The 72,089-nt window shown below is 41.1% G+C and overlaps 4 protein-coding genes across 5 annotated transcripts; 1 reads left to right on the forward strand and 3 right to left on the reverse strand.

Moving 5' to 3' along the window:
- Positions 1 to 30,237: 30,237 nt before the first annotated feature.
- LOC118803653 (versican core protein-like) lies at positions 30,238 to 48,279 on the reverse strand. The gene is made up of 5 exons (XM_036564108.1): positions 48,231 to 48,279; positions 34,795 to 34,863; positions 33,906 to 34,271; positions 33,722 to 33,760; positions 30,238 to 30,701 (listed from the first exon to the last, which is right to left on the reverse strand). The coding sequence occupies exons 2-5, from the start codon at positions 34,841 to 34,843 to the stop codon at positions 30,610 to 30,612; spliced, it is 546 nt and encodes a 181-aa protein (XP_036420001.1). The 5' UTR covers positions 34,844 to 34,863; positions 48,231 to 48,279; the 3' UTR covers positions 30,238 to 30,609.
- Positions 48,280 to 48,310: 31 nt separating this feature from the next.
- Positions 48,311 to 50,994, forward strand: LOC118803652. Of its 2 annotated transcripts, XM_036564107.1 has the most exons (4): positions 48,357 to 48,485; positions 48,708 to 48,905; positions 49,010 to 49,105; positions 50,052 to 50,994. In XM_036564107.1, the coding sequence occupies exons 3-4, from the start codon at positions 49,036 to 49,038 to the stop codon at positions 50,969 to 50,971; spliced, it is 990 nt and encodes a 329-aa protein (XP_036420000.1). In that variant the 5' UTR covers positions 48,357 to 48,485; positions 48,708 to 48,905; positions 49,010 to 49,035; the 3' UTR covers positions 50,972 to 50,994. The 2 variants fall into 2 exon arrangements, with proteins under 2 accessions (XP_036419999.1, XP_036420000.1); XM_036564106.1 differs by having other exon boundaries at positions 48,311 to 48,905.
- Positions 50,995 to 51,949: 955 nt separating this feature from the next.
- LOC118803654 (bypass of stop codon protein 1-like) lies at positions 51,950 to 53,557 on the reverse strand (the record flags this gene model as incomplete). Its single annotated transcript, XM_036564109.1, has 3 exons — positions 51,950 to 52,189; positions 53,051 to 53,098; positions 53,375 to 53,557. Coding segments are annotated over 3 exons (471 nt in total), but the record flags the coding sequence as incomplete, so codon positions are not given.
- A 7,934-nt stretch (positions 53,558 to 61,491) lies between these two features.
- On the reverse strand, positions 61,492 to 65,097 carry LOC118803656 (mucin-3A-like). The gene is made up of 7 exons (XM_036564110.1): positions 65,063 to 65,097; positions 64,170 to 64,903; positions 63,681 to 64,111; positions 63,591 to 63,595; positions 62,715 to 63,493; positions 62,623 to 62,632; positions 61,492 to 62,521 (listed from the first exon to the last, which is right to left on the reverse strand). Exons 1-7 carry the CDS (start codon positions 65,095 to 65,097, stop codon positions 61,492 to 61,494), a joined length of 3,024 nt encoding a protein of 1,007 aa, XP_036420003.1.
- Positions 65,098 to 72,089: the final 6,992 nt, after the last annotated feature.

Raw genomic sequence — 72,089 nt, forward strand, 5'->3', positions numbered from 1 at the left:
TGAATGAATATATTAGGCGTTACAGGGTGACTCAAAGGAGACACTGTGTTGTAGCATATTTCTACTGCCTCAGTAATGTCACTTCTACCAGAAAGACTCCAGAGACGAATGTGAAGTAGGGAAAATAGTTTAATCTAATAGTATTTAACAATTCCATAGATAACAAAATTTTGTAAGTTAAAGTCCTTGGCGTGGGCCCCATCATCAGCCCAGGTACTTTGACGTGTAGAGCTTCGCAGATCCTGCCGTACAGGGATGGCAGGGGGTGGAGCATACCCCAAAAGATTTGTAAGAGATAATGGATACCCACCAGGAAAGGCTTTACCTGGATTGACTAGTCTGAAAAGGAACATAAGAGATATTAGCTTTTCACTGATTAAGTGTACTAAGTGCTTTTAATTATTGCATATGCTAAAATGGAGTGATAAGTGAATGGGCTCATCATTCTAAATACCATTGTGGTGGTGTAATAAGTGACAGAACTTAGTTGTTCTAACGCGTAGGTCACCTGGAGTACCTAAGCGGCTTTAAGCTTAAAGTTTTCGTCAGGTTAAAAGAAAACTCTCAAGAAAACTTTTAGGGCCGAGGCCTCGACGCTGTAAATCGTTTGCAGAGAGCAACAATTTCATGCTTTACATTACGTAAGGAGTACTGCGGTATTTACTATGTAAACATCAGATACAAGGACTGCTATACATGCACTATGTTGGCTGGGCGACGGGCCCACACATGCAGTATGTTCGCTGGGCGACGGGCCCACACATGCAGTATGTTCGCTGGGCGACGGGCCCACACATGCAGTATGTTCGCTGGGCGACGGGCCCACACGTGCAGTATGTTCGCTGGGCGACGAGCCCACACATGCAGAATGTTCGCTGGGCGACGGGCCCGCACATGCACTAACTTCGCTGGGCGACGAGCCCTCACATGCTCTATGTTCGCTGGGCGACGAGCCCACACATGCATATGTTCACTGGGCGACGAGCCCACACATGCACTAACTTCTCTGGGCGACGCGCCCTCACATGCATAGCGTTCTTTAGGGCGACGCGCCCTCACATGCATAGCGTTCTTTAGGGCGACGCGCCCTCACATGCATTAGCGTTCGTTAGGGCGACGCGCCCTCACATGCATAGCGTTCGTTAGGGCGACGCGCCCTCACATGCGTAGCGTTCGTTAGGGCGACGCGCCCTCACATGCATAGCGTTCTTTAGGGCGACGCGCCCTCACATGCGTAGCGTTCGTTTAGGGCGACGCGCCCTCACATGCGTAGCGTTCTTTAGGGCGACGCGCCCTCACATGCGTAGCGTTCTTTAGGGCGACGCGCCCTCACATGCGTAGCGTTCTTTAGGGCGACGCGCCCTCACATGCATAGCGGTCTTTAGGGCGACGCGCCCTCACATGCATAGCGTTCGTTAGGGCGACGCGCCCTCACATGCATAGCGTTCTTTAGGGCGACGCGCCCTCACATGCGTAGCGTTCTTTAGGGCGACGCGCCCTCACATGCGTAGCGTTCTTTAGGGCGACGCGCCCTCACATGCATAGCGTTCGTTAGGGCGACGCGCCCTCACATGCATAGCGTTCGTTAGGGCGACGCGCCCTCACATGCGTAGCGGTCTTTAGGGCGACGCGCCCTCACATGCGTAGCGTTCGTTAGGGCGACGCGCCCTCACATGCATAGCGTTCGTTAGGGTGATGCGCCCTCATATGCATAGCGTTCTTTAGGGCGACGCGCCCTCACATGCATAGCGGTCTTTAGGGCGACGCGCCCTCACATGCATAGCGGTCTTTAGGGCGACACGCCCTCACATGCATAGCGGTCCATATATATGCAAGTGTTTGTTATGATGATGGCCCATTTATGTATTGAGACTGCACGGCATTTGCTCAGCAATGAGCTCATATAGGCATGCAATGGCTTGGCAGATGAGCTCATAAATGCAGAACAAAAGCACCGATTCCCAAAGATTAAAATTCATAACGTTAAAGAGGTACTGCTTAGAGAGTTAAGCAAAGGTTTATTTATGTATTTTTTTACTTAAATCATGTAGTGTTCATTCAATTGCAAAGATCAGTAGCCGCCACCAGTAGTTGCAAGAAATATAATATACCTTGATAGATTTTGAGAAAGCCAACTGAGCATCCATGATGAGTTGTGCATCTAGCCGTATGTAGGATTCATTGGCAGACGAGGACCATCTCCCAAGCAGCTTGATTGAATTGATGGGTAGACCAAGTTTAGCCGCGGTTGTAGCTGCTCCTATCTAAAGGAATGGCCTGTGTAGTGAGATGAGGACAGTTCACATTTTGTAATGACGAAGGCTAGGTGTTCCCTGAACCATAGTGCAGTCACAGGAAGGCCGTTTGGTAATATAAACAGAGGTGAGTTGAGAGTAGGTGGGCGTAGTTTCAGATAACGGGTCATAGAGGAACAGGGACTGAAGGAGGTGTTTAGTCTACAGATTTTAATAGAAACACCAGCTTCAGAGGAATCTGTCTTAGAGTGCTTGAGGAAGATGGTAAAGAAGTGAGGCGAGAAGCGTATATCAGACTGTGTGAGACCTCGTGTGGGATCGAATGACTGAGTGTTAGAGTGAATTCCCCTGGACGCATGGAACCATAAAAAGCCAGGAGAAAAACAGCCTCAAGTAAAGTGTTAATGAAAGGTGTAAAAGACCTTCGCGTAGAGCAGAGATAAGCATCTGCAGTATTTCAGGAGTTATTGGTAAACGTTTATCTGAAACTTGCGGTGTAGATTTATTTAAACCTTTAAAAAGCAAGCGGATAGCTGGGTTGGAGAATAAACTAGGATAGTCGGGGTTATTACATCTAGCATGGAATTGGATACCTGCTAACATTCACAAATTGAAGCGGCTTTAAGATTGCGAGTCTGATAATTATGAACAATGAATGCGCAAACTGTTGTCATGAGTATGGAAAAAAAAAAGGGAATTTGTAGTGAGACAGAACAGAACAAACCAGGCCCACTTGGAGTTAAAAGCTTTAAGAGTAGAAGGGGCTAAGCCTTTTGACATACAATATTTGGCTGAATATAGCAAGGCGTTATAATAGTTATTTATTCCAAAATGAGTAGGGTGAAAGGAGGGCAAGGTGTGGGTCCATGTAGGCCGAGGGGCAGAGACGTCTGACCTCCTGTAAACGAGATCGAAAATGGCCAGGAATATGTTCAGCTGTCACAATAAAGTTATGAATGACTGATTGCCATGTTAAACGTCTAAATGCTACATGATGACCTTCCTTTGTTAATGATGGCAACCACGGCTTTGTTGTCGCAAAAATATTAATACGTCTCCGTGACCAAGCCTCACTCCACAGAATGCTAGCAACGACGATGGGATAAATCTCGTGCAGTGCCGAGGAAGCAGATACAAGGGCAAATTCAGAGAATTCGGCTGGCCATTTCTCTGTGAACCATTGCCCTTGGAAGTACCCCCCAAAACCAACTGAGGGAGCGGCGTCAGTGAACAAAGCAAGAGAATCCGAGGACTCAACCACATCGGAGTAAAAGGAGATGCCGTTCCATTGCTCGAGGAGTCGAGACCAGAACCGCAGATTGGACCGGCAGGCATCGTCAAGGGCAACGACATCACGCAAATCAACCACCGAGTGAGCGAGGAATAAAAGAACGACCCTGAGGAATGATGCACATAGCAAAGTTGAGAAGACCGAGAAGAGAGAGAACGTCACGCTTAGAAACAGATGAAGCCAAAAGAAAAGCTCCTAAAACCGATCTAATCCTAGCAAGCTTAACTGCGGGGAGAGACGCCCGCATTTCAACAGAATCCAAAATGAGGCCGAGAAATTCGAGACTGGTGGAAGGACAGTCTTTTCAGCAGAGAGAGGAACGCCCAATTCACAAAAAAAGCCCTAGAGGACATCTAGCACAGAACGACGAGAAAACGGTAAGTCCACGAGAGATGGAGGACGAAAGGTCACAGACGTTCAACAGGACCCAACACCTCGGAAAGACAATCAAAAATACGAGGCTACTCCTGCAACCGAAAGTAAGCCGGATGACAAAATGAAACCTAGACTCCCACTCTACGCCAAAGAGAGGCCAATCCGATGGGTGAATAGGCAATATTTTAAAGGCGTCCGTAATATCTGCTTTAGCCAGCAGAGCGCCACGACCCGCAACCTTAATAAACCAGATAGCATCATCAGCAGAGGCATAATACAGGGAGAACGGCTCGAGAGGAAAGCATTGGCAAACCAGATCTGATGAGAGAAGACAAATCAAAAAACAAGCCGCTTCTTGCCAGAATACTTGCGAGTAGCCAAGGGAATTGACTCGAAAAGGAACGACGAAACGCCAGCATCTGAAAGCAGCAAAGCAGGTGTGTAAGTCGAGTCATTTTAAAGACAGGTGGAAGCTTGTGATTGGTCAGAGTAATGAGTGACGTGGCATTAGAGTCTTCCTGGCAGAACTTGCGCTAAAGCTTTCATTTCTATAATCTTTAACAAAACATTCTTATGTACTGCAGCTTTAAGGCAGATAGTCCCAAAAAAACCAGGTCAGTTAGCCGGTCACAGTAGATTTTACTCTTTGCTGTTGTAAGAACCTCAGCGGTTCTGTCACGGTTTTGAGTGGAAAGCATCTGCCCTGTTCTGTAGTGTGAAAGCGAGTGGTTATAAGAGACTGGCTGTCTCAGTGCAAGCAAAGCAAGCAAGTAAAGTTTATTTATATAGCGCTTTTTACAACTCACAAAGCAGCTTTACAAGGAAATCAGCATTACAGAAAGAAATCTGGGTCCAAGCCCCCATGAGCGTCGCCAGTGGCGACAGTGGCAAGGAAAAACTCCCTAAGAGAAACAGGAAGAAACCTTGAGAGGAACCAAGACTCAGAAGGGGAACCCATCCTCCTCTGGTCGACACCGGATAGTAAACATTGTTAGTAAAAAGTATTGTAGTACAAAAACAGGGAAAAGAGGTGGAGCAAACGATTAATTGGATTAGTTTAGTTCATGCAGCAGCAGCAGCAGCAGCATCAGCATCAGTGGGGTCAGGATGTGGGGGTGAGGTTTGCACAGCGTTGTACAGCATGAAGCTCAATGGTGGTCCAGCCGGTCCAGAGGGCTGGCGAGCAGTGGCACCCGATCAAGGCAGAACAGGCAGCAGCATCAGACGCACAGGATGGGCAGCTGTTCAACTCGGCAAAGAAAGGAAAGGAAAAACATAGAGAGTCAGTTCTTGAATGAGTGACTGACAGAACTGAGAGTCAGTTCTGTAATGGATGTCAGTTCTGTAATGGGTGACTGATCACAGATTACAGTATTAGCAGAGCAGCAGAGACTCTGGCAGGTATAGAACTGACAGGGAAGACTAATTACCAAAGGCTTGACTATACAAGTAAGTTTTTAGCCTAGACTTAAAGACTGAGGCTGTGTCTGAGTCCCGAACATTAACAGGAAGACTATTCCAAAGCTGGGGGGCTGTATATGAGAAAGCTCTCCCCCTGACGTAACTTTATTAATTCTAGGTACTAATTGTGAGCAGCACTTTGTGATCTAAGTAGGCGTGATGGTTCATAGTGAGAGAGAAGTTCACTCAGGTACTGAGGGGACGAGTCTGTTTACAGCTTTATAAGTCAGTAAGAGAATTTTATAATCCATGCGGTGCAGGAAGGCTGTTTTAGTAATATTAGATATGTGTGCGTCGAAGGACAGATCAGGGTCTATAATGACACCAAGGCTTTTTACAGATGAGCTTGATGCAACTGAGAAATTGTTAAGTTTAAGTGTTAAATCAGACAGTTTGTTTCTAGCTGCTTTTGGACCAAGAAGCACGACCTCTGTTTTATCTGAGTTAAGAAGGAGAAAGTTACTTGACATCCAGTCTTTTATGTCTTTTATACAGTCTTCAATCTTGCTAAGTTTAATTTTATCGTCTGGTTCGCTTGCTAAATATAACAGTACTGTAGTTCGTGTCTGACTCTATGCAGATTTGCTCCTGAGATTGTGAATTGAGTGTTTATCTGTGATGTCTCATGGGTAAGCATGAATCTTACGACATCTTGTCTATTTATTTCAGATCAATTTATTCACCTTTGAATGTAGGTAGTGTGCCTGCATTGTGCCATTTGCAGCTTGTTGCAGACAGCTGAAAGAACAGGATGTGGTACATGTGGTAAACAGACTAACAATCTACTCTGTCATGCTCCCTTATATAGCACTGTGGTAGGGGTCAGCATATCAACATTTGCGATCAAATAAGATTCCAGTGTAGGTGCTCTGTGAGAAATGGCTGAACTCCAGACTGTGTTTATCCTGCAGCTGCTGCTTGGTGAGTTTACAGCTTTTACCATATTAATTTATATAAAGTAGAAATAAATGTTCCTGGACAATCTTACTCCAAAACCATTTGATGGTAATTAGCACATCAGAGCAGCTGTGTACACTGTGTCTGATTTTGGAAACACTGAAGGTGGTGCTGAATTTAAGGGACATTGCGGCCTAAAACTATTACAATTAAACTCCATTCGGGTGTTCGTTCATAGCTACGCCTGCCACATGGAAAAGAAAGTATGGAGGTCTGGAGAAAACATATCCTGCGTTTTCTTTGCTGTGTTAAAAAGCACATTAATCTAATAGAAGCGCAATTATAATAAAATGCTATAATAAAAGTGTCAATTTATGTATTTTTTTCACATTTGCTGCAAGTTTAGCATTTTTCACTCATGTACAAAGTTGAAGGTGGCGTTATATGTCACATCTCGTAAACTCGTGTATCATCTAGAATTCCTAGTTTACCAGTTGTAAATATGACTTTGTCAGCAGTTCAAGTGGAATTTATTAGTGGGAAAACTGAAATATCCCACTTTCAGACACTACTTAAACTTTGCCTTAGTACACTCCATAAAATGTTTCTCTTTTTTGACATATGTGCACATATCAGAGTTCAGTCTTCAGTTATAAACAAACTATGTATAGATAAATCTTATGTAATAGAACAAAAATCAATGAAAATGCGACTGCAATTATTTATTTAAAAAAAATTAACTGAGATGTAATTTTTGTCTGTTAAAAAAAGTAAGTACACCCCCGGCTTCAGTAACTGGTACTGCCCCTTTTGACAGGAACAACTTCATGTAGTTGTTTCCTAAAACTATCTCTATTACTAAAACTATAACTATTGCTCGCTCCTCCATGTAGAATTCTTCCATGCAATATTTGAGGGGCTTCTTGCGCAGGCTGCCTGTTTCAAATCAGCATTTCAATGGGATTCAGATCTGGGGCTTTAATAAGCCATTTCATAACCCTCAGTTTCTTCCTTTTGATCCATTCCTTGGTGGATTTACTTGTATGTTTGGGATCATTATCCATTCTTTGCCTTTCATACTGATGGCCTCACAGTCTCCTCAAGCACTCTCTGGTATGAAAGAGAGTTCATGGTTGATTCTATGTTGGACAGACCCCAAAGCAGCAAAGCAGCCACAAACCATAACGTTTCCACCACCATGCTGTGCAGTTGAGTTTCTTCTGATCAAATGTTGTCTTTGGTTTTTTCACCAAACATGCATTCTGGTACTGAGGCCAAACAACTCTGAGTCTCCTGTCCATAGGACATTGTTCCAGAAGTCCTGATCCTTGCCTAAATATCCCTTACCAAACTTTAGTCTTGCCCTGATGTTCCTTTTAGACCTTAACAAGCTTCAGTTAGTCCAGGACGCTGCAGCCAGAGCTCTCACCAAAACTGGGAAATCGGACCACATTAGCCCAATTCTGTGTACCTTACACTGGTTGCCAGTTAAATTCCACATTGAGTACAGAGATTCTTCTGCTGACGTATAAAGCTCTGAATGGCCTTGATCCTCAGTACCTCAGTGACCTTATTTCCTATTATCAACCGACACGCCCACTTAGATCACAAGGTGCTGCTCATTATTAGTACCCAGAATAAATAAAGTTACGTCAGGGGGAGGAGCCTTTTCATACAAAGCCCCCCAGCTTTGGAATAGCCTACCAGTCAGTGTTCGGGACTCAGACACAGCCTCTATCTTTAAGTCTAGGCTAAAAACTTACCTGTTTAGTCGAGACTTTGGTTAATTTGTTTTCCTGTTAGAATAAGGTGCAGATCTGGGACAGAGAGTCCCAGATTAGTTACATTAGTATCTTAGCAGATTATTATTATATTAATATTAATATTATATTAATATTATTAATGTAACTTAACAGATTAGTTACATTACAGTTACTTTAGTCAGTAACTGTAATGTCATTACCCGAATTTAAACTGTAACGCATTACACTACTTTGTTATGGAAAAAGGTAACACCTTACTGCAGTGCGCTACTTTGTACTGTTACACTTCAACACTAAAGAACACAAAAAACAAAAAAAGACTTCAGCCATCATTTTCACGCCAAGCCGTCAGGAGACTTTTCTCTTATTTTTGTCAAATTTCCACAACTTGGTACACATTCTCACGCACTGCTAAGTCAGGCGTGCTGCTGCCAGCCCCCCTGCTGTCTTATATTCTCTCTCTCTTTCCCTCATTTCATTACTGTCCTAAAGACTGGCTGACGGTGAGCAAGGCTTGAAATGAACACAGGAAATGAAGCACCTCGCTGAAAGCCTTTGAAGTGAACGCAGGTCCCGACTTTGGCTAATCAAACACACCTGAACGGGTGAGCGTGCATGTGTGCGGGTGTAATTCCTAAAAGCTGCAATAACACATGAACCCATACTGTTATAATGTGCGATAATGAACTGGTCACTCTTTAGGCTTGTGCAAAGGTGATTTTTCCCAGCTCCTGATTTACTGTGTTCAAAAATCTCAATTAATTATGTAATCATCTACAGCAGATTAAAAAAAAACACACAAATAAAATCTAAAAGCATAAAGTGGTGCTGTTGATTGTTGGTTTAAACAACAGGAGCTTCACAGGACAGTGCGTTTTGATCGAGTAACTACACTCTCAGAAATAAAGGGCACTAGGGCAGTACCCGTCTTGTCATTGGCATGGGACCCTCAAGGCTCCATCTCAGTACCTTTAGTCAGGCAACATAACTGAACCATAATCCACTGAAATGATATGTTCTAAGCTGTACTGACTCCACACACCCCGTCTCGTCTCCAGGCTTTTATTTTACTGTTCTGTTTTAAAACATTCGGTTATGAAAAGGTACAAATATGAATGTTGGTGATGAACTAACTATCTGTCCCGGTGTCGACCAGAGGAGGATGGGTTCCCCTTTTGAATCTGGTTCGTCTCGAGGTTTCTTCCTCCTATTGAGGGAGTTTTTTCCTTGCCACTGTCGCCAAGGCTTGCTCACTGGGGGCGCGGACCCAGATTCTCTGTAAAGCTGCTTGTTAAAGGCGCTATATAAATAAATTTTGAAAACTTGACTTGACTTGACTTGACTAGACAGTGATGCTTCCTCCTGGCACACTCCCTAGGTCAAAATTTTGCGGTCTCGTTCTAATGGTAGATGCATAACATTTGACATCCAAAGTGGCAAGAGCTACCTGTAGATCCTGTGATGAAATTTCGGGGATCTTACAGATTTCTTTTAGCATCTTATGGTCTGTTAACCCTTAGGACCCTACATTAATTTGGAATAATTATTTGGTATATGGGTCAATTACAACTGCAATTATAAAGTGTCTACATGTGAGTCACATATACCATATGTTGTTATTTTATATTACTTGACATGTAAATGCTAATAGCATTTTCATATCTTCATAAATTTGGGTTATTTCTGATCATCAAATTTCCCTAGTGCCTGCAAACATTTGTATTTTTTGCATATAGAGATCTTGAAAACAAGTGCAGTTGTAGTTATCTTTTTCAGAAATTGTTAGTGTGGAGTGTCTCTGAGCTGAAAGAGCAATAATTTTGATGGTGATTAATTCTGTTGGTTATTATGAGTAAAAATAAACAATTATCATAAGGTGGACAGGTTTTTTATATTGATTTTCTGTCCTCTTGGATTCAGCCTCAGTGCTAAAACTCTGATACACAGCAAGACTGGCTTTATTTTTAATTACAAACTGAGCTGCATATTTAATATCAGATATTTTTAATACTCAAAATCAATGTAAACTGAAAGACAGCTCAATATTATCAATTTTATTATAATATTTGTCATATTCATTGTTAATTTATCAGCACTAAACTCTGTCAGAGTCTGAGTCAGTCAGAGGGCTGTTTGAGACATGAGGAAAAAAGTTTGAGATCTTACTTGTTGCTGTGAGGGTGTTTAAATGGACATAAACGCAGGATCTGAACAGTGGTTGTCTGAACTGGATTAATGTTTAAATGTCCAGGACTCCTGATGGTCAACGTGATGTGTGAATTGTGCCGCTATTTTAACCCTTTTGTTGCCATATGAAGGCTAAAGCAGAGAGCTAATAGCAGGTTTTACAGTGATCTGGCTGTGTGTTTGTGTTGTATTTCTGGGTTGTGGGATGTTAGAGCTGGTTTCTCTCTGGCTAGTGATAAAAGGTTCCTCTGAGTGTTCTGGTGGGTCTGTCTTTGACTTTTAAATGATTATTTCAGGCTTTACAGGATGAATCGCAGCACACACACACACACCTTATTTTAGTCTGTTTTTTTTCTCCTTACTCAGTAATGATAGTGATAAATGATAAAAAAAAACATTGTATACAGTGTAGCTTTAAAATGCTCAGCAAAATTAAAAATGCTTTTGCATTCTTCACCTGTTCAAAAAGGCAGCAGGTTCAGCATGAGGGAGATGCTGAATCGTATCCATGAATGAAAAGGAGAAATTCTTTAGTTGTTTTTGACCTCTTTGTTTGAAGGAACTACTTTCCGTTTTTCTTATTCTTTCAGGAATGTTCAGGCTGTGTCTCCTTCAGAGAACTTCACCTGACCTCAGATCTGTCCATCCTGGACAAAACATCACCCTGCACTGTGACATCACTGCAGATTATGAGATATCGTGGTATCACCAGAACTCAGAGGAGATGAAGCTGCTGGTTTCTGCTGGAAAAGATAAATGGCATAAATTATTTTCCCTCAATCATAATGTGGATGAAGATCACTATGATGGAATAGAAAACTCCGGTTCAGTCAGTTTAGTGGTTATTGGTGTTAATGAGACTGATTTGGGGCTGTATTACTGTGGAGGACGAGGACAAAAGTCACTGCTGCAGTTTGGAAGAGCCATCAGACTGACCTTCGCAGGTTAGTGCTAATACTTTATTTAATTAAGTATACTTTACCCTTTTTGCTTATGTGTTTATAGTCATTGACATTTTTCTGCAAATTTTAGTGCACAAATTTTAAATGATCTACTGAATGTAAAGCCACTATAAGGAAAATACTTTAACTGAGTAAACACAGACATTCATAACTTACGGTGCATGTTATGTAGGGGAATTAATAAGAATGTACTAGTGAAGGTTGGTAATTATATTATGCTCCATTAGAGGCCAGTGACTCATTACGCTGCTCAGTTAAAGAGCTGCAAGAGACACCGGAGCATCACAGTTTTTGACTGTGTGTCACTGTGATTCAGCTTAGCTTCAGTAAACCGTCTTTAAAAGAGTATTTGTGCTTTCTCTGATGCATGTTTGAATTATTGACTCCAGCAGCTCAGCTGTGGTACAGAATATCAGAACATTGAGATGGACTGCAGCTTTACTTAGTTTCTAAACAAATAAATAAAATAAAATAAAATAATAATAAAACAGAAAATGTATTATTGCAACAATACTATTTTGAGAAACCTGGGCATTATTTCAACATGATATGTCATAAATTTGTTATCATTTTTGACTTTGTTTTAAACATGTTTAATTTTGGCTGGTGGGATGAGCTGATTTTCTGTTCAGTGTGATATTGTGAAATAATTTCAGTTTAATTTCACTGAGGGAACGGTATGATTTTGATTTTGAGCACAGCTATGTCCTAGCTCATCTATGTGCACGACATGAAAGAATGGCTTGTAACATTTCTGCCATGTGCACAAAAACCACAGCATATAAATAAAACACAGCTGCAGTGCAGGAATAATGAGTCTTGAGTAGCTTTAGTAAAAAGTAGCTTTAGTATAGAGACTATGGAGTCAAAGAGGTTCAATTTGTGTCTTTAACAATCGTTTGGAAATTTTGTGGACAATTATTATTTAATCAAAACCTCACCTTTAGATATGTTGTACAATGCAACTAAAATATAAAAAAAAATAGCAAATTAAAACTTTATGACAATGTGTGGCTTTGTCTTTTTATTTACTTTATCATATAAGAAAAAAACAGATGTGGACTGTGATCTGTTTTTCTGTGTTTATGCGTTTCAGAGGGGGATTTTCAGAGTAACAGCTCTTCATCACAGTCAGATTCTGAACCTCCTCCACATCCTGCACCTTACTGGATCATCATGGTCCTGATGTCTGTCTGTTTGGTCCAAATGAGCATCATCTCCTTATGTGCCTTCTGTCACAGGGTGAAAGGTGAGAACTTCCTGTGTAAGACCTACACTGTGTACGATTAAAGTGAAACATCAGTAGATGTTGTACTCGGGTTTCATGAGAAAGATTCAATAACAGGAAACACAAATATAACACTAAAGCAAGTGTTCATTAAGGGCAATGACGAATCACATTTAGTTGCACAGAACATATTTCTACCAATCCCTTATTTAGATATTATATGTAAAAAAAACAGTTCCCCCTTATATACATATCATTTACATGACTCACATTCTGCTTCATGCAGGATTTGTTTTTGCACAGTTGGACTGTTTAACTGTTTGCGTGTTCTTACAGCACAGTGCATATGTGAGCACGTCAAACAAACTCAGACTCTCTAAGTGGGCCTAAGAAGTTAAGTGAATCTTTTATGCATTAAAATGCTTGTGGTGAGGCTCAGCTCAACTCTACAGAAAGTAAATAAGTAAAAAAATAAAAATACAAGAAAAACCAACTGAAATATATTAAATATACATAAAATATACACAGAATATAGGGACAATATACATTTTAAAGTGACTAAGTGACTCAGTGTTATTGTTATTTAAAGTGACTTTGTAGTTTTAAAGCAGTGTAAAGTATTTGTAATGGTCCATAATGAATTTACTTCCAATATCTTTATTAATGAATCAAATGGAAGTGATGTGGCTGAACTAGAAGGCTCTCATTCACTGCTCTTGTTTGGAGCATGAGAAGCTGCAGCCACTCATCTGTGATAAAATGCTCAGTTACGGTGAAATAAGACCCAGTGGTGATAGACGTCCACGCAGCACATGTTACAGCTATTCTTCCCGTTTCCTTTAGTGATTTTATAACTTCGGTTTTGGTCTCGTTGTAGAGACGGGGGGGTCGCTGTGTCAGTAAAGTATCTACAGGTCGTGTGCAGCATAGCATTAAAGCCCTGTTTCTCAACGACTGAGAACTGGCGTGCAGACTGCAGGTCACATAGCAACGATGCGTTATTTGCATTTATAAGCAGCGCAGTCGGTTTCCTGGTACGTTAAATCTGCAACGAGAGACTGTCAAACACTAAAAAGTGGCGAAGCCAAAGTCCCTTCTCTTTAGAATTTTCCCGTTCCACCTTAAATGATGCCGCATTTACATCCAGCGCCTCAGTCAGAATTTAAGGTGGAACGGGTAAATTCAAACAAGAAGCTGGAGAATAAGAAGCGACTTCAGCTTCGTAAAACAGTCAAACACTGAGAGACATTTTACAAGAAACTGATCTACTTCTGAGGAAAAGTTTCCTGAGGGAGATGGGAGGAAAGCGGCTACAGCTGAAGCTTAAAGCAGAGCAGAGTAAATCTGCGTTTTCGTTTATATTGTTTAGTCTATACTAGGACATTATCACACACTGAGACATACTGGACATTAAATGTTGTGGCTCCTAAGCTGGTTTGATTTTTGTTGAAAGGTCAAAATGGCTCTTCTTATCATTTGGGTTGTGACTCCTGACCTAACCTGGCTTTAATGCAGAGGGAGCCGGTCGGATTTCTCACTCATCCAGTAGTGTTTTTGTTATGTGCCGCCACAGACTGTCCGGGCGCTGCACTTACCCACTTCCAAGTTCCGCCTTTTGCGTTCCATTATATTATAAATTAACGTTAAATTACGTTATAAATTAAATATTTAGAAAAGCGATTTTTGACATTTGTGAATCGATTCAGAATTGTTCACGTCCGCATCGCGATGCATCTAAGAATCGATTTTTTTCCACTACTGTTATTTTCCATCTTATTCATTTTGGATGTTTTATGGTTACAGTGCAGTTTTGCCCCATAGCCTGTATTTACATTGCAAAGAACGTTCATAGTTTCTACAGTAATGTACACTGTAAATAGTCATGAAGCTTTCAAACTTAAAACAGTAAACTGAGATAACTTGAAAGTGTAAGTTAACTGAAGATAATAAGTTAACAGAAGAACAGTTATGTTTCACATTTGTTAACTTATTTGATAGTAATTATTATTGTTAACTTATAAATATTGATAATCAGTTGTTACAGTGTAGTGTGTTCACACCAGTATGATTCTTTAAATGTGTTTTACAGTTTTACACAGCATCCTGTGTTGAATTCTGTGGAAACATTTACAGTACAGACAGTATCAAACACCTTATGTGAACAAACAGTATCATCAGCTTTACTGTAAAATTAGCCACCAGAAGTGTTTTTCTGAAGCTGTGAAGGATCATCTGCACTAATCTGTTTTTCAGTTTTTCATTTTTTTTTTTTGCATTAATATCTTCATAAAAAAATAAAATAAAGAAAAAATACAGACGTTCAAGTGAGTTCCTGAAGTTTTTATTTTTTTGCAGTGTGTCATTGGGAAGTGGACTTTAATGTAGAAACTTTAATTTTTAAGAATCTGATAACACGGCTACAATAATGCTGATTTAAAACTGAACCAGACGGATAAGCGGCTTAGACGATGTGCGTGTGTGTATATCTGCAACTACTTCATTTCCTGAAAAGTGTATGAATATATATATATATATATATATATATATATATGAATGAATATATATATATATATATATGCATACACTTTTCAGGAAATGGAGTAGTTGCAGATATACACAGCACTACATACACAGCACTATATACACATATATATATATATATATATATATATATATATATATATATATATATATATATATATATATATATTGTAGCGGGACAAGGCGACTAAAGTACCTAATTTCCCACTTACCATAAGACACAGTAAAGGAAATTCAAGTGAGGGCTTGCCCATGGTCCGGGGAACAGAATCGAACTGAGGTCGTTACATGTGCACACTATCAACAGAGATGAGGGTTATTCATTGATAGAAGTATATAAGCACTAAATGATGGATTACAAAAGTATATAGGCACTAAACATAGGATAACTAGTTATGAAAAGAAACCGGAGGCACTGAACTCACCAAACAAACATACTGAAATTTGCCGATTCTCTAAATTCTGTGGCTTTTGAGCGGCGAGCAGAACAATACTAACGCTAGCATAAAACTGGCCTGAGTTTGGAAAAAGGGAAAGCCAAAGAAGAAGTGAAACTCAAGGGCACCGCATCTGGCTGGACCAGGGAGGCGAGGCAGGCTTCCAGCTGGCTTGTGTCGACCTGTTGGTGGAGAAGGCAGCTCTTCTGGCTTGCTTATTGGTAAGGCAGGCAGCCGCTTTCCGCGGGGGACTCCTGAGTAGGCTCTTCTGGTGGATTTCAGTCAGCACTGTGTTTACTTCTGTTTCTGTTCTTAAACTATGTTCACATAGACCTTTCATTGCCAAATAGACTTTCAAAGTGACGAACTTGAAAACAAGGATGCAGCTCTTCAGTAGTCTAACTTTACAGTTACCAACACTTCAAGTTACTGAATAAAGGAAACAAAATGAACTAAGACACAAGACAAAGAACTAACACTTCAGATCGGCAGACCGACGTGCTAAAGAGAAGGAGAGTGGAATCCTTTACTTGTGGTTTCGTCTTGGTTCCATGTTGGCTGTCTCGCTCCCTTCAGACCAACTGGCGAACATCCTGTTCGCTGGCTTTAAGGAAAGAACTTTGAGAGGCGGGGTTAAGGCGGAGCTAAGGCAGGGAAAAGGTTTTGGTTGGTTTGTTTGGTTTCATATAATGAATATGCAATTTCTTTGTCTGCTGCTCGAGTAACTTTGGAGATTGTTACAGGATAACTCAGTAAAATAAATGAGTGCATTATTACCAATATTTCTAAAGTATATATATACACACACACACACTCACAAAAAAATAATAAGTCAATGAATTAAATGAACACAGTTATAAATGGGGATTAATCGGTTCATGTCTGACAATGCAACATTTGATCAAGTTCAGTCTCTTTCAAAGTCCTAAGGAATTTACGATGCTCATTTCTCAAGTCTCTGCTAAGGGCCTTCTTGTTTAGGGTAGATCAGAGTCACTAATAGGCGGACTGCGGTCTGAATCCAGACCCAGACGCTGTCCTGTGCGGACCTGGACCTAAAACTGATAAACTATGGAGAATTATTTAATTTTGATCGGGTGGTCCTGTTTTAATCAGCGTAACTTTTCTAGTATTTTTGGTAACTTTTGCGGCTGGAGACTCACAGACCAATCGCATGCGTTGTAAATATCACACGTGACGCTACTCAGCCAATCAGATCTGTGCATTACGATGAGCACAGACTGGAGTGAGTGAGGCACACACAGGGGAGGGACGAGGCGAGACACAGCAGTCGAAGAAGAAAATGAGTCAGGAAAGTTATTTCACATGACATGATCTGAAAAGAGAAAACTGACAGTAAATATTGCTGAAATATTTCTGAACTGTACTTTATTTGATTTGATATTCAGGTGTTGCCTGTATAAGATGTTGATATACCTACTAGGCTACTTTAGTCTACAGTTTATGGCACTAAGTCATAATGCAGGTTAGACATTATGATGTTCTGGACCTTTGCTTGAGGAAATTTTCTTCAACTAGACCTTACTGAATTTTAATTATAGATCCCTGGGCTAAACGTATCTTTTTTTTTTGGGGGGGGGGCGGGATTTCCAAAAGTCATAATTTCTTTGCATCCACAGTTTATTTTGGTGATGTCCAAAGGTCTCTTCAGAATGTTTAAAAAAAGATGGCATGAGGCTCCATTAAGTTACAACTGTTAGTCAAATGGGTCTCCAGCCCTAGGGTCAGAGAAGGATTGTTCTTAGTGAGCCACCCCCCTTCCCTCACTTCTGAACCAGGTTGCACAGGTGGGAGGGCAGATGGGGGTTGAGAGAAGAGTCTTTAGCTGCCTGCAGGTGCAGATTTCACTTTGCTCAAAAAGTTCACCAGGATCTTTACTCTCTAAACGAAAAGAATTGCATAATGTTACTGTGCTGTTATCGGTACATAGTTTCGTACTGCATTTCAAACATACAGTGCAATATACAGTATCACTGATCTTAACAAGCATTATAAGTGATGTAAACATTATTTACAGAACTATCTGGCAACTCTGCCAGTGAGCTACTGTACATTTACAATGATTTTTACAGTGTATAAAAGAAGAATGTCTTCATTGCATTTCAAGCACATTTTCTCTCTCTCTCTGTGTGTGTGAGTGAGTGTATGTGTGTGTGTGTGTGTGTGTGAGTGTGTGTCTGTGTGTGTGAGTGTGAGGGTCTAATTTTCTTCTCTTCTCTTTCAGGCGAGCGCTGCGGTGACCTGCACTCCGCTGAGAAGGTATCAGAAACTCTTGTGATAAACACAGCTGGTAAAGTCCAGTAGGTGGCAGCAGAGCTCTTCTCTACGGTCTCTATTAGCTCCATCATCAGTTAAACCGCTGTATCTGTTCTGATGGTCTTTGTCTCCTCAGGAAGTCCTGCAGTACAGCCTTCACCACACATTCGTGGCCTCTGATGGACACACAGCGTCTGCTTTGGACATTATGACTCAGAGATACCCACCCTGTACCAGCGAGCCTTTCACCGCTGTGATTTTTGAAGTTCTGAATCTGAAATGAAGATTAATGTGGATGAACAAACATAGATGAAAAGAAGAAACTGAGGTAGCGAATGAAGCATAACAATATATGAAATGCAACAATAAATCTGAAAACATGCAGTCAAAATACATGATGTTGATTTTCTAAGTGTAAATAAGTGTAAATAAGTTCCCCTACAGAGACAAAACTCTGTATATTTTCACCCACAATCACTGTTTGCTGAAATTAACATATTGGGGAAAAAATAGGACTGGGAAAAAATACAAAATAAAACTGTGCACTGTGACACCTCAGTGTCACTGCTGGACTGAGAATAGTCCACCAACCAAAAATATCCAGCCAACAGCGTCCTGTGACCACTGATGAAGGACTAGAGGATGACCAACACAAACTGTGCAGCAGCAGATGAGCTATCGTCTCTGACTTTACATCTACAAGGTAGACTGACACGGTAGGAGTGTCTAATAGAGTGGACAGTGAGTGGACACAGTGTTTAAAAACTCCAGCAGCACTGCTGTGTCTGATCCACTCGTACCAGCACAACACACACTAACACACCACCACCACGTCAGTGTTACTGCAGTGCTGAGAATGACCCACCACCCAAATAGTACCTGCTCTGTGAGGGTCCATGGGGGTCCTGACCACTGAAGAACAGGGTTAAAGGGGGCTAACAATCAGAGAAACAGATGGACTACAGTCTGTAACTGTAGTGCACCTATATAGTAAGTGGAGCTGATGATAAAATGAAATCTGAACCATCTCACACCAAAACACTGAATCACTGTCTACATCTCACCTCCACACTGTCCTTTAATAGTCCATTTGACCTGTAGAGGGCGCACACTCACAGATAGCTGATATTCTTATAAATGCCTCCTACAAAAAGCAGACCAGAGTACCATTATTTAATATTAATCTTAAATATTAAGTAATAATTAATTAATTGCTATAAATAATGAAGAAGACATCCTGCTATTTGCAGTTGCCATGGAAACTACAGTGGCAGCACTGTGTTGGTATCTATGAGACCAAGCTTTCTCTTTCCAAACCCTGTCCTCTGTTTCAGCGCTGGTCTTAAGACGCCTTTGGTGACCTCACCTTTGGAAAACAGCATTGTTGGGTAAACAAAGGCTGCAAAGTAAAGGTTAATCCTCCCATCTCACACATCTTCACCCATAGAATAAACGGGCAAGCCCATTTTTTGTGGCTCTACAATGAGTAGACTGAGTGATATGGATAATAAGTATGTATATTTTGAGCAACAATAAAAATATTGCATATATAAATGTTGAAATTGCAGCACCTTCACTTTATAAATGTGTGTCCAGTTAAAACCATGCACTTTTGTATGTTTAGCATGATTTCTGGCCTGTATGCCAGAAATGGAGGATGGCAGGTTGACTGACTCGTGACTCGACTCTAAAAACTGACTCATGATATTTCAGCCTGTGAAAAACTGACCACATTATGATCGCCAACCATAATGTGTTGAGTGAGTAAAGTCTTCAGTCTACAACCATGTGTAACTCTGCCTTTTCAGACTCGCTCCTTTGAGACTCGAGACTTGACTGACTCACACTTCAGAGACTCAAGACACAATTCTGACTCGCTCCTCAGAGATTCAAGACTCGATCCTGACTCACATCAGAGACTCAGGACTTGGTTCTGACTTACCTCTCAAAGACTCAAGACTTGACTGACTCAGTACTCAGACTCAAGACTCCTTTCTGACTCAGTCCTCAGAGAGTCGAGGGCTTGATTATGACTCACTCCTCAGAGACTCAAGACTCGACTGACTCGGTCCTCAGAGACTCAAGACTCGATTATGACTCACTCCTCAAAGACTCAAGACTTGACTGACTCGGTCCTCAGAGCCTTAAGACTCCATTCTTACTCGCTCCTCAGAGGCTCAAGAATCGACTGACTCACACCTCAGAGACCCCAAACTTGATTCTGATTCGCTCCTCAGAGACTCAAGACTCCATTTAGACTCACTCCTCAGAGTTACAGACGGACTCTGGCAGCTGTGCAAAGCCACTGAGTTCAGTTTTATATCTGTATAATCTCATAACCAGCGTCTCTCAGTCGGCCTCGCTGGAGTTTCCACTGTTTAAATACAAACAAGGTCAATCCATGCAGCACAAAATGTTCAGGTTTCATTTCTCTCCCAAAGTAGCCTTTATGTGGGTCAATACTAACCCTTCTCTCTGTTGCTCCTGTTGTTTGACAATTAAATACTGGCCATAAATGTTTATAGAAGCCACACAAAGCACATGCTATAAACATGTTTCTGTTTGGTGGCTGTGGTCTATTACACAATGCTGAGAGGCTTACCCAACAGAGGAACGTCTAACTCACAAGCTCTTTGCTATTAGGTTAAAATTTCTGTATTCACTTGTGCACAAACACTGTGTTTGTGTAGGCGTGTCTAGTCTTGTTTTGAACAACTTGTTTTGCTGGCTTCAATGTGTGGAAGAAATGAAACTGATTAAGCTGTTAAAAGAACAACACATGCGTAAATATACCCAGTTTCCAAGTAACTAACAAGCTAACAAGTAACAACAGTGAATGTTTGTGCTGCACAGAAAAGCAGAACCACATGACGGCTGCATGACTATATTCCGTTGAGCCTTCATTAAATGGGCCACTGCCAGATCCGTTCCATGTGGCATCACTGAACTTTAGAGCTTCAGCCATCAAAACTCCTCTCCTAAGAGCTGACAGAAGTTCGAAGCGTGTCACAAAATCCTGCGACAGTAGTTGATGGAAACACTGAGTAATTCTCAGGTTCTTTCGCCTTCTTTTAAAAAAAAATCACTTGAAATTTGCAAAATGTTGGATTATCTTCCTAGCATGTGACCTGTAGGTGGAGCTGTGGTCAATACTGATTACATGAAGTTAAGAGGCCAGGTGTTCCTCAGGAAGTGAAGAGTAAAGACTGTTAACTCAAGCTAATTAGCGAGGCCTTCATAAATTGGACTTGGCATGTAGGCAGAGGAAGAACTGTGGCCTGGAAAGAACCCAGTTTGAGCCCTTCAAAAAGAGGCACTTCAAAGCAGAGAGGTGTGTAATCTAGACCTATAGTTCAATAAGAGGTTTATTACTGCAGTAAAAGCAAAGAAAGTACTTTTCCAACTTTACAACTGGGGTAGATGTAGCAGCTCAGAAAGCTACTTAAGTAACTTGTAGAGCTGCACTGGAACGTTTTAAAACTTCCAGCATCTACCAGCATAGGAGCTTACATTTGTTAGGCTCTATTCTTCTCTGTTTCTAAAAAATACAATGATAAATCTCCAAAGTGAGAGGTGTGAACTACTGTAAATCAGTCCAGGAGCTGAACCAGCACAACTGGCATGTGCACAGAGAGACCCTTTTGGCCTCATGATGAACACTTGCCTTCCTGATTGGCATGGATAATTATTGTTATAAGGCCATTCTTTAAGGGTCTTCGCTCAGACTCACCTTGTGAATAGAGGTAGTTGGTTGGTTTGGGTTCCAAAGCACCAATAATGTCTCTTCAAAAAGCTTCTCTAACCAGTCGAGGTTCCTCAAAGCTCTGAAATTCTATGGTGCCGTATGTATGAGAGGAGGGAAAGTGCCACAGTCCCTGGAGAAGGGCAGTTCACTGCAGCATCACCTGCAGAGAATGTGAGAAATGAGTGTAATTTAAGATTTTGCTTGGAAGTCTGCAGTGTTTTCACCCACCAGGCCAAGAGCTTGACTCGTGTCCTAGACTGAAAACAGCAGAGCGTAACACTAGAGTCATTCTGCACATATTTGAATGTTTTACCTGCTCCCATGATTAACTCCAGCATGGGGCGAATTTTAAATTTGCATTAAATTTGTTTAATAATTTGCAAATGCACCCACTGACACATTTAAAACCATAGATAAAGCCAAAAGGAACATAAGGGGCTTTTTACAAGATTATAAGCTGCATTAACTGACATTAACTTACACTTAAAAGAAAACCACAAATGTTAACACACTTCAAGGCAAGTATATTTATGTAGCACCTTTCATACACTGCTGTCATTCAAAGTGCTTTACAAATGAGAAAATACAGAATCATTTAAAAAAAATAAGTTTCAAGTTCAAATAATAAAAATGAAATTAGCAGTCTGTTCTTCACTAAATCGAATCAATCATTTTTAACATTAGGGTTTACAGTGCACATTAGAATTATTGTGACATTTTGGTTTGCGTGGCCTTCATCAGCTTCATCAGGGACTTTCGTCTGCTAAAGGACATGTAGGCCGAAACGTCAACATGAACATCATGCTTTTTTTGCTGTTCTGTTAACAGTAGTTCCCAGCAGAGGAGGAAACACATTCAGGAACAAAGAACAAGGTGACAGCCAACCACCAACAGCGCTGACGCTAAATAATTAAAGTGTAATGAATACACAAGGGGTGATGGAAAGTCAGCACAGAGGGTAAACAGCAACAGACAGAGCCAGAGGAAAAGATGTGACCATCACAGAAAGCTGACAGGTCACTGTATTACCTTGAAACAGCTCAATAACACTCGCGTTGAGTGACGCCAATGAAAGAAAAATGATTCAAAAACAAAAACACTGAATTTATTTTTTACACTGTACCCTCACTTGATTAACAAAGCATTTAGATTGGTTTCAGCTGCCCATGTGACCCAGGAACCACCAAGGGCAGTCAGATAATATCTCAGTGACATCACAGAAAATGACCTCAGGCTGTTCCCTGATGTCATTACACAGGTCAGCAGGTATCATATGACCTGCTGATTCACTCATGATCAGTAACTGAGCAGCATGTTTTCATTGCCCACTGGACTGAATATTACTGTCACACGCAAAGAGCTCCAGCATTGGTTCCTGAATGAAGACCGAGCTCTAAAAGTTCATTTAGTTTGACTTTTTTACCCTCTATCTTCTCTCTAAGCTACGTCAGTTTGGTTGCAAGTAAAATGTGCATCATGTGACAGTAATGATCTGAATCCCAGAAGTGGAAGCACAGGCCAGTTCTGAGGTTTGCTCTTAAGATGAAATCTCTTGCAAAAATATCTTGGCAGAACTTGCAAGACTTAAGAATGCTGGTAAAAGCACTTTAAGACATGTTGCGTGCTACTGAGCAATTTACCAGGCCTAGGCCTACACTTACGTTTAGCAGGCCCCGTGTTTATCATGGATTTTAGACAGGGATGGGGGAGTAGCTGTTACAGTCAGATCTGCCAGAGTCATTAGCCACACTGGAAATGTTCACATTCTCTGTTTTACATATTATTATACACACACCCAAACAGAACTAAACTAACTCCATCTCCCTACTTTTTTCTGAGTAAACGACTGCCCACCTGTCCGGACGGACACTGATGGATGATTGTCTGTCGAGCTCTCCTGCTATCCGCTTCAGACCAGTTGTCCACGCCCCAGTCACCGCCACCTGCCCAGCTACCGCCACCTGCCTTGGACTAGCTGCCCACCCTACACTGAAGTTTTCATGGACTCCTATCTATTACTACTAATACTACTACTACTATTAATATTAGTAGTATAATAATTTTGTACGTAGTTTGACCAGAGGAGGATGGGTCCCCCCTTGTGAGCCTTGGTTCCTCCCAAGGTTTCTTCCTCAGCTCTGAGGGAGTTTTTCCTGGCTTGCTAACCAGGAGGATTTACACTTCATGTTAAAACATTGTCCTTAATGGATTTCTGTGAAGCTGCTTTGTGACAACATCAGTTGTAAAAAGCGCTATACAAATAAATTTGACTTGATTTAGCTAAGTGGCACGCTACTTTTTGTAGTTAACTACATCGTTTATAGCTAGTAGCTGTAGCTGCTACAGTTTCAATAAATGTAGCAAATAGCTGTAGCGCCTCCAAATTTTTGTGTAGCTATGGCGATAATTTTCGCTACAATTTCGCTAAAGGCTTCAGTCAATCCACACAAAATCTGAATCATATAACGTGGGCGTTAACTGGGCTGGTGGTGACTATGCAATCCTGACTGAGCCGCTCAATAAAAAAGGGACGTGGTGTTTTTTTTTTTTTTAGGTAAAAATCTGGTGCGCACCGGATACTATCATGTGAGCACCAGATACTATGTGGTGAGCACCCAATACCATCTAGTGAGCACCTGATACTATGTGGTGAGCACTCAATACTCTCGGGTGAGCACCCAAAACTATCAAGTGAGCACCAGATACTATGTGGTAAGAAAAAAAAAAAATACATATATACATAAACAGTGTCGGTGTTCACTGGCAACAGGTGGCACAAGAACATGTAAAGCTACTTAAAGATGATAAGGTAAGCTTATTTGGTCAGACAGCTATAAAAACCTTAATAATTTACCTATTTGTACCTTTCAAAGAGATATAGCTAAATGTAGGCTGCCTTTGCTATATACAGTTAGCTAGCTAACCTAGCTAGCTATAAGGCTTGCATTGTTCTCTACGCAATGCATGTTTTGGCATTAAAACTATACACACCCACGACAAAAATGAGCGAGTGGGCAAAATGTCTTCAAGTTTAAGTGACAAAGATAACTTTCCTCGCAAAACAGATAAACGATTCCATTGGCTGAGGTACTTTCCATTTTGGAAAAGTGAAAGGAGCACAGACAGTTTCACCACCTCATTCAGCAGCTGGGACTTTTTACATAATTTATAGCTAACTGTATATAGCAAAGGCAGCCTACATTTAGCTATATCTCTTTGAAAGGGACAAATAGGTAAATTATTAAGGTTTTTATAGCTGTCTGAACAAATAAGCTTACCTTATCATCTTTAAGTCCCTTTATTTGTTCTTGTGCCGCCTGTGGTGACTCTAAAAAGTCATGAATGTCTTCTTCCATGATGGAATGACGTAGGATAACAAGCTCAGCTGGTGTACAGAGTAGTGGTCTGTGAAGTCATGATACTATGGAGCCCAATGAACTTTGAACTTTTGAATGAATTTTTGTTGATTTTTGTTAGGAAAAACCTGAAATGATTAATTTTGCCTTTAGTCTAAATTTTTTTTGGATGTCATGCCTTTGATTGTGTAAGTTTGATTGTTGGTCACTTAAACTCACTTTTTGGTGATCTTTTTGTATATTTGCAGCTTTTCAGTTGTTTCTTTCTGGCTCATGATTAAATGCAGTGTCTTGTTCACACTGTCAGCTGGGCTTGTTTGGTGTGTCAGGTGGAGATTCAAACATTCTGACAGTCGCGCTTTGAAAGTAGCTAAAAAGTAGCCGCTACTTTTTATGGAAAAGTAGCTAAATTCAAATTTTGGGAAAGTAGCTACCAAGTAGCTAACTACAATTTTTCAGTAGCTATCCCAACCCTGCTTTAGACCTGAAATGCAAATGACAAAGAAGAGTCAGAAATGGCTGATCATTTACTGTTGTGCTATTTTTCGTTTCTAAGATAAAGCCACTGATATTTTAAAGTATTCTGAGGAGATGGTGGATCTAATAGAGCATATGTGATCTTTACACTCTGCTGATGGCATAAACATAACAAGCATTTGTTGACAGATCTATTCTTGTGAAAAGTTGTATTTGTTGATAGGCCTGTTCCTGTAAAAAGTTTAGGTTTTGGGTATGTTGACTATTAAGGGGCAGAGGCTTACGGAAAGATTCTTTACTGAATTACTTAATTCATTAAGTAATAACTAAAGTTTAGTTTTATATATAGTGGCAGCAGCACTTCATCTTCCATTCAGTCACCCCTCAAAGTAGAAAGTGGTGTCCACTGTGTATGCTAAGAACACACTTCTCCTCTTCTGCCAATCAGCCTTGGTAAAATACTGTGGCATCGGTGTGAAAATAAGACTTGGGAGACAGTGTGTCGTTAGGGTAATTGCTCTTTTATTGAACAGGTAACAAGGGAGAACCGATGCTCAGCACTGCTGAAATGCTCCAGACAGCAGTCAGGTCACTTCTAGCCGTATAATCTCCATTCACGGTAATCACACAGACCCACACTAACTACCCCACAGCCCAAAACCACTAAGCACAATAATCACATACACACACTTCAGACTAACAGCAAGAACTTATTTACAATAAAGTTCCTCCTACTGCAATTGCAGCACCTCCCGAGAGCCTTCACGCATGGCCACTCTGCATGGCCAAACCTCCCACACTCCAACGGCAGCGTGAGCCAGTAGCGGGATGCTATAGATCTAATTAAACCAGAATAGTCTATTATTCCACAGCCTATAGCATTCAAAAACTATAAAAATACTTTTTTTTTATTTAGACATAGAGTTTAGCTTTGACAGCCAAGAGACAAAGCTATTGAGAAGTTACAGTTTCGGTCACTTGCATACAGTATATGTAATCATGTTGCTCATATTTGTGTTTACAGCTTGTTGCACACTAGAAAGGACAACATGGGGAAAGTACGAGTTGGATTTCTGGAGATAAAATGGGGTTTATTATGAAAACTTGCCAAGTTTTAATGTTCTGCTACAGCAAATGAGGCCCATGCATTAATTCCCAAAATTAATCCCAAAATTACTACCAATACCCCGTGACTAGTTGTGTTTTTGCAGTCTGTCCAAAATCCCACGCTCTCCTAAATGGTGCACGAGATAATCTATGAGATCTACACTCTCAGAAAAAAAGGTCTTCAGTACCTATAATTAGGGGATATGACTGCACTGTAAAACATTTCAATTATATTTTTTTATTTGTATTGACTGAACATGCCCAGTCTTGACATTACATCTACATTAAATTACATTATGAAAATGTACAAATATGTGCCATTCTCCTGGAAAAATCTTATTTAAGGTACACAGATGGACCTAAAAACCATTGTTTTACCTTTTACAGTGTATTTATGTTGTTTGTAGCTTGATAAACCAATATCTACCTGCACAATACTTTTTTCTGTCGGTGTACAACTAAAAATAAGTGTGTAATACGCAACATTTGGATGTATTTTTGGACTTGTACTTTAAATTTAGACTGCTATCTTGCGTCTGGAGACCACAGCGTTAGAACATCCTACATTAGCTGAAAACTTCTTCTTTATAACAACAGACTACACAGAATGTAACCTGGGTTTCCGTAATACAGCTTCCTGCTGCTTCTGGATCTTTTCCTGAATACTTACCTGGACGGCTTGACCACCTACAGAAAGAACGTGATGCTGTAGCTCCATCCTGTAGTAAAATTAAGTGGCAAGGTGATTTGTCTGTGTTTGCAAATATGTACATTTCCAGTTAATGACAGCTTTGTCAGTCTTGGTCTTCATTTAGTTCCTTCTTGATATCAGCTTCAAATAATGTTCTGCTTACACATTTTTACAATAGCTTGCAAGAAAAGCAGCCTGCATGTTGAGCTTTGTCTGGCCTCAGTTTATAACCTCAGAGCTGCTGTTCTACCTCAAAGGTTTGCTCTCTGTAGGCTAAATAAACCAGAATCTGATATCTAACGACTCCACCAGTGGAAAGAAATGGCTCAAAGCTACATGTTCACCTCTCTATAGAATCAGTGTGTGGAGGATTTACCATTAATGAGAAACACTGAACAGTTCAGTCTCTTTGTTGGGGTTAACATTTCAACACCTTCATAATCCACAGACAGTGAGGGTGACAAATTAGGGTTTCTCTTCAAACCACTCACCTTATTTATTAAAGAAATGATCCTTTAAGGAAAGTACTGTTAAAAGGAGTCTACTTTTCCACTGCAAGATACAGCTCGACTCGACTCGACTCGTTTTTGGTACCAGCTACTTTGTTTTCCACTGCAGAGCCCTCTGGTTGTTGGAGTGACGCCACATGAAACTGCCATGAAGTGAAGGAGGCAAATTTTGAAGACTGCTAAAAAAGCGAGTTTGAGAGTTCAGACAGGACGGTTCTAGGTGCTCAAAGGCGACACAAGAGGATACATTACCCTGGTAGGTAACCTTAGCATGTGTGTTTAGTGGTTCTCACGCTCTGGTATCACCTCAGCTCGCCTGGACCCTCGACTGAGGTGGTACCAAAAACAGGATCTCAAAGCTGCTGATTTGATTAGATTTGACTGAATAAGTTCTCCTGGATCTGCAGGCAGGTTGGTCAAAGTGAAGTCACCCTGTACTCCAGTATCTTTGTCCATCTTGAGAGAACGTCTGTCTGATTCAGATCAGACTGTCTGAACTGCATGAACACAACTGCCTACAGTGCAGTGAACAAGATCCATGATGGACTAAAAAGCATAGAAAAGAACAAAGAATGAGGGCAGATATGGAGACTTTTCCTTTATTTCCTTATAATTATAAAAATAATGCTAAAATACTATGACATCAAATATTTACATCACGTTACATAATTAATCAAAATTAGACCACTCACATTCATCATATATATCATATATATATTTATAAATTGTGATTTATTATGATATATATATATATATATATATATATATATATATATATATATATACATACATACATACATCATCTAAACCGCTTATCCTTCTGGGTCGCGGTGGGGTGCTGGAGCCTATCCCAGCTGTCATTGGGTGGAAGGCAGGATACACCCTGGACATATATATATATATATATATATATATATATATATATATATATATATATATAATAAAATATAATAAATCACAATTATATAATTAGCACAAACATCATTTAAAATGCAGTAAGCAACTTTTTAGAACTTTATAACTTTAAGTAAATAGAAAAGCATAAAAATATTGACATTTTGATAAATACTCCAGGCATAATTTTACACTTGTCTTTTTTAGTAAAATGAAATCATTTAGGCAATATTTTTTTTCACCCATATATTTCTAAAAGCATAGGAACACAGTACAGTTAGTCACTGAAAACCGTGTCCTCCAGTGTGACGACATGTCCTGATTTTAAATCTGCCAGTTGAAAGACATAATTCAAGGTTGTGTGACTGAAGCCCCCTGTGAAGCCCATGACATGCACATGCTATAATTTTGTTTAGATATTGAACTTTTTTCTGACCACTGAAAGTGATCAGTTTTGTTGTCCTTTAGTGTGACACCCCTCAATTATATATATGTATTTACTAAAACTGGTTGTTGAAATACTTTTTTATGAAGAATTACACAAATGAGTCTTGCTAACTGCTAATGACAGGTTAGCAGGGAATGATTTGGTCATTAACCAACACAAAAGACTGAAACGTCCTTTGGTGCGACAGAAAATGTCTGCTGGTGTGACATCACAGGTGTCACACAAGAGGACAAGGTCTCTTTGAGAAGCTTTTTAAATTATTAAATAAGATTTTCTTTCCCTTTTTTATTCTTTTTTGGACATTTGAGTACTGCAGTGGAGACACAGCTTAAATTGCTATCAATTTTAACAGTTTTAAAAGGATGACAACAAAGTTTGACATTTTTTCTAGACCACTCTTAGTCTGGATCCTCCCCCTCGACCTTTCTGTCATGAGATACTCTACTCTCCAGATACACTATATTTCCAAAAGTATTCACTCACCCATCCAGATCACTGAATTCAGGTGTTCCAATCACTTCCATGGCCACAGGTGTATAAAACCAAGCCCCTAGGCCTGCGGACTGCTTCTACAGACATTAGTGAAAGAACGGGTCGCTCTCAGGAGCTCAGTGAATTCCAGCGTGGTGCTGTGATCGGATGCCACCTGTGCAACAAGCCCAGTCGTGAAATTTCCTCACTACTAAATGTTCCACAGTCAACTGTCAGTGGTATTATAACAAAGTGGAAGCGATTGGGAACGACAGCAACTCAGCCACGAAGTGGTCGGCTACGTAAAATGACAGAGCGGGGTCAGCGGATGCTGAGAGGCATAGTGCACAGAGGTCACCAACTTTCTGCAGAGTCAATCGCTACAGACCTCCAAACTTCATGTGGCCTTCAGATCAGCTCAAGAACAGCGTAGAGAGCTTCATGGAATGGGTTTCCATGGCCGAGCAGCTGCATCCAAGTCTTACATCACCAAGCGCAATGCAAAGCGTCAAATGCAGTGGTGTAAAGCGTCACCACTGGACTCTAGAGCAGTGGAGACATGTTCTCTGGAGGGACCATTCACATTTCTCCGTCTGGCGATCTGATGGACGAGTCTGGGTTTGGCGGTTGCCAAGGAGACGGTACTTGTCTGACTGCATTGTGCCAGGTGTAAAGTTTGGTGGAGGGGGGTTATGGTGTGGGGTTGTTTTTCAGGAGTTGGGCTCGGCCCCTTAGTTCCAGTGAAAGGAACTCTTAATGCTTCAGCACCAAGAGATTTTGGACAATTTCATGCTCCCAACTTTGGGGGAACAGTTTGGGGACGGCCCCTTCCTGTTCCAACATGACTGCGCACCAGTGCACAAAGCAAGGTCCATAAAGACATGGATGAGCAAGTTTGGTGAATTAGAGCGGAGACTGCAGGCCAGGCCTTCTCATCCAACATCAGTGTCTGACCTCACAGATGTGCTCCTGGAAGAAGGTCAAACATTCCCATAAACACACTCCTAAACCTTGTGGAAAGCCTTCCTAGAAGAGTTGAAGCTGTTGTAGCTGCAAAGGGTGGGCCGACATCATATTAAACCCTATGGATTAAGAATGGGATGTCACTCAAGTTCATATGCGTGTGAATACTTTTGGAAATATAGTGTAGTTTAGCTCATGGGTCCTTAGGATCGCACAAGCCTCTCTACCGCGACAAGGTGGTGATCCACAGAGAGGGTCCATGCTTTGTGTTTCTTCAGATGATAAGAAATAACATGTTCGTAAGGAGGATAAACGCTGTGATCCGTGAGGGAGTCTGGACTGTTCCAGCATTGTTTTCTTGCATACCTGTAGAGACAGAGAGAGAAATGATCAATGATTCTGAATCATTTGAGGAAGCTAGGCAGAGGTGTGGACTTGGATCATGTGACTTGGACTCGAGTCTGACTCGAGTCACAAATTTGATGACTTCAGACCTGATTCGAGAAAATTGAGAAAGACTTGCAACTCGACTTTGACTTTAACACCATTGACTCGGACTTCAGACTTAAGACTCGGAAAGCTAGTTGTTATTTTAATCCTATGTGCCCAACGTTCCCAAAATTCATCTTCCAATGTAATTTTTTAAATTCAGTGGTTCTTCACAGGTTCTTTAGTAAAGAAAATGGTTCTAAAATTATTAAAGGGTTCTTTGCATTATGAAATGGTTCTTCAGATTGATGGAGAATGGTTTTGAAAAGGGTTCTATAGAGCACCCAAAAGTGTTCCCCTATTGTTAAAGCTTGACATCGTAACAGTAGAAGAACCCTTTTGGGTGCTCTATAGAACCCTTTTCAAAAAGGTTCTATATAGAACCATCTACAGAACATTCTCCATTCATCTGTAGAACTATTTCATGATGCAAAGAACCCTTTAATAATGCAAAGGGTTATATGAGTGTTCATGGTTCTTTTTAGAACCATTTTCTCTACTAAAGAACCTCTGAAGAGCCATCATTTTTAGGAGTGTGGTTATCTGTGTACCATGGATTTTGTATTTTGGTTGGAAGGGTAAAAATTCTTAATTGTGTATTAATATCCAGCCATACGCTGCTAACGTGCTCATTAAAAGGCTACAGTACTGTTACCTTTATTCAGTGTTTTAACCTTAAATTAGCTGAAGAACACAGACTGACTTGTTTAGGACTCAAAGATCAGGACTGCTGACTTGATTCGACTTGAGACTCACCTGTACTGGCTCGGGACTTGAATCGAGACTCGGCTATCTTGACTCAGGACTTGAGTGTGAAGACTTGAGACTTACTTGTTATTTTAGCTAGATAGTTTATACGCTGGATAGATCCGTAATACACCATCAACCTTCTTACTCTCTTTAGCACGAGTCAGACATCAGAGCAGTAAAATACTTTAAGATGCTTAATATTTCTAAAACATTTGCTTAACTATGACTGATCTTTTGGTACCAAACTACTCCATCTGTTATACAGCACTGCTGACACAGCTTCATTACTTCAGTACTGGTTAGCAAGCTAAACATGGCTAACAAAGGAGTTTCACCATTATTCACACACAGTTTACACACAATTATTCACAAAGTAGTGCATCATAAAATATCTGCATTACGACGTCTGCATGGCTGATTAGCTCACTGAATGCTCACAGCTGAAGTCCTACCTAGTCACCTACAACAAAACATTCCTGTGTGTTCAACCCTGCTGAAAAAGGACCATTAGAAACCATTAGGATTAAAACCCAATGGTTTTGCTCTCTAATGGGCATTGGCTTAATGGTTTCCAATAGAAACCATTCATTTCCTGTAGAACACCTTTAGATCCTATTAGGAAACGGTCAAATGCATATAGAATCAGCTGAAGAATCAGGCCACATGGTCACATGTTAAACCATCAGGATCCTTTACACTGTGATGTCACCCCATTAAAAAAACCAAAACATTACAAAACCATCAGGAACCAATAGACGCAATGGTTTCTTTGTTTTTTTTTTCAGCTGGGAGAACACTTCGTAGTGCAGGAATTCCACTGCTGAAATATTTGTTACTCAGCCAATGTTTGTGGGCCTGGTGGACCCACCACGTTTTTTGGGTGGATTTTTAAATCTATACAGCCATAACCACCAGCAGGCCATATAGGAGGAGGACATAGTGAAGGGGCAGAGCACCTTCACACACTTTTAATCACCACAATGTGTAATATAAATGTTTTGGGGCTTTGGGCGTGTTTACGTCACGTCTTCTTCTGTGAGTTTATTGGCTGGTTGTAAAGCAGAAATCTGATTACTGTTTGACTCATGATCAAGTGCATATAAATGTGTTGATCAGATTACTGATAAAATCTGATTTTCTGCAGTTATCGGATTATTAAGTGCATATAAACATGTTGATTGGATTACTGATAAAATCTGATTTTTTGCAGTTATCGGATTATTAAGTGCATATAAACGTGTTGATCAGATTACTGATAAAATCTGATTTTCTGCAGTTATCGGATCATTAAGTGCATATAAACGTGTTGATTGGATTACTGATAAAATCTGATTTTCTGCAGTTATCGGATTATTAAGTGCATATAAACGTGTTGATCGGATTACTGATAAAATCTGATTTTCTGCAGTTATCGGATTATTAAGTGCATGTAAACACACTCAGTGTTTCCCTGGTTGGTCTCTGCCTCGTTCTCTTACTGCCCCAGTCTAGTTTGGGTTTCTGTCTCCACTCTGTCTCCATCATATCTTCTCACTTCAGCCTGTGTATTTATTCCCCTGTGGCTGTTCGGAGTCTTATCCTGCGTCGCCTCTGTGTCCGAATATTTCTGCCATTTGAACCTCTAGTTTATATTCAGCCCTTTGTAGGTTTGTCTTCCTCTGTGTCGGTCCTTGTTTAACTTTTGGTTTCCCTTCTTCTTTTGTTTATCTGTCCTTTCTGTGGCTCTTCAGCCAATCAGTTCCTGAAAGGTTAAATGATCAGTGTGCAAATCCTCATTGCCTACGATGGTCCAGTACTATAAGCAAGGTTTTCTAATGCCAACATGTAAATACAGCATTATTAAGTCTTCAGGCTTCTGATTGGCTGTTTCCTGATTCCTCTGACTGTATCCACCCATCTTGCAGCTGGTCCTCATCTTTTACCTTCAACTGTTCTAAGCATTACTGTCTTTTCCAGTGAGTTGGTTCTTCTCAGAACGTGTCCAAAAGAAGAGTTTCAGTTCGGTTGTCTGGGTTTCCAGTGAGAGGTTGTTTTGGTCGAGGATCCATTCGTTAGGCTGCTCTACATTAAACGTTTGGGAATTTAAAAAGCTACTGTGGACCCATGTGTCTGTGCTGCCTAATGGTTTGTTAATGACATTCACTCACCTGCTGCTTCACTTTCACTGTGACTCTCCTCTGGAACATCTGTGTGGAAATAAGAAAAAACATATCGTTTATAAAAAGACCCCAATTAAAGGTTTGGTTCATCTTAACCTGAATTACAATATCAAATTCCATGAAGGCACAAATGATTCACTGTATAACTCTGACTGTAGTTTAATCTCCTTACCTTCTACTGAGAGCTCCACACTCTGGACTAGAACCCTTTTAGAACTCAGAGCTCCCTTCATTTCTCTCACAACAAGGAAGCTTTCATAGACTCCTTCATCCTCAGGTCTGACGTTCTTCAACTCCAGTGAACAGTCCCCCTTCAGCAGGTGATCTTCAGGAACGTCTACACAGTCTTCATACCCCTCACCCTGATACAGCTCCCCACCCCTTCGCTCAAACACTGTCACAGCAAAAGTAACCCACAAAACATGGAGAGATTGGCTGGCTGACTCTGTGGTGGCTTTACTTCTCCAGTCACATGGAAGAACAGCTGAGGAACCCACTGTAGCAGACATGAAGACTGTGGATTGTGCAGCTACAGAGCCTGGATAACACATAAAACACAAAACATTTAAAGGATATTTACATTAGTATATTATATTAGTATATATATTAACATACATAAAGCATCCTCCCAATATTAGACCAACCATTTGCACAAACTAGTGTATCTAAAAAGGAGGTGTGTCTGCAGATTCTGTGAGAAACTGAAAGTGAGTCTCCTGAGAAGAACAGAAGCTGGAATAAAGGGAAAGAGTGGACATACAATACATACCAAGAAAAATTTATAGTTAGTTGTTGTGTTTTCTTCCTTTTGTGATTCTGAAAGTTTAATAGTTTGTACTTATTGGCTGTCTCGACTGGTCTCTGGCTTTTGTACAGCTTTATGTGTTCAAAGTACTATAAAGACTTTACACAATACTGTAGAAAAGACTTTACACAGTACTGTAAAAACATTCCACAATACTGTAAAGACTTTACACAGAACTGTAAAAGTTATAAATATATTATAGATGAATTTTAGACTGCAGTCTCTTTTATATAATGGCCACTAGTTGGTCACTCACCTGCACAGGTGGCCAGCGACAGGACGAAAACCCAAAGGTAGGAGCTCATGATCAAAACTGGAGGATTCACTGATGAAGTGAGAAGAAAAGTGATGAGTTATTAACTATTATAATGATTCAACACACAGTCTGGTGGATCCACATCCCAGCAGAAAACAAGGGAAAAACTGTGTGTGATTTTTTGATGAACCGTTTCTTTAACACTGTAATTGACCTCCATTCTAAGACCAATAAGTAAATACTTTAAAACTAATAATAAACCATGTAGTTACTATTAAACATCAAAATCTCAAGAAAAAAGTCTGAGATATTAAGTCAATATTTCGAGAAAAGCTGTCATATAAGTCAGTAGAGAGAAAGAGAGAGAGAGGGGGGAGAAAGAGAGAGGGGGAGAGAGAGAGAGGGAGAGAGAGAGAGAGAGAGAGAAAGAGAGAGGGAGAGAGAGAGAGAAAGAGAGAAAGAGAGAGGGGGAGAGAGAGAGAGAGAAAGAGAGAGGGGGAGAGAGAGAGAGGGAGAGAGAGAGAGAGAGAGAAAGAGAGAGGGAGAGAGAGAGAGAAAGAGAGAAAGAAAGAGAGAGAGAGAGGGAGAGAGAGGAGTCGTGTTTAATATGAGCTCTTAAAACCTTTATGATTTTTCATTTTAAAATGAGATAAATCACAGAAAACAAACAACATATAAACAAATTATCAACAGTAAATGTGAATTTGAACTGGTGTTAACGTAATTAGACACAAAAACAAAGAAAATAAATAACAAAAAGAGACAAGCTAAGCTAGGAGAACAGCTGTTAGCCGTTAGCCGTTAGCACAAGAGACAAACGCACCAGGACCAGGATCAGGAAGAAAAAGACACCAAGGCAGGGAGGATAGGAGACAAAAGAAGAGAAGCTGAACAGGGACCTACAAACCTACTGGAATAAACTTAAAGATGTTTTAAGGAACAGCAGAGGAAAGAAACAGGGACTAAACAGATAGAAAACAGGAGCGGAGTGACGCCCGGAGTCTGAACTCAGACAGCCCCAGAACTCTGCCTCACATTAGGGGTGGGAAAAACATTTAAGAACACCAGAAGAGACTTATAGACAGTAGAGCTTAATACCATACGGTTGTAGGTAAAATACAGAGGAAAAGAAAAAGATAAACTGACCAGACATTGCTAAATGCGCTAAGTTTGCTGAGGCTGCTAATCTAACAGTTACTGTAAACCTCCTCTGATTGGCCGACCGAGCTGCTGGCATTTTTCAAAAAATTGCTACACTGTATTACAATAGCAGCAGCAGCTCCACTCTCCCGTGCTTTAGAGTTCCCCACAGAGATCCGCTCTGAGAGCAGCAGACAGCAGCATAAACAGAAAACACAGAGAGAAAACCCGGAGACTCTGTTTAAAGACTGCAGCATAATCAAAGGGAAAAGAGCCACCACCAACCTGCTCTTTTACACTGAATGCAATACAGCATGGCATTCAGCTATACGGAAATACTTCACACACACCTCAAAACGAGGGATCTGCAAAAGCCGTCAAATATATATTTTTGAGGATGCGGAAAAAGACTCTGAAAATCAGCTTCTAACAGTGAATTTATACCAGAACGGTACAGTGATGGTGCAGGGCAGCGAGGAGGCACTGCTGAAGTTTGAAGGGGCCTTTCCCTGTCTCACAGCTCTAGCTGAATGTGAAAGCGCAGAAGCCCACAGTCCAGCCCCCACGCCTGAACCACTACAAGCTGAGAGAGAAACAGAGCCCCCCCAACACGGTCTCTGTAGAACACAGCACTGCTGAGATCAGGAACAGCCTCTCCCTGATAGAAGTAGAGCTTGTGGAACACCCACATCAGTACCAGCACAGACATGAGCTTCCTCAGGGACCAGCTCAGCCAGACCACAAACCAGCTCAGCCAGACCACAAACCAGCTTAGCCAGACCACAAACCAGCTAAAGATGTCCGTACAGGAGCTGAAGGGAGACATAGAAAACCTAGACATAGAAAAAATGCAGACAGAGACACCCACTAAACAGCTGAACACCCCCCCCACACACTGCTTCCCAGCACCACTCAAAATCTGCCCATCACACAGCAAGACCATCTTGAGCCGCCCTCTGAAACACCTAGAGCCCCGACCAAAAAGGTGAGGAACCCTACAGCAGAGGAAACAGCAGAAACAGCAGAGCAGCACAGCAGCAGACTGTCTACAGGAAAAGACACTGATGTCGCTATTCTGATCGACTCCAACTGAAAGTTCCTACAAGAGGACAAGCTCTTCCCAGGTCAAACAACATCGAAAATATGGTGCCCAAAAATAAGAGATGCCCACAGAATACTCTCTGACCCCAACCTCGGCACTCCCAAATACATGATTATCCACAGTGGCACCAATGACCTCAGACTAGAGCAAGAGAGAGTCGGAGGACTGGTGTGCAGAGTAGCAGAGAGAGCTGCTGAATCCTTTCCTAACGCCAAAATTATCATCTCCACCCTGCTGCCCCGCAAGGACTTCCACCCTACCACTATCCAGAGGGTCAACGCAGACATCTCTAGAGGATGTGCCCTCCTGCCCAATGTGCACCTGGCCCACCACTCCACCATCACCCCCTACCACCTTTACGACCATGTGCACCTAAACAAGCACATGATAAAGGAATTCGCCAGAACACTTAAAGATGTTGCACACGGCAGGCGTTCCTACACAGTACAGCAACACAGAGCAGAGTCCCTAAAACCCCAGCAACACCGCCACAGATATGCAGCCGTCAGCCCAGTCATCTATAAACACTTCCTGAGAGGTCGACACCTGCCAGGACAGCGCAGTCCACCTCAGCCTACACATCATGTCCCACCAACTGGACCAGCTCACCCAGTGACACTATCTGGACCAGCACTACAGCCCCATCCAACCACACCAACTCGCAATATATTATCATCTGGACTAGCTCAGCGCCCACCACCAACCAGACCAGCACACCAGCATCAATCCGAACCCACACCTCGAGCAGCCCCTCTTTCCCAGGACAGCGTCCTACAGCGCAGCTACGCTGAAGGCCTCCAAACTCCACAGAACTTTACACAGATGAGTGAAATCAAACAGCTACTAGAATACATCTGTACAAAACTAACATAATATGTAAATACCACATAATTTATGTCTCAGATTTAAAGCTAGGTGTTATGCTTTTATTATACTGTTGTTTCATGATCTAAAACTTTTAAGAATTTCCTAACATAGCTACTACTCGCTTATCTATTGCACATATGAAATAACAAACATTACATAGTTATATATTTGAAGTTGATATAGTTTTCATTGTTTATCTCATTTTAAAGAAAAAAAGGGACTGACCTATGAACATGGCTTCACTTTCAATTAGTATGTGGAACATTCAAGGTCTAAACTCCTCAGTCTTTGGACTAAAAAGTCTAAACAAAGATTTTCAATCTAATATCAAAAACACTGACATTGTTATTTTACAAGAGACATGGTGTAGGACTGATACGGCCACTCACTGTCCCCGTGGCTACAGAGAAATTATCATACCTTCCCAAAAGCTGAACTCAGCTGAAGCGTCAGGGCAGAGACTCAGGAGGAATAATCATATGGTACAAAGAAAAAATACACAGCTTTTTAGATACAGTGAAAGTTGGAAAATACCATATTTGGTTTAAAATTAAAAACCTTCTGCTCACCTCTTGGAAACAGTACAGTAGATTATATGATAACAGATTTAGACCCTTTCTCTCTCAGTGCATTCACTGTTAAAGCTCTAACCCCTCTGTCCGACCACAGCCAAATCACTGTGTTCATTAAAAGGACAGAGACTTACAGCACTGCACACACTCAGCCCAGTGAGCTGTACAGCATCAGGAGGCCATACAGATGGGCCCAAAACAGCACAGAGGAGTTCCAGAAAGCAATCAGAGACCCCCAAATTCTAACACTTTTAGACAGCTTTCTGGACACCACACACACTCACAGTAAAGAAGGTGTCAATCTGGCAGTAAAACATATAAATATGATTTTTGACAAAACTGCAGAAAAGGCTAAATTGAAATTTAAAAAGAGATCAAAACACAAACTCAGAAAAGAAGACAATTGGTTTGACCAAGAGTGCCAAAATATGCGAAAAGAACTATCAAACTATCAAATCAGAAACATAGAGATCCAAATAATGCACACATACGCCTTCTTTACTGTGAAACACTAAAACAATATAAACGTACACTCAGAACAAAAAAAGCTCAATACACCTACAAGCAACTGACACTAATTGAGGAGTCAATCAGAACAAACCAATTTTGGAATCACTGGAACAACCTGAACAAGAAAGACTATGAACAATTGGCAATTCAAAATGAAGACATATGGGTAAGTCATTTCCAAACACTCTTCAAGAAGATAGAAATTAACCCAAACTCTGAACAAAATGACATAAAAAGAAAACTCGAGAATCTAGAATTGACTATTAAAATAACCAAAACCCTTTAGACTCCTCAATTACTGAGCAAGAGCTTAATGATAAAATTAAAACACTAAAACCAAATAAAGCCTGTGGGCATGATGGCATCCTAAATGAGATGCTAAAACATACAACTTCTAAATTTCAATTAGCTATTCTATAATTATTTAATCTGGTTCTGAGTGTAGGTTACTTCCCTGAAATCTGGAAACATGGACTAATAACCACAATCTTTAAAAGTGGAGATAAATTGGACCCTAATAATCACCAAGGTGTCTGTGTGAACAGTAATCTGGGGAAGTTACTGTGCAGCATTTTAAATTCTAGATTTCTAAACTTCCTTATGGAGCTCAGTGTCTTGAGTAGAAGTCAAATTGGATTTTTACCAAATTACCGCACCGCTGATCATATTTACATCCTACACACCCTAATTGAAAAGTTTTTGCATGTTTTATTGATTTCAAAAAGGCTTTTGATTCTATTTAGCACCAAGGATTATTCTATAAACTTATAGAAAGCGGTGTAGGGGGTAAAACATATGATCTAATTAAATCAATGTATACAGGAAATAAATGCTGCATAAAAATTGGCAATAAACAAACAAATTCCATCTCCCAGGAGCGCGGAGTGAGACAGGGCTGCTGTTTAAGCCCAACACTATTTAATATTTACATTAATGAATTGGCGAAGATATTAGAGGAGTCCACAGCTCCCGGCCTCACTCTGCACGACTCAGAGATTAAATTCCTGCTCTATGCAGACGACCTGGTTCTGCTTTCCCCCACAGAGCAGGGCCTACAGCAGAACCTGGACCTGCTGGAGCAGTACTGCCAGACCTGGGCCCTGGCAGTAAACCTGAAAAAGACAAATATAATGATATTTCAGAAAAGATCCAGATCTCAGGGAAAACAACACACATTTAGGTTAGGCACAAACCAAATTAGTCACTCCTCAAACTAGAATTATTTAGGCATCAAAATCAGTTCTTCAGGTAATTTTTATCAGGCAGTGAGTGAACTGAGAGAAAAAGCTCGCAGGGCTTTCTTTGCCATAAAATGTTTGTAGAAATTCCAATCAGAATTTGGCTTAAAATATTTGAGTTAGTAATTGAACCAATTGCCCTTTATGGCAGTGAAGTGCAGGGTCCGCTAACCAATCAACAATTTGACAAATGGGACAAACATCCAATTGAGACTCTGCATGCAGAATTTTGCAAAAACATTTTAAAAGTACACAGAAACACCACCAACAATTCATGCAGAGCAGAATTAGGTCAATACCCATTAATTATAAAAATACAATAAAGGGCAATCAAATTTTGGATGCACCTGAAAAATAGCGACCCCCACTCATATCATTATAAAGCTCTGCAGTACCAGGAGTTGAGCAAAGACAACAGCCCCCTCACTCAGCTGGTCCTGAACTACACACTAACACACACTAACACACACTCACACTCACTCACACACACTCACACACACTAACACTCACTAACACACACTCACACACACTCACACACACTAACACTCACTAACACACACTCACACACACTCACACACACTAACACTCACTAACACTCACTAACACACACTAACACTCACTAACACACACTCACACACTAACACTCACTAACACACACTAACACTCAGTCATACACACTCACACACACTAACACTCACTAACACACACTCACACACACTAACACTCACTAACACACACTCACACTCACTAACACTCACTAACAGTCACACACACTAACACTCACTAACACACACTCACACACACTAACACACACTAACACTCACTAACACACACTAACACTCACTAACACACACTAACACTCACTAACACACACTCACGCACACTAACACACACTAACACTCACTAACACACACTCACACACACTCACACTCACTAACACTCACTAACACACACTCACACACACTCACACTCACTAACACTCACTAACACACACTAACACACACTCACACACTAACACTCACTAACACACACTAACACTCAGTCATACACACTCACACACACTAACACTCACTAACACACACTCACACACACTAACACTCACTAACACACACTCACACACACTAACACTCACTAACACACACTCACACACACTAACACTCACTAACACACACTAACACTCACTAACACACACTAACACTCAGTCATACACACTCACACACACTAACACTCACTAACACACACTCACACACACTAACACTCACTAACACACACTCACACACACTAACACTCACTAACACACACTAACAGTCACACACACTCACACACACACACACTAACACACACTCACACACACTAACACTTACTAACACTTACTAACACTCACTAACACACACTCACACACACTAACACTCAACAGAGTCAGGACCAGAAAAACACAACCAATCTGATCAGAATCAAACAAACTACAGAACATCTGAGAGAAAAATACAGAGACTATTGGGAAACTCAAACAAAATCACAAAGTAAAATGCAGTGTTATCTGGCCCTAAAAAGACAGTACACTGTGGCAGAGTACCTGAGCACAGTGACTGATCTGAGACTGAGGACCACCCTGACGAGGTACAGACTCAGTCAGCATAGTCTGGCTGTCGAGACCGGCAGGCACAGGAGATCCTGGCTGCCTCAGGAGAAAAGAACATGCCAGCAATGTGAACTGAATAAAACAGAGACAGAGCTGCACTTCCTGACTGAGCGCCCGAAATTCACTGAGATCCGCAAAGAGTTCTTTTACAAACATCCACAACAAACATCCCACATTTACCAGCCTCTCTAACACAGAGATACTGCCGTATCTGTTAGGGAGCACAGAGAGAGCTGCACACTCAGCTCAGTACACCCTGACCTGCCACCGTGAGAGGGACAGTGAGTGACCATGTCTCATACACACACACACACACACACACACACACACACATACACGCACACACACACACACACATACATACACACACACACGCACGCACATACATACACATACACACACACACACACATACATACATACACACACACACACACATACATACATACATACACACACACACACACACACGCACACACGCACAAACATACACATACACACACACACACACACACACACATACATACACACACACACACACACACATGCACATACATACACGTACACACACACACACACACACACACACACACATGCATACACACACGCACACACACACACGCACGCACATACATACACATACACACACACACACACACAAACGCACACACACACACATGCACACATACATACACACACACACATACACATACACATACACACACGCACACACACATACACGCACACACACATGCACACATATATATATATACACACATAATATATATATATATATATATATATATATATATATATATATATACACACGCACGCACGAATACACATTTGTTTTTCATGCATAGACTATTGTTCTATTTTATTGTATCCTGCCTTTTAAAATTACAGCTCTACAACTCAGCAATTTTGCAATGTTTAATATGTTAAGATCAAATTTTTGTGTGTGTGTGTGTGTGTGTGTGTATCCGTGTGTGTGTGTTTTTATTATTCCTACAATCTAATATGTTCACCTTAAATCGTTGATTTCTGTTTAAAAAACTCTGGCAAGCTTTGGCAGTACAAATGTAGCATATTTGTCATGCCAATAGAGAGAGAGAGAGAGAGAGAGAGAGAGATTCTCCAGTAGATGGCGGGAACGGGCTAACTGAGTGCGAGGTAAGAGACCACGCCCCTGCAGTTCGAATCAAAACAACAGCCGCCCTCCGTGTCTTGTCGAGGACCGTCGAATTGCAGCACCATACGAGGGCGTTTCTGTGCCCTTACGTGACGCCAGGCTAGGCGGGCTTTGGAGTAAAGCCACGAGAAGGGGAATGCTGCAGACCGGAGCCCTAAAGGGGCGGGGACTGGGGGCGGAGTCTGTCAATAATTTTTTGCATCAACCAATTAAATAACTACTCTTGGCCGTCAATCACATTTTGCATTAGCCATCCGCAGATTAGAACGAGCTGTCCGTCATTTCTTGCATTAGCCAATCTAAGGGTCTGTCTGCAGACCTGCACGCTCAGCCTGACCCGCACCGCCAGCCGTCAGCGCCGCTCTGACACAACAGGGCTTTTGTTGGGTTTAAGAGGAAAAACAGTGAAACATGAACTGCTGAGCAATAAGAGTCACACTGAATGTGTATGAACGCTGTCACGGTGATTACGAGGTAATTAAATATGGAAACTTTCACAATAAAACCGACCACGACGATAAAACATGATGGCGGGTTCAGTCGCAGAAAAAAACAAACAGGCTACTGAAACTCATGAAAGCCGTGCTGAAGACCATCAGAACAGTTAGGAATAAAACCTGATGGTTTTGCTTCCTAACGGGAATTGGCTTGATGGTTGCCTTTAGAGATCTTAAGGAAACGATCAACTGCATATGGAATCAGTCCCAGAACAGATTAAACGATCGGAGTCCTTTACACTGTGATATTAATCCATCAGGAAAACACAGAAGACCATTAGCGACTACTGGACACCACCACACTTTTAATGGGTTCTATGACTTTTTTCAGCAGGGAGGTATTAAATGTCTCTCTAGCCTTGTTCTGGACGGAAAATGGATTTAGTGATGAAACCGCTAAGCAGAAGCGGCCAAACGTCACCATGTCTGGGTGTTGTGAGAAGGGGAAATTCTGCAGACCGGAGACCTAAAATGATCATGAGCACAAAACACGGAGAAAAGTTCCATTAGGAACCAAGTGGAATAACTTTTTGAGAACAAGCGAAGTTTAGGTGGAATCAGTGTTTGAATAAACTCAGAAAAAGACACCACACCAGTCAGAACTGCATATGTGCTCATATTTCTATACTGTGTTCATGTGTTTACCCACAGAGTCAGGAGGTACATGTTCTATCAGTTCACTGATGCTTTTATGTGTGATGGTCAGTCAGTGTTTGCATGAACTCCATCCTGCTTAAACAACAGTTATAATAATGTGTTGATCTGAAATAAGAAATTAGGTGACATTTAAGGCAACTTCCTATCCTCCCTCTTCCGCGTGCCTGAACAGTATGTAACGCCTTTTTGCACTTTCCTTCAAACCATTGGCTGATGCATAAAATGAGTGACAGGTAATTCACATTTGTGATTGGCCAATGCAAGTTTTGATTGACAGCCCATCTCTGTTATATGATTGGCCGATGCAAGAAATGATTGACAGTGTCTCCGCCCATTCGTTACGCCCACTGGTTATCCGGGCCTGCAGATACATATACTTGAAAGCCACAGTAACATTACTGAGCAAAGCACGAAAAAGACGGGAAGAAGAGATCGAGACTCGCGAGCGCCTTTATTCGAGACTTTGATGTCGGTAAGTTTACTTTCACATTACATTCTCATTAAAACCTGCGGGAAATAAGCACATGGCTGCTCGACAGAGCCGGTCCGTGGCAGCACAGCGGTAACCCCTGCTGAATAAAGACCATTAGAACCATTAGGATTAAATGGTTTTGCCTCCTAATAGGAATCGGCTGAAGTGTTACCATTAGAGATCACTGGCTATGTTTACATGCAAAGATTTTTGCCAATCCGATTGAATACAATCCGATTACAGATTCAGACTGAGGTGTTTATATGCACACTCTATTCAACGATTTGATGGAAAATCTTCGTTTACATGCTCACTACAAGTAATCCGATGCAAAATGACGCGCATGCGTGGAGTAGCGTTTAGAGTAAACGTTACCATGACAACGAACATCACGTGAGGTCCAGTCCGCGTGATATGAGTTTCCAGTTGGCGCGCTTGTGTTTTAATTGCTTTAAAATGATGTCAGACGTGCTTCACATGTCCTTATTAAAGAAGGCCGAGAGGAAGACGTCGTGTTCTGAGACACATAAGCTGGACGTCCGTCCCACCGCCGTCTTTTAAAGATCAGAGCATAAACTTCGTCTCCTCTGCAGACCAGTTTCTGCTCCGCCATGCTGAACGGTATAAACTTTCGCCGTGACGAGACTCACATGCGCAGAACATACTTACACGTTCCGATTGGAATGTAATCGGATTCAGGCGTTTACATGGCTATTATTCTTCTATTTAACGGATTATTTAGAAGTTTACCCACCTCGTTCAATCGGATAGAAATTGTATTCCGAATGGCCTCAATCGGACTAGTCTATTCCGATTGAGGTGTTTACATGGACGTGTTCTATTCCGATTGAGCTATTAGTCGGATTATTAACAGATTATCAGGCTGCATGTAAACGTGGCTACTGGCTAACTTGAAGAATTAGAAACGTATCTGGAGTCAGTCACCAGGTCACCCGTTAAACCATTAGGATCCTTTACATTATCAACCCATCAGGAAAAGCCAAAACACATTACAGCCCCTCAGGAGCCACAGACACTCTTAATGGTTCTGTGTTTTCAGTCTGTTCTAACTGCAGGGTTCTTATAACCACTGTTGAAAATGTCCATTGTGCCTCTTCAGAACACTTTGAAGCTGGATGATGAACCTGGAGAAAGCTTTAGCCATTGAGCAGTGGAACCTGTTTTACTCAAATGACTGTGAGGTAAATTTTTACACTTCTTTGGTAGTGAAATCTTGTTTAATGGAGAATAATTCAAATAAGTTCTTCCTTGAATAGGAGCCATAATGAGTGACCACTATGAACGTATTTATTTATTCATTTTAACAACAGGGAGCACCTCGGCAGTTCAGGAGCAATGACTGTGGAGTGTTCATGCTAATGGTAAATGATGAAGCACTGCCTATAATAATTTTCCATGCATTTCTCTTAATATGTAATTAAACACAAATTTGCATTGCAGTGTGCACTCTACATTGCTCTCTCAGGGCCATTTACTTTAATGAGGTTAGATCTCTCCATCTGTTTATATGTACTGCTAACAAAATGTAATTTTTTAGGTTAGCAATTTCACAATCAGCTTTTATAAGAAAAATGTCTTAGTTTGGTCTATAATGTTGTAGGCATACTATTGTCTAAGGCATACTTATTTTTTTCAGTTGGACATGCCAGCTATCAGAAGGTGGTGGAGCATCCAGCTGCTGGAGAAGTTTCCACTCAAAAGGCATGACATACATTTTTTTATAGTTGGGACGAACATGATTTTCACCTGTTTTTCAATTAATTTATTAGATGCCTCAGTTCCAGTGGAATAAAGTTGCAAACAATATAATTAATTACAGATTAATTTCCTGACTTACAGCCTGGTCGTACATGATACCCAGAACACTGAGAGCCAACATGAACCCATCCACGGACACAGCTGTGAAACACAGCCTCATGAACTTATGGTATGTAGGAATTGCTGTAACAAGGACCTTTGCAGCAGATTTTATATGTACCTTTTTATTAAACATATCCGCATTACAACTTTCAAAGAAGCCTATGTTTAAAAATTAGTTTATGTGATCACTATGTGCTTGCATACTATTTTAAATTTGTAATTGCTTTAGAAGTATTTAGTATATGATTAAAATATGAGTTCAAAAATTATACATAGCAAGCTTGCTATTTTCATACAGTGCATTTTTTGCAATCATCATGGGTAACAATAATTATGGAATTAGAATTCTCAATTCCCACCATTTTTCTTTTAATACAGGAGTCACGGATGATGAAGTTTGGATGATGAAGTTTGGACTATGTCAAGTTTGCCCTCCTCCCATTCTGTCTAAGGACAGAGACAAAGCTCTCGAGGCAATTAGTCTTCATGCCGTCCTGTATGAAACAGAATTTCTAAATGATCTGAAGAGGTGGATTTTAGAGCTGTACTGTGTCAGTCTTCGTCGTCTTCCTAATATGTCTTGAAACATTAAAAGGTCACGCAGACTTGGGTGCTGCTGTGCTGTGCAGATGGAGCAAATGCAGCTACTGTTCATCAAAGTGTGCTGGATTATACTGCCTGTGGAATTCAGTTTTCTTAGTTCCTTAGAGTCTTATAATAATGAGAAAGTCTGGTTTATAAGCTTTATTTTGAAGGTTACCACCATCACTGGGATTTTGAATGTGGTTTCTTCTGTTATTTCATGTTGATCAAGGTTAACTTATCAAGTATTACAATTTAGTTGAGCTGTGGGGATAGATGCGTGTAGGGTTTCTGGCTACATTATAACAATTTCAGCATGTTATATTTTTCAACATGTTAAATTCCATACTTTGCTAAGATGATTACTTAATTTACTTAAATCATACAGACAGCTAACAAAAGAAACCTGCTGCGAATTTCAGATTATAATAGCTAAGCTATGGGCATATATACAATCTTATAATCTTGTCAGCTAAGATGCTTTTAGGACTTCCTTTTTGTATCATTACACTATCGACATGTTTGCCATATATATATATATATATATATATATATATATATATATATATATATATATATATAAGTGTGTGTGTGTGTGTGTATATATATATATATATATATATATATATATTATATATATATACATATATTGTTGTTGTTGTTATTATCATTATTATTCTTATTATTATAAACGGCTGATGCTGTTTGAAAACCTGGAAACTATCCAGCAGAAACAGTTCAAAAACAGCTGGTCAAAAAAAGGCTTGCACCACAAACGCACCAGGAATACAGTGTTCAAAGGCAACACTCCAGTCTGACTACAACCACCCGAATATCTAACTGCAGCCTCCTCACCAGACACACACACCCAGAGACCTCTGCTGAAAACATACAGAGACACACACACACAAATATAGATAAATAAAGCAAAAATATTGTAAAAGCATTACAATATGTGCGAATTATTTCCATGCAGATGTTTTTGCCAAAGCAGCAGGGCTTAAGGAGCCGTGCTGAACTGCGTGTGACGTTTCTTAATGTCTACAAGTGTTGCGCAGTAATGTTTGCGGTTTGCAGATACTCACCAGGACGTTGAGAGCGTTTAGCATAAGTGAAACACAAAACCACAGAACCAGTGGAAAAATACCAGACACGCCCTTTCCTGTGTAGGTGTGTGTGTGTGTGTGTGTGTGTGTGTTTTTGGTTGCGGGGTGGGGGGGGGGTAGACACGTCACGACGCTTGATGGTCATGTGATTCAAGTTCTTGGCGGGCAGTTTATAGTGGCTCACATAACCTATAGTCTCCTGTACTGAAGCAAATCTAGCAGCCAAATGTTTCTGTAAGTTTCTGGTGTTAATTTGCCATCCTGTCGATCATACTAAAGCAGTGCTTGGTTGTTAAGAGGTTCAGTATGTTTCCACATCTTTCAAATATTGTTCAGGTACACAGTAAGCTTAGGTAATAAGTGAATGGCTAAATCATGGCTATGTATGTTTGGTGACTTTGTAATTAAAAATCTCTTTTCTCTGAGCTAACAGTCTGCATGTGCTTTGAATTATAGATGACCCTTCACGCCGCCCAGGTTCCTGCAGAAGTATTGAAGACATCATGCACTTGTGTTGCAGGGAAGGCTTTCTGCAATCACCTTATTGCTCTGCTTTATCAGAGTGCCCATTACAGCACCATGGGCTTTAAAACAGTCCCTCTTCCTGTAGCCTGCACCAGCACCTTGCAAACTTGGCACAGGCCAAGGACTCAGGTAAAACTGAAGAAGGGCAGCATCATTTCCTTTTTGGTTCATTCAGTTCAATGCTCATAACTAGAATGTAACATTGTGCTTAATTCTAAATAATGATCTCCAAGGAATACAGCCAGAAGCAACAGGTGACATGGAAGTACGGAAACCCAAGTCCATCAGCAGAACAGGTGTGAAGTCCACACTTTATCAAGCATATCCAGGTGAGTTGATAATAGTATTTCTCAGAGAGTTCTGTATGGGCAAGATTCTGTGCTAGATCTTAAACAAATGAAAAATACGTTAAATATAATTTACAAAGGTGTTTAGTATAAATGAGCCAATCTGAAAAACAAAGCATTCTTTATGTAGTTCTGATGTTATACTGAGAAACAATTAGCGGGGATTTGCCTTTTAAGAACTTAATGCTGAATTCATATCAGCCATGTAATATATCTTGAAAAGTGAACAAGACAGATACATTGTAATTCACTTTCATTGTAATTCATGCTTAAAAATGTAAAATACAATTTCAAGTTTTAATTTAATGGCCTGATTATTTCCATGGAGGACACACTAAAAGTATTAATATGCAATACTTACCTGAGAAACAGTCTGAAGATAAATTCTTACCTGAGAAACATTCTGAAGGTACAGTACATACCTTTTTTTTTTTTTTAATAAAAAAAAGTCTAAAGCAGAGGTGTCCAATCTTATCTGCAAAGGGCCGATGAGCCTGCAGGTTTTCACTCCAGCCAAGCAGAAGTACATGTGATCAGTTGTTTGAAGACTGACCAATTGGTTAAACAAGTGGAATCAGGTGTGCTGCTGGTTGTTTAGAATGAAAACCTGCAGCCACCCCGGCCCTATGTGGCTAAGATTGGACACCCCTGGTCTAAAGGTATAAATCTTACCTGATAAACGGTCTAAGGGTACAATACTTACCTGAGAAATGAGCTGAAGGTACAATACTTATCTGGGAAACGGTCTGAAGGTACCATACTTACCTGAGCAACAGTCTGAAAGTTCACTGCTTACCTGAGAAATGGTCTGAAGATACATTATTTACCTGAGAACATATATACTAAGAAACATGGGAAAAAAACTGAGTAACAGTTCATACATGCCTTAGGATAACTTAAGTCTTCTGTTTTGTCTTTTGTTGTAAAGGTCCCTTTCCTGACCCTCACATATTGGAACTTGCAGAGAAACTGAGAAACATGCGCCCACAGCCTGGATTATGCAAGTCACTTCTGAATCGAGATGAGGAGCTGCTTATGGTAGACTCCAGATTTGGTCCTGTCCCATATGGCTCAGTTTTGTCATATCAGTGCCCACCTGAAAGTAACAACGAGTTAATCAGGCACCCAGATGCCCCACAATACCCACAACTGCCCATTGAGAATTACAGATTTTACTTTAAATTTGACTTCACACCCAACTACAAACAGAAATGTCACCTGGAAAGCATAAAAGTGACCACCACACAAGCAGCCATGATTGAAGAAACAACACGGGAGCAGTCTAGCTCACAGCTTTGGTTTGAGGTGCGCCGGCCCCGTGTCACAGCAAATAGGTTTCATGAGGCGTGCCATGTCCGTGGAAAATCTTCGTCTCAAGCCCTGGCAAAAAGAATCCTTAAAGGTACACCACAAACCCGGGACATGAGACGAGGACAGGAACTGGAGTCTGAAGTGTTAAAACAATACTCCAATGCATGGTATGTATCAGTACTACTGTGTGGATTCATCATCCATCCAGATGCGAGAGTTCATGACCCTACAGCATCACCATCGTTTGGACTGGCAGAGGTGAAGTGCTGCAACGTGGCATCAATCATGGAGCTTAAACATCTTAAAGTAGGTGGAGGTGAGGCCATGCTGAAACCCACTCACAAATACTACTGGCAGGTACAGAGACAGCCTGCCATAACTGGCCTTGAATGGTGTGGTGTCATCACAGATACTCACTCTGATGTCACCATTCAGAGGATTTGGCGGGACCAAGGACTTATAACATCCATGAAAGAAAACCTAGACATGTTTTATCATCACGTATACATGGATGTCTACCTAAATGAGAAAGTATAGATCTACTTAGTATAGATAGTAAATAGTAAATTCTCTTTGCAGTATTGTTTTTGTTTGTTGAAATATTGAATTTTCTGAATAAATTTGTATTCTTTATTTTGAATGTATGAATTTTGTCTTGGTTAAATGAAGCACATAAGCCATTGAGAATTATTTGAAAAAAATTGTTTTTGCCATTTGTTTACTGCATTAATTAGTTTTTATTAAGTGCACATAGAGAAACATTTGACCATTTAATTAACTTCAAAAATCAGATACTTTGGGTAAACATGTTCACTGAAGAAAGTACTAATATTTTTGGTCATGTTCTAAAGAATGCTTCAATTCTGATAACTGCAGATATACTGTTTACAATCAGTATAGTCAGAATACATTTTTTATTGGCCATACAATTGCAGAAAAGTCAGTCACTTAGAAAAAGTCTGTGACCTTGAATACAGCAGAAACAAATAGAAAGCACCAAGGACAAGTGGGTTAAAAATGTATCAGATTTAATATTTAAACATTTATTCTAAAATTGTGGACTGGAATAATTTAAATCCATTGAAATGACTTAATAGTAAGTTGAATTCATGTAGCGTTTTTCATATCCAGTGTTGTTTAACAGAAGCAACATCAACATACAAAAACATTCTGGACAATGATAAATGTAACATGAACAACTAGAAAGAAACTACAGTAACTCGAGTGAGAATGATAGAGTAGAAAAGTGGGTGGTTTAAGCTGAGCTTGTAAGAAGTTTTTGTACAGAGTCAATTAAAATGAAATACATTAATCTGCACTGAAATATTCTAAAACCTCAAAATGATTGAATAATTATACCCATTGATGAACACATGAGTTCAAACAGGTTTATCCTCCTTGATGTCCAGGGGACCCTGGTAGTTTGACATCAAGCAACCGATGGCCCAAAGTTGGTTGACTGAGCCGGTGAGGGGAAAGTGGGACAATCCTATCCCAGATGTGGTCCTTCACTCTTCAGACTGCCCGTTCCACCAGCACTCTTAGACGTGCTACTGCTTGTGTCTTTTCAGCATCTTCCATGCTGAATTGAGCAGACTTCTTGAAGGGGGGAATGATCAGGGTGGCCCCTACTTCTGCTAACATCCTTTCAATCTGAAAGCCCTTATCAGCCATCACTCCATCTCCTGGTTGCAGCAGCCTGGTGAAGTTAGATCTCCGAGTTACTTCCTGATCTGAGATAGATCCGTTGTAAAGCTGGGAAACAAATGTGATGATGCCACAGGGAGAAACCCCAACCAGTCCCTTGAATGTTGTGATTTTTATAATTTGAGAAGCTTTCAGATTGTAGGGTGAGTGATGTTGCTGTCTCCCAGCGGACCTCTGTGCAGTCAATCAGCACACGGACCTGGGCAATACCGGCGGAATTTTTCAGGCATGGTAGCTTGCACCTGCTGTCGAGTCATCCATGAAGGTTGAGAGCCCAAAACAAGGTAAAAATAACTGGTCCATTTTGTGATGATGTGGCTAACTGTTGAAAAACTGACCTTGAACATTGATTGAAAGTAAATTGGGTACTTTCGTCTCTCTAATTGCTGTAATCCATTTAACACGTAAATGTTTGTCTCTTGGGAACTCATGAAAACTCAAATGCGGTTGTTTTGCTGTTTCAGCAAAAAGGTACGCTACAGTAACACTTGCTATGCAGCTCCATTTCGCCTGTACGTCCTAACCACTCTGTTTACCCTGCTATTTTTTACTTCCGCGTTCCCAACGGAAGTGTGAAAAGGGCCTATGGAGAAGTTTGCCCTGAACATGGACTTACAGGCTGCTCAGCCTTCCAGGCTGCATCCCGCCCCCTCGATCACAACTAATTAAATGACAGCATCGTCAAACAGCTCCGCCTTCAAGTTAATCAATGAGGTGGTGGAATCACGAAGCCGCGCTGGGATTGAGCATTTCAGCCGGTTCAGCCTCAGAAGCCCTGCTGCTGCTGCTGCTGCTGGTGGTGGTGGTGGTGGTGCTGCTGCTGCTGCTGCTGCTGGTGGTGGTTGTGCTGCTGCTGCTGGTGGTGGTTGTGCTGCTGCTGCTGGTGGTGGTTGTGCTGCTGCTGCTGCTGCTGGTGGTGGTTGTGCTGCTGCTGCTGGTGGTGGTGCTGCTGCTGCTGTTGGTGGTAGTGCTGCTGTTGCTGGTGGTGGTGGTGGTGCTGCTGCTGGTGGTGCTGCTGCTGCTGCTGCTGCTGCTGGTGGTGGTGCTGCTGCTGCTGGTGGTGGTGGTGGTGGTGGTGGTGGTGGTGCTGCTGCTGCTGGTGGTGGTGCTGCTGCTGGTGGTGCTGCTGCTGCTGGTGGTGGTGGTGGTGGTGCTGCTGCAGGTGGTGCTGCTGTTGGTGGTGGTGCTGCTGCTGCTGCTGGTGGTGCTGCTGCTGGTGGTGGTGGTGGTGGTGCTGCTGGTGGTGCTGCTGGTGGTGGTGGTGGTGGCGCTGCTGGTGGTGCTGCTGGTGGTGGTGGTGGTGGCGCTGCTGGTGGCGCTGCTGGTGGTGCTGCTGGTGGTGGTGGTGGTGGCGCTGCTGGTGGTGCTGCTGGTGGTGGTGCTGCTGCTGCTGCTGCCTCTTGCTGGTGGTGCTGCTGCTGGTGGTGGTGGTGGTGGTGCTGCTGGTGGTGCTGCTGGTGCTGGTGGTGGTGGTGGTGCTGCTGCTGCTGCTGGTGGTGGTGTTGGTGCTGCTGCTGCTGCTGGTGGTGGTGGTGGTGCTGCTGCTGCTGCTGCTGCTTGTTTGGTAGGTTAAGTTATAAACATAAAGACATAAACACATTGTTTGTAACGTAAGGTCAGCTGTAAATACGACTGCATTGTTGGAAATATCAGTAAAAATGACTGAAACTGCTCATCATCTGTGTTTACAGAGCTAAATAGAGCTGTTTTTAGCAGGTTGGCTAGCTAGTAAGCAAGCTAAAGAGCAAGCAAACAGAGCAGAATTGCAGATACAGCGTTGATGTGCTGAAATTGAGAGGAATAACACAAACAGGACTGTCCTTCATATAAATAAAACGCTGGTATCTTTTTACTGAGGTTAGAATGTTATTGTAAAGTGCTTCCATAGCTGAAAAGGAAAATATGCATCCTGTCAGTCTGATTGCAATGCAAGTGACACGAAAACAGGCTGACTAGAAGTTTAGCTCTATGGCTATTTCATAGTTTATCAACTTTCTGTAATGTACAGAGTACTTGCCTCCAAATCAGATACTGGAGTACCTAGATGCTTTCCAGGCTGATTTAACTGCACTTTACAGGCTGATGAAACAAATTTAACAAGATTAGATGCATGATACTTATATATTAAAGCTGCTCTGGCTTTTTTCTGAGTTACAATATACTTATGATTAAGTAAAATTGGAGCAGTCTAAAAGGATAATAGTAAAGATTAAAGCCACAAGCCTGAGTAGAAAGCCAGTGATTATTTCACTTTGTTGGTTGTTATATGCCTTCCAAGCTGATAGAAAAGCCAATGAAAATTTACTGTAATTAATTTAACATGACTTACGTAAGATGCCTCCAAGGCTGATTAGACAGCCAGTGATCATTTTACATTGTTGCTTAACATTGTTTACGTTTGATTATCTTTAAGGCTGATGTAAAATGTAGCATGTTGAAAGGCTGACATAGAAATAGTGCCACCTCACAGGCTGATTTGAAGATGCATAATCACTTTCATGGTGTTACTTTTTTATATGCCTTCCAGGTTGATGTGAAGTAAACTAGCCTCAGAGGCTGATAGAAAAAACTTTTCTCATCAAGGCTGACTAGAAGACCAAGGATAATGTACTGTAATTTATTTAACATGACTCAAGATCCCTCCAAAGCTGATTAGAAGGCCAGTGATTATTTTACAAGGTTGTTTGACATCATTTATGTTTTCATTTACCTCAAGACTGGTGTAAATGCCTCCAAGGCTGATATAGAAGTAGTGCCACCTCACAGGTTGATTAGAAGGTCAGTGATTACCTATTTGGTGTTACTTAGTTATATTCATTCCAGGCTGATGTGAAGTACAATAGCCTCAGAGGCTGATGGAAAACACCTCTGGCTTTCCAGGCTGATTAGAATACAAATGATAATTTACTGTAATTTATTTAACATGACTGAAGATCCCTCCAGAGCTGATTAGAAGGCCAGTGATCATTTCACATTGTTGCTTGACATCATGTATGTTTTCATTTACCCTGGTGTAAAAGGTGCTATGCTGAAAGGTTAATAAGAAATACTGCCACCTGACAGGCTGATTAGAAGATCAATAATCACTTTTATGGTGTTACTTTGTTATATGTTACTGTTACTGATGTGATGTAAACTAGCCTCAGAGGTTGATAGAAAAAAAACTTATCAGGCTGACTAGAAGAACAATGATAATTTACTGTAATTTATTTAAAATGACTTGCATGAATGCTGATTAGAAGTTTAGCTCTATGGCTATCTCATAGTTTATCAAATTTCTGTAATTTACAGAGTACTTGCCTTCAAGTCAGATTCTGGAAATACCTTGATGCTTTCCAGGCTGATTTAACTGCACTTTACAAAGGCTGATGAATCAAATTTAACAAGATTAGATGCATGATATTTATATATTAAAGCTGCTCTGGCTTTTTTCTGAGTTACAATATACTTATGATTATGTAAAATTGGAGCGATCTTAAAGTACAAGTGGAAGGTCAGTGATCATTTCACATTGTTGCTTGTTATATGCCTTCCAGGGTGATGGGAAAGCCAATGAAAACTTACTGTTGATACCTCACAGGCCGATTAGGTCAGTGATCACTTATTTTTTGTTACTTTGTTATATGTTTTCCAGGCTGATGTGAAGTAAATTAGCCTTGGCGGCTGATAGAAAACATTTTTACCTTCCAGGCTGATTGGAAAGCCAAGGAAAATGTACTGTCCTTTAATTAACATGGCTTACCCTTTATATTGTTGCTTAACATTGCTTCTGTTTCGATTTTTAAAAGACTGATATAGAAATGTTGCCATCAGACACGCTGTTTAGAAGGTCAGTGATTACTTATTTGGTGTTTAGTTATATGCCTTCCAGGCTGATTGGAAGGCCAATGAAAATTTACTGTCATTTATCTAAAAAGACTTACTTAAGATGTCTCCAAGGCTGATTAGACAGCCAGTGATCATTTTACATTGTTGCTTAACATTGTTTAATTCCAATTTACTTTAAGGCTGATATAAAAGGTGCCATGTTGAACGATTGACCACCTCACAGGCTGATTAGAAGGTCAATAGCCACTTTTTTAGTGTTAGTTATACGCCTTCGAGGCTGATGTAAAGTAAACTAGCATCAGAGGCTGATGGAAAGCACTTGTAGCCTTCCAGGCTGATTGGAAGGCCAATGAAAATTTACTGTCATTTATTTAACATGGCTTACTTAGGATGTCTCCAAGGCTGATTAGACAGCCAGTGGTCACTTTATATTGTTGCTTAACATTGCTCATGTTTCAATTTACTTCAAGGCTGATTAGAAGATGCATAATCACTTTCATGGTGTTACTTTTTTATATGCCTTCCAGGTTGATGTGAAGTAAACTAGCCTCAGAGGCTGATAGAAAAAACTTTGCCATGTTGAAAGGCTGATATAGAAATATCTCACAGGCTGTTTAGAAGGTCAGTGATCACTTATTTGCCTTCCAGGCTGATGTGAACTAGCCTCTGAGGCTGATAGAAAACACCTGTTGCCTTCCAGGCTCATTGGAAGGCCAATGAAAATGTACTGTTATTTATTTAATGCGACTTAAGAGCTCTCCAAGGCTGATTATAAGGCCGGTGATCATTTCACATTGCTTAACATTATTTACATTTTGATTTACTTCAAGGCTGATGTAAAAGGTGCCATGTTGAAAGCCTGATATAGAAATATCTCCCAGGCTGTTTAGAAGGCCAGTGATCACTTATTTAGTGTTTATTTATATGCCTTCTTCAGTCTGATGTGAAGTAAACTAGCCTCAGAGACTGATGGAAAACACCTCTTGCTTTCCAGGCTAATTAGAAGGCCAATGGAAATGTACTGTCAATTATTTAACATGACATAAGATCCCTTCAAGGTAGGTTAGAAGAACAGTGATTGTTTCACATTGCTTGACATCATTTACGTTTTGATTTACTTCAAGGCTGATGTAAAAAGTCTCATGCTGAAAGGCTGATAGGAAATAATGCCACCACACAGGCTGATTGGGAGGTCAGTGGTCACTTTTTTGGTATTACTTAGTTGTGTGCCTTCCAGGCTGGTATGAAGTACACTAGTCTCAGAGGCAGATGGAAAACATCTTTTGCTTTTCAGGCTGATTAGAAAGCCAGTGTTTGAATTTACTGCAATTTATTTAACATGACTTAACATGCCTGCAAGGCTAATCAGTAGCCTACAGCTTTTCAGCTTTTTTAGCATTAAAAGACAGTATACTCCAAGATTGCTGTAAAGCCTGTCACCTCCCAGGCTGATAAGAAGGCCAATGAACATTTCACGCTGTAGCTTGTTCCGTAGTACTCAGTCATGTGCCTTCAAAACTGCTGCATGAAAAAGGCCACCAGCTGATATGAAAGACTGATTGATTAGAAGCTTGATTAGAAGGCTAATCATCATTTCATATCACAGCTTCTATGGCATTGCATTACAGTGTTCATGGCAGAGGTAAAGGCAGTGGTCTGTGAATAAAAAATCTGCTTAATGGATAGCTTTGTACACTCTTCAGAAGCCCAAGTCTGTCTGGCTGTCCTGCATGGTGTGGAAAAATTATTTGTTTTTTTTTGTTTGTTTGTTTGTTTTTTTTACCATTTTTGTGTTTTTCTTGATTGTTGTATTAGCAATCTTTATTTAATGTCAGGCGTAGCTTTACATATGTGATGAAACCATACATGACTAATTTTTTTATTTAATATCATGTATATATATATATATATATATATATATATATATATATATATATATATATATATATATATGGATATTTCATATTTTATTCAAATGGCTGTAACTACTACACTCATTGTCCATTTTATCAGCTCCGTCTATAGGTGTGCTTTGTACAATTACAGACTGTATATCTGTTTCTCTGCATACTTTGTTAGCCCCCTTTCACCCTGTTCTTCAGTGGTCAGGACCACCACAGAGTACTATTTGGGTGATGGATCATTCTCAGCACTGCAGTAACACTGACGTGGTGGTGGCGTGTTAGTGTGTGTTGTGCTGGTACGAGTGGATCAGACACACGGCAGTGCTTCTCTGTGGGGGTCCTGACCATTATGGAACATGGTGAAACTGGGCTAACAAAGTATGCAGAGAAACAGATTGACTACAGTCTGTAATTGCAGACCTACAAAGTGAAACTATGGTAAGTGGAGCTGGTAAAACGGGCAATGAGTGTAGAAACAAGGTAGATGTAGTTTAATGAAGTGGCTGGTCAGTGTGTAATGTTATAAATCAGGTTATAGATTTGTGAAATATGTGCCTTTATTTTCCAGCAATGGAGGCAAACTGGACTGCAGCAGTGGAGAACTCTCTTTGAAAAGAAACAAATCCTAATGTAAAGAGGACAATTTAAATACTGTCTGGTGAGAGTCAAGATGGCTTTATGTCATCACAACTGCACTACCTTGAGGAAAATGGGCTTGGCAAATTTGTGGGCATGAGGAAAAGGCATGACAATCAGTTTCAATGGTGATGTGAAAGCCAGTCACTGCAAGGGGAAGTCTACTGGAGACCATCAATTAACAAGGGGCCTATGTATCTTTCACATTTGTGAGCAACAACTGTTATAAAGGGTGCATTATACGACTGATGAGCCACCACTCTGGACATGATCCTAACAGTGCCCTTAGAGAGCAGTGTTAACCGAATTCACCCTTATTGACTACATTTATACCCTCATTCAGCAGGGTCATACAAATGCTGAAGTACTGCTCTGTTGCAAAGACTGGTCAGACACCCACAGCAAGTCATACCTCAAGGACAGACGGTACCACGTAACACCTGATGATATTACTTTTGTACGGAGAAGCTATAATGCACACAGTCGCATGGATTCAAATGACTGTTAGTGTGGACCGATTAATCAAGAGTAAGCTTAAAGATGACATCATCCACTACCAGCCTCTATCACACTCTGAAAAGCAGGCACTCATCATTGTTTTTAGCACACCTTGGCAGAGAGAGCAACTGAAGAACTATGGGTCTATGGTTTATAAACCTGACATAGCTTGTTGACATGGGGGTCACTCCAGGTCAGTTCACGTGTAGCCTGCCCAACCACGTTATGGATTTCAGTGGGAAAAAAAATAATAAAAATAAATAAAGCAAAGACAACTATTCAAAATAGAAAATCTTACTTCATTTAGTGTATTCGTTCTGAATTTACAAGACCTGCCCTATCAGGGTCTAAATCTCATCTTAAATATTAAGTTTAACTGCTTGTAGAATAACTTAACTAAGTAGAAACATTAACTGCAATGCTGTACAAATACAATATCAAGAATTATTTTTCACTTTCTGTCAAATGATTTCATGTTTAGAAATTCCTACCTGTTAATTTATCAGAGGATGTACTTTTGTGTAAAGTTGTCTTTACAATTAAATATTTAATTTTATTTAATTTTAGTGTTCAAAATTATCTTTGTAAAATGTTGATTTTGTGTAGTATTCCTACATTTCAGTCAAACCTACAAATTATAGTATACTTAAAGCTAGACAATGAATTCAGAAGGGTTTTATGAAAAAAAATCCATATGGTATTTGACCCTTTTATTTTTTTAAAAGCTATTTTGAAGTCAAGATCTAACTTCCAATATAACATTCAGAAATGAATGATTCATAGATTTGCTAGAAATGTAGCAACACTGTATAATTTATTTTATTTAAAAAATGTGAAATTCGTAAGTACTGCCTCCAATAAATTAACTTCATTTTGGAATTTCTTAACATAAAAAAGGTTGATTTAAAGTAATTTAAAGTGTTGTATCAGTACCCCGTTAAAGAAGTAACTCTGTTAATAATACTAATGTTGCTAACAATGAATAAAGGCCAATAGTCACAAATTAGTGTAACTCACACATTATACAAGATAATTCTTTTTTTTCAATTCATTGTTATTAACATTAGTATGTATAGGTGAACTATTCCTTTAATAACTTATGACTCTAAGGTGGATCTGCTGATCAGGGAATTTTACACAAACCTCTGGAAATACATATCAGCTTAAAAGCATGCTGTCGTTAAAGCAAAAGGGGGACACATCACCAAATACTTAAAAAGTCTGGAATTCAAGTTAAAATTTCAGAGATTCTACTTTTGATTCTAAGTGTTAAGCTGATAATATAATTTGTAATGAAAAATTATGCAAAATAGAAATATTATCACTTGTGGTCCGATACTTTTTGGACCCCACTGTACATTAGCAGCAAAATGTCAGGTAAAAAAAAAGGACTAGCATGTGATAACCATAATGACAATTAAATTTAAATTGACCACCCATTTGGAGGTAACACTGTGTAAGTCTACTTGGCAGAATACTGTAGGATCACAATTGTTTGAAAAGGATGGATACTTATTTGAATAATACCAGGTGACCAAGTGCCACGTTGGTGTCTCGCTCCTCTAAGTTCACCTAATTGAAAGGTACATGTGTTGCTACGAGGTGGCCAAGGCTTTGACTCAGATCTGCTACCTCCCCTTAAAGATAGAAGAATATTGTCATTTCTGTTAAAGTGCTGTGTGGTTCTGTGAATCTGAAACTCTTAAATAAACCTAAGTAGCCCTGTTGTAATTATGTACATTCTTAGAAAGTACTGCACAGGATACAATCATTTAGATTAAAATATCAATGTAAATATTCTGTACTGGACTAAATATGTGGTAATTACTTCACTGTACTGTACCCTCTGTCAGCTTGCTGCACATGGATGTCAGTGTTGTAACTGGCCTTGGACTGACCCCTACACTGTCCAGCTCTGCCTTGAGAGTGGCTTTTTTGTTTTTGTCCATCCTCAGGTATGCCACATAAGAAGCGAGGGACATACCCTCTGGTGGCCCAACTCTCCTTTTCAGCTTCTCTACAGTCACTGAATATCTTATTAGAGATTCATGTCATTCAGGTCAAAAAGGGCACTATACTCTTATGGGTCTACTTCTTCACTAGCTTAATGTCTTATACTACTGATCATTTGAACTGTGAGTTTGCAAGAGAGCTCAAATGACTGTCAACACTACGTGACTTCTGCTTTCTTGGTTTATTTTTTATTTGGCCTATGTCTTCATGTTTTGTGCTACATTACAAATCTATTCTAATATATTACATGGAAAAAAATCTCATCATATGAAAGCCACATCACACTCACATATTCATAGTTTTCATCGTCAAAAACCTAATGTACAAACCTCTTTTTACGATGCCCAAATGCAAAAGGTAGGATGGCCTCTACCTCTCTAAAGTGGATCGCAGCAGGAGAGGTATGGCTGAGAGGGGTTAGGAGATGGGGGAGTGACTAGGTCATGAGGCCCAGAGGTGGATGCTACTGTTTCAGTGGTTGGGATTGGTGATGTTGTTGATAAAGTTAGGGTCGAGGAGGTCGTTGGAATAGGTGCTGGTGATGATACAGTGACTACTTAGGAGGTTTTTGGAGTAGGTGCTGGTGATGATACAGTGACTACTTAGGAGGTTGTTGGAGTAGGTGCTGGTGATGATACAGTGACTACTGAGGAGGTTGTTGGAGTAGGTGCTGGTGATGATACAGTGACTACTGAGGAGGTTTTTGGAGTAGGTCCTGGTGATGATACAGTGACTACTGAGGAGGTTGTTGGAGTAGGTGCTGGTGATACAGTGACTACTGAGGAGGTCATTGGAGTAGGTGCTGGTGATACAGTGACTACTGAGGAGATTGTTGGAGTAGGTGCTGGTGATGATACAGTGACTACTGAAGAGGTTGGTGGAGTAGGTGCTGGTGATGATACAGTGACTACCGAAGAGGTTGGTGGAGTAGGTGCTGGTGATGATACAGTGACTACTGAAGAGGTTGGTGGAGTAGGTGCTGGTGATGATACAGTGACTACTGAGGAGGTTGGTGGAGTAGGTGCTGGTGATGACAAAGTGACTACTGAGGAGGTTGTTGGAGTAGGTGCTGGTGATACAGTGACTACTGAGGAGGTCGTTGGAGTAGGTGCTGGTGATACAGTGACTACTGAGGAGGTTGTTGGAGTAGGTGCTGGTGATACAGTGACTACTGAAGAGGTTGTTGGAGTAGGTGCTGGTGATGATACAGTGACTACTGAGGAGGTTGTTGGAGTAGGTGCTGGTGATACAGTGACTACTGAGGAGGTTGTTGGAGTAGGTGCTGATGATACAGTGACTACTGAAGAGGTTGTTGGAGTAGGTGCTGGTGATGACAAAGTGACTACTGAAGAGGTTGTTGGAGTAGGTGCTGGTGATACAGTGACTACTGAGGAGATTGTTGGAGTAGGTGCTGGTGATGATACAGTGACTACTGAAGAGGTTGTTGGAGTAGGTGCTGGTGATGATACAGTGACTACTGAAGAGGTTGGTGGAGTAGGTGCTGGTGATGATACAGTGACTACTGAGGAGGTTTTTGGAGTAGGTGCTGGTGATGATACAGTGACTACTGAGGAGGTTGTTGGAGTAGGTGCTGGTGATGACAAAGTGACTACTGAGGAGGTTGCTGGATTAGGTGCTGGTGATGATACAGTGACTACTGAGGAGGTTGTTGGAGTAGGTGCTGGTGATGATACAGTGACTACTGAAGAGGTTGTTGGAGTAGGTGCTGGTGATACAGTGACTACTGAGGAGATTGTTGGAGTAGGTGCTGGTGATGATACAGTGACTACTGAAGAGGTTGTTGGAGTAGGTGCTGGTGATGATACAGTGACTACTGAAGAGGTTGGTGGAGTAGGTGCTGGTGATGATACAGTGACTACTGAAGAGGTTGGTGGAGTAGGTGCTGGTGATGATACAGTGACTACTGAGGAGGTTGGTGGAGTAGGTGCTGGTGATGACAAAGTGACTACTGAGGAGGTTGTTGGAGTAGGTGCTGGTGATACAGTGACTACTGAGGAGGTCGTTGGAGTAGGTGCTGGTGATACAGTGACTACTGAAGAGGTTGCTGTAGTAGGTGCTGGTGATGATACAGTGACTACTGAGGAGGTTGTTGGAGTAGGTGCTGGTGATACAGTGACTACTGAGGAGGTTGTTGGAGTAGGTGCTGATGATACAGTGACTACTGAAGAGGTTGTTGGAGTAGGTGCTGGTGATGATACAGTGACTACTGAAGAGGTTGTTGGAGTAGGTGCTGGTGATACAGTGACTACTGAGGAGATTGTTGGAGTAGGTGCTGGTGATGATACAGTGACTACTGAAGAGGTTGGTGGAGTAGGTGCTGGTGATGATACAGTGACTACTGAGGAGGTTGTTGGAGTAGGTGCTGGTGATGATACAGTGACTACTGAGGAGGTTGTTGGAGTAGGTGCTGGTGATGATACAGTGACTACTGAGGAGGTTGCTGGAGTAGGTCCTGGTGATGATACAGTGACTACTGAGGAGGTTGTTGGAGTAGGTGCTGGTGATACAGTGACTACTGAGGAGGTCATTGGAGTAGGTGCTGGTGATACAGTGACTACTGAGGAGATTGTTGGAGTAGGTGCTGGTGATGATACAGTGACTACTGAAGAGGTTGGTGGAGTAGGTGCTGGTGATGATACAGTGACTACTGAAGAGGTTGGTGGAGTAGGTGCTGGTGATGATACAGTGACTACTGAAGAGGTTGGTGGAGTAGGTGCTGGTGATGATACAGTGACTACTGAGGAGGTTGGTGGAGTAGGTGCTGGTGATACAGTGACTACTGAGGAGATTGTTGGAGTAGGTGCTGGTGATGATACAGTGACTACTGAAGAGGTTGGTGGAGTAGGTGCTGGTGATGATACAGTGACTACTGAGGAGGTTGTTGGAGTAGGTGCTGGTGATGATACAGTGACTACTGAGGAGGTTGTTGGAGTAGGTGCTGGTGATGATACAGTGACTACTGAGGAGGTTGCTGGAGTAGGTCCTGGTGATGATACAGTGACTACTGAGGAGGTCATTGGAGTAGGTGCTGGTGATACAGTGACTACTGAGGAGATTGTTGGAGTAGGTGCTGGTGATGATACAGTGACTACTGAAGAGGTTGGTGGAGTAGGTGCTGGTGATGATACAGTGACTACTGAAGAGGTTGGTGGAGTAGGTGCTGGTGATGATACAGTGACTACTGAAGAGGTTGGTGGAGTAGGTGCTGGTGATGATACAGTGACTACTGAGGAGGTTGGTGGAGTAGGTGCTGGTGATGACAAAGTGACTACTGAGGAGGTTGTTGCAGTAGGTGCTGGTGATACAGTGACTACTGAGGAGGTCGTTGGAGTAGGTGCTGGTGATACAGTGACTACTGAGGAGGTTGTTGGAGTAGGTGCTGGTGATACAGTGACTACTGAAGAGGTTGTTGGAGTAGGTGCTGGTGATGATACAGTGACTACTGAGGAGGTTGTTGGAGTAGGTGCTGGTGATACAGTGACTACTGAAGAGGTTGTTGGAGTAGGTGCTGATGATACAGTGGCTACTGAAGAGGTTGTTTGAGTAGGTGCTGGTGATGATAAAGTGACTACTTAGGAGGTTGTTGGAGTAGGTGCTGGTGATGATACAGTGACTACTGAGGAGGTTGTTGGAGTAGGTGCTGGTGATACAGTGACTACTGAGGAGATTGTTGGAGTAGGTGCTGGTGATGATACAGTGACTACTGAAGAGGTTGTTGGAGTAGGTGCTGGTGATGATACAGTGACTACTGAAGAGGTTGGTGGAGTAGGTGCTGGTGATGATACAGTGACTACTGAGGAGGTTTTTGGAGTAGGTGCTGGTGATGATACAGTGACTACTGAGGAGGTTGTTGGAGTAGGTGCTGGTGACGACAAAGTGACTACTGAGGAGGTTGCTGGATTAGGTGCTGGTGATGATACAGTGACTACTGAGGAGGTTGTTGGAGTAGGTGTTATGCCTTGTGTTTTTGCCTGGTCTTTTGTGTTTTGTCTTCATTTCAGATTCCATCCCGTAACTTCACCCTTTCTGCTCCCGGACCCTGCTGATCCATTCCATTCCATGGTTTCATCTCCTCCCGCCTGCTTAAAGAGGCCCGGATGGCTTGGTTGTTGGAGTAGGTGCTGGTGATGATACAGTGACTACTGAGGAGGTTGGTGGAGTAGGTGCTGGTGATGATACAGTGACTACTGAGGAGGTTGTTGGAGTAGGTGCTGGTGATACAGTGACTACTGAGGAGGTCGTTGGAGTAGGTGCTGGAGATGGTTTCATCTCCTCCCGCCTGCTTAAAGAGGCCCGGATGGCTTGGTTGTTGGAGTAGGTGCTGGTGATGATACAGTGACTACTGAAGAGGTTGGTGGAGTAGGTGCTGGTGATGATACAGTGACTACTGAGGAGGTTGGTGGAGTAGGTGCTGGTGATGACAAAGTGACTACTGAGGAGGTTGTTGGAGTAGGTGCTGGTGATACAGTGACTACTGAGGAGGTCGTTGGAGTAGGTGCTGGTGATACAGTGACTACTGAGGAGGTTGTTGGAGTAGGTGCTGGTGATACAGTGACTACTGAGGAGGTTGTTGGAGTAGGTGCTGGTGATACAGTGACTACTGAAGAGGTTGTTGGAGTAGGTGCTGATGATACAGTGACTACTGAAGAGGTTGTTTGAGTAGGTGCTGGTGATGATAAAGTGACTACTTAGGAGGTTGGTGGAGTAGGTGCTGGTGATGATACAGTGACTACTGAGGAGGTTTTTGGAGTAGGTGCTGGTGATGATACAGTGACTACTGAGGAGGTTGTTGGAGTAGGTGCTGGTGATGACAAAGTGACTACTGAGGAGGTTGCTGGATTAGGTGCTGGTGATGATACAGTGACTACTGAGGAGGTTGTTGGAGTAGGTGTTATGCCTTGTGTTTTTGCCTGGTCTTTTGTGTTTTGTCTTCATTTCAGATTCCATCCCGTAACTTCACCCTTTCTGCTCCCGGACCCTGCTGATCCATTCCATTCCATGGTTTCATCTCCTCCCGCCTGCTTAAAGAGGCCCGGATGGCTTGGTTCAACAGGAGACTTCCTTATTGTACTGCTATTGATTTTGTGTACACCTTGTAACTCTTGCCGGTTTTGCTTGCTATTGACCCTGCTTTGTTTTGACTACGATTTAGCCTGACCCTAATACTGTATATATCTTGTATATATTTGTAAATAGTAAATGTGAACTGATTGTCGGGAGTGGCTGCCATTTTGTTTGGGAACGGGTTTGTCTGTGTGTATGGTTAGTCAGGGAGGTAGGTTAGTATACTGTCTTTTATTTATTTTTGTTTGTATGTAGAGTAGGTAGTTGTGTTGTAAAGTTAGTGTGGGGTTGTTTGTTGTTTTGGCCTGGGCCATTCCTGACGTTGTTTGTATTCTTCTAACAAGTCACATAATACAGTCTTGAACTTAATAGTTACGTCTGGTGCTTTGTTTCCTCTCCCACATCACATCTAATTCATTCTCTCTTCATATTGTTACGGCCTAGACCGGGTCATAACAGTAGGTGTTGGTGATGATACAGTGACTACTGAGGAGGTTGTTGGAGTAGGTGCTGGTGATGATACAGTGACTACTGAGGAGGTTTTTGGAGTAGGTGCTGGTGATGATACAGTGACTACTGAGGAGGTTGTTGGAGTAGGTGCTGGTGATACAGTGACTACTGAAGAGGTTGTTGGAGTAGGTGCTGGTGATGATAAAGTGACTACTGAGGAGGTTGTTGGAGTAGGTGCTGGTGATGATAAAGTGACTACTGAGGAGGTTGTTGGAGTAGGTGCTGGTGATGATACAGTGACTACTGAGGAGGTTGTTGGAGTAGGTGCTGGTGATACAGTGACTACTGAAGAGGTTCGAGTAGGTGCTGGTGATGATAAAGTGACTACTGAGGAGGTTGTTGGAGTAGGTGCTGGTGATGATAAAGTGACTACTGAGGAGGTTGTTGGAGTAGGTGCTGGTGATGATAAAGTGACTACTGAGGAGGTTGTTGGAGTAGGTGCTGGTGATGATAAAGTGACTACTGAGGAGGTTGTTGGAGTAGGTGCTGGTGATGATACATTGACTACTGAGGAGGTTGTTGGAGTAGGTGCTGGTGATACAGTGACTACTGAGGAGATTGTTGGAGTAGGTGCTGGTGATGATACAGTGACTACTGAAGAGGTTGGTGGAGTAGGTGCTGGTGATGATACAGTGACTACTGAGGAGGTTGGTGGAGTAGGTGCTGGTGATGATACAGTGACTACTGAGGAGGTTGTTGGAGTAGGTGCTGGTGATGACAAAGTGACTACTGAGGAGGTTGCTGGAGTAGGTGGGCAAATTCTAGAGGCAGAGGGGAGGGTATTGCAGGGTTTCTAATGGGCTGAGCCTGGACAGTTCTTCCTACAACAGCAAGCCATAGACAGAACCAAGCATGCAAACTGTAAAAAACTCTAGGACAATGCTGTGAAACAGACTGAAAAATAATAATGTATAGAGATTTTCCCATGAGCCTTGTAGAGACGTATCCTAAACATTTTGTAAATATGTTACTTCTTATGTATTGTAACTGAACACATGAGCAAATACATTTAGGAAAGTGTATTCAGTATTCTGCCCAACTCTGGCTGTGTCACAGACTTACCGTGTATTCTTCATGTTGGTATACCTGGACAGTAAGGAACAGTAATATAAGAACTAAGCAAAAGTATTTACACATATATTTTTACAATATAATGAACCTAAATGTATTAGTCATTTAAGTAGCAAGAAAAGAAGAAGTAGCAAATCACCCTCACAGAATTTCTTATCTATGCCTCTCAAAAGCAACAGCATGAAATGATTTCAGTCAGAAAAACTTTTACCTTCCAAGTGGCACAGCACCCAACGTGTTGGTCCTCCGAGTCCTGGTGGTCAGTGGATTAAAATCACCTCTGGAATTACAAACCTGACATAAGCTATATGCAAAATATATGCCTTTGGCATTCTGTACAGCTAAATAGTCACTAATAGTTCATAGAAGTACATTTAAATTAAAATGTGAAATGATAATTAGCTATTCATCTTTCTGACACATAATCTTTTCTAACAGCTTTTGAGGATTTTCACTGATACATCAGCTTTAGATATGTGAAGTAGTGAAGGCTTGAATGATTAAGAAAAGATAGTAAATTATCTTTTGCCTCCTAACCAGCCTGGAAGATGCTAGTCTTTTCCAACAGCTCTTGAGATTAGAGCACTGTACATCAGCCTGGCATCTAATTAACTGATGCAAAAGAAGCTAAAATATACAATGAACGTTAGTCTAGTTAATAACCTGGTAAATAGCCATTTCCTAAGCCTTTAAAGATACTGCAATTTACATTAGGCTGGGAGGTGCTGCTCTTTTCTATCAACTTTTGAGGCTTAATGTATTGTATGTCAGCCTGTAAAGCATTTCTGTAAATTATTTCAATGTGAAACATTTTTACCTTCTAATCAGCCTTGGAGGCCTATCATGCTTTGGGGCTACTGATATTTTACGTCAGCCTCAGAAGGATCTTACTAACTAATGCTAAAGAACCAACAATAAAACATGATTGCTTGCCTTCTAACTGAGGAACTAGTCTGTCCTATCTCTCTTTGAGAACAGTACCATTTTAGCATTGAAGTCATCTAAGTAAATGCTGCCAAAAAGTCTACAATATGAAATTATTGGCTTTCTAATCAACATGGGCGATGCTAGTCATTCCTATTTGCCATTTAATCTAGTACCTTTGTCAGCCTTGCAGAAATATAACTTAGTCATACCAAAAAAGACACAATGTACAATGGTCACTGGCTTTCTAATCAGCCTGCAAGGTGCTAGTCTTCCTTATCAGTCTTTAAAGCCAGTCCTTTGAACATCATTCTTGAAGGAACCTAACTAATAATGAATACGTTATAACAAATCATTGTTGGTCTCATCACAATGGGATGTGATTCTCTTATATCTGCCTTTAAGGCTACGCCAGACCCAGATATGTCTAACAAACGAATGCAACAAAAGCAACAATGTGGAATGGCCATTGGCTTTCTTATCAGCCTAAATGAATTTTCTTTTCAGTCATTTACAAGTGTAACTACCTGTAGCTACCAGAAAATATGGAGAGAGACAGAATCAAACAGCACTTTTGTAGCTGAGAGTCTTATGAGGCTGAAGATTTTTCTCTACTACTGTTCTCATCTTCGATGAGGGAAGTGGTCTCTGATCAGGCAGGGCGTCTCGAGCCTTAACAGTATGAGTCACTGACTCAAACCGCTGAAGAGTTATCGTAATGACAAAAAATGATTAGCAGTGAACGGCAGAGGTACCAAACGGTAGAACATAAAAAGCCTAAAACCGCGACAGTAGTTTAGTAGTAGTATCTGTTCAGCAGGTCCATATTCGATATGACCCCAGTCCTGATTTCTCAGATGCCCTGAATTCTGAATGAATAAAGTGGATTTTTTTAACTCTGTCCAAGTTACATTCAGTTTGACATCAAGGTTACAGACTGCATCACCGGTCAGCCAGGGTTTGCTGCAGTGGCCCTAAATCCTTATGTTCTGCAAGCTGTTCAAGGCACTTACTGGTGTTACATCCAATTCAGTTCCCCCTCAAATTCACGTTCCCCTTCATAAACCAAACCCTCAGTGCTGCACTAACTGAACAGAAAACAACGGCAAGCAGCACTGGAACTACAGAAAAGCGAGAAACGTCAGAGAAAGGCTGTACGGACGAAAGGTTGATACAGTCGGCCATGTAACGTTAATCTTTCCTGAACCATTTCACCTTCCGTAGTTCCAGTGTTGCTTTTTGTTGATGTCTGTTCAGTCATCTGTTCAGTGGGTGCGCACAGACGCAATGTGAACATCTTTACTCCAAACTAAGCTCAGATTAACTGGGTTATTTACAGCTGGTACAGACAGCTGGCAGATCACAGCCTTGTGAGGAGGTGCGGGGGTGTTTAGCTCAGCGTGTGATGGTGGTCCTTTCCTCACTCTCGGCTCCTGTGCATTCACATTTATCAGCGCGAGTAGGGCATCATCAGGGGGCGGAAACGCTGGCTGACTGATTTGCGTACTGTGAAGTTTCATGGTACTTTGGTATGAAGACACGTGCCCATAGCAGAGTTGAACCAGAGGGGGCGCTGCAGACGCAGAACTGACCATGATAAAAATGATATTTTTACAGTTTGGAAAGATGTGCTCACATTTTAAGCAAGGCTTTATATTTCATTATCACAGAGCAGAGCGTTTCAGCTGTTCATGAAAAAAGGGTGGAATTACTCTTTAAGTGAATCATTCTACAACAGGGACACCCAATCCTGATCCTGTAGATCTAGCACTCTACAGGTTTTGGCTCCAACCATGGCCGTAACCAGCTATGAGGACAGCGGTAGTTCAGAAGGGTTTTTCAGTTTCCTCCATCATTTAAACATAGAAACAGCACTATTAGGATAATACAGTCCACTCAGCAGCGCAGCCACAGTGTCACAGGCCAGCCAATCAAACGGGCACAGAATGTTTATTATGCTGCATTTCTGTGATGATGAAATATGATTTGTTTTCTGTGAGCGCTGTCACTGTATTACGGCCAATCAAAATCCATTATTTCAGCCATTATTTCTAAACCTTCCAACCACTGCTTAGCAACAGTTACTATCTGCACTTGCTTCAGTAAGATAGTCTTCATAACTAGCATTGGGACTCTGAGGTCCTTGAAGCTTCTAAAGAGTTTTATTGGATTCAGTGTGGAAAAAGCAACGGAACCACACAGTGAGAGGTTCTCTGACCTCAGAACAGCTGTGGTTTATCCCTGGACTAAACTGTCCACTCTGTTTATCTCTGTTAGCTAGGGTTTGATAGATACAATTGTTTATTGTGTGTGATTCTCATATTCAGCAGTTATTTTATTCACATTTAAAAAAATGGACCTCACTAAAATTCTGATCCTAGTTACGGCCCTGACCCTTATTTAACACACCTGATCCAGTTACTGGAGGCCTTCAGGTCAGACGCCAGGAGTGTTGGATCTGTGCTCTCCAGCGTGGTAGAGCTCCAGGACCAGCCAATTCTTGTTTCCTCATATATATACACATAACATTTTATCTCCATTTTTATCATTTTTCTGTTTTTGTCATAATTTGAAAATACCTGTTATCATTTATTTTGTGTGTAAATTTCATGATGACCAAAAGAAACAGCCCAAAATTACTTGGGAAAAATTATGGTTCCATTGACTTACATTAAAAGTAAAGTATGTTTTTTTTAGATACGAGATACAAGGTTCTGATCCAATAGCAGCAATATACATATATATCTATATATATCTATATGTGTGTGTGTGTGCGTGCGTGCGTGCGTGCGTGCGTGCGTGCGTGTGTGTGTGGGTATAATTGGTTTTGGCAAAGGTTTATTTTTGTTTCTGACCACATGATTGTTAATAATTATGTTATTTACATATCAGTTTCACTGCTAGCTGCTTGGTTGAGAATGCACTACCACCCAAAAACATTCAGACAAGACCAGCCCTAGAGTTAGAAACTTACCATTAATGAAGGACTGAAGGACTGAAGGACTGGAGGATTCATAACACAAACTGTGCATCAGCAGATGAGCTCCAAGAAAGAAATGGACAGATAAAGTGGACAGGGAGTGTAGTGCACCACGAACTGTAGTTGATGCATTCCAAAACCTCATTTCATAGTTCTACAGTGAGGGAAAACAAGTATTTTGTGTTTTTAATTTAATATGCTGAAAAAAAAAACAGAAATGTGGGTCTGAAATTTGCATGTAAACTTTTAAACTAATTTTTTGGATCAATGTACCAAGTCTATCAAAGCCTGTCAGTCTGTATAGGTTTAACCATAGTAACCTGTGTGATACTCATTGTTTCTCAGGTTCTGTTTAGAGGCTTAAGCTCAGAGCTACTCTGTAACTAAGGAATTACTTACTAACACTAACACTGTCATTGTTAGGGTCTGACTCAGTTCTACACTCTTATTAAGGGGTTCTTCAACCATGAACACACATTCAAATGTTTAAATGTTTTTG

This window comes from Colossoma macropomum, unplaced genomic scaffold, assembly GCF_904425465.1.
Source record: "Colossoma macropomum unplaced genomic scaffold, Colossoma_macropomum, whole genome shotgun sequence".
Taxonomy (NCBI): domain Eukaryota; kingdom Metazoa; phylum Chordata; class Actinopteri; order Characiformes; family Serrasalmidae; genus Colossoma; species Colossoma macropomum.

Coding starts and splice junctions, on each gene's coding strand:
- LOC118803652 (XM_036564106.1), top strand. CDS start 49,036: ATGGAAGTACGGAAACCCAAGTCCATCAGCAGAACAGGTGTGAAGTCC. Junction 49,106..50,051: donor ACTTTATCAAGCATATCCAG/GTGAGTTGATAA, acceptor TTTGTTGTAAAG/GTCCCTTTCCTGACCCTCAC.
- LOC118803653 (XM_036564108.1), bottom strand. CDS start 34,843: ATGAGCTCCTACCTTTGGGTTTTCGTCCTGTCGCTGGCCACCTGTGCA. Junction 34,272..34,794: donor GTCGCTGGCCACCTGTGCAG/GTGAGTGACCAA, acceptor TGTGTTATCCAG/GCTCTGTAGCTGCACAATCC. Junction 30,702..33,721: donor CAGTGAAAGTGAAGCAGCAG/GTGAGTGAATGT, acceptor CTGTCTCTACAG/GTATGCAAGAAAACAATGCT.
- LOC118803656 (XM_036564110.1), bottom strand. CDS start 65,097: ATGGAATGGATCAGCAGGGTCCGGGAGCAGAAAGG. Junction 64,904..65,062: donor AGGGTCCGGGAGCAGAAAGG/GTGAAGTTACGG, acceptor TGTCGTCACCAG/CACCTACTCCAACAACCTCC. Junction 64,112..64,169: donor CAACCTCTTCAGTAGTCACT/GTATCATCACCA, acceptor TATCATCACCAG/CACCTACTCCAACAATCTCC.